The sequence below is a fragment of the Garra rufa genome, chromosome 17, assembly GCF_049309525.1.
Source record: "Garra rufa chromosome 17, GarRuf1.0, whole genome shotgun sequence".
Classification (NCBI taxonomy): Eukaryota; Metazoa; Chordata; class Actinopteri; order Cypriniformes; family Cyprinidae; genus Garra; species Garra rufa.
Window position 1 is genome coordinate 749,701 of NC_133377.1, and position 72,089 is coordinate 821,789.

At 36.9% G+C, this 72,089-nt stretch overlaps 2 protein-coding genes across 2 annotated transcripts; one reads left to right on the forward strand and one right to left on the reverse strand.

Moving 5' to 3' along the window:
• Positions 1 to 16,444: 16,444 nt before the first annotated feature.
• Positions 16,445 to 49,515, forward strand: dlgap3 (discs, large (Drosophila) homolog-associated protein 3). Its single transcript, XM_073822087.1, has 10 exons — positions 16,445 to 17,553; positions 32,403 to 32,614; positions 34,001 to 34,103; positions 35,781 to 35,970; positions 37,299 to 37,807; positions 37,902 to 37,996; positions 40,068 to 40,546; positions 40,717 to 40,808; positions 43,822 to 43,968; positions 44,454 to 49,515. The coding sequence occupies exons 1-10, from the start codon at positions 16,510 to 16,512 to the stop codon at positions 44,736 to 44,738; spliced, it is 3,156 nt and encodes a 1,051-aa protein (XP_073678188.1). The 5' UTR covers positions 16,445 to 16,509; the 3' UTR covers positions 44,739 to 49,515.
• Positions 49,516 to 50,840: 1,325 nt separating this feature from the next.
• Positions 50,841 to 55,085, reverse strand: ilf2 (interleukin enhancer binding factor 2). The gene is made up of 14 exons (XM_073821986.1): positions 54,975 to 55,085; positions 54,400 to 54,459; positions 54,269 to 54,311; positions 54,076 to 54,180; positions 53,461 to 53,538; positions 53,272 to 53,374; positions 53,113 to 53,178; positions 52,889 to 53,005; positions 52,487 to 52,565; positions 51,939 to 52,026; positions 51,793 to 51,854; positions 51,591 to 51,705; positions 51,421 to 51,511; positions 50,841 to 51,329 (listed from the first exon to the last, which is right to left on the reverse strand). Exons 1-14 carry the CDS (start codon positions 54,977 to 54,979, stop codon positions 51,178 to 51,180), a joined length of 1,164 nt encoding a protein of 387 aa, XP_073678087.1. The 5' UTR covers positions 54,980 to 55,085; the 3' UTR covers positions 50,841 to 51,177.
• Between the last annotated feature and the right edge of the window lie 17,004 nt (positions 55,086 to 72,089).

The following is a 72,089-nucleotide window of genomic DNA, read 5'->3' on the forward strand; positions in this document are numbered from 1 at the left end:
AAAATGTTCATTCCACCTTCCATCCGTTCAATTCCTGGGATACATCATCGACCGTGAGGGTATTCGTATGGACGAGAGGAAGGTGTCATCTGTCATGTCCTGGCCTAAACCCTCTTCTGTCAAAGAACTCCAGAGATTCCTCGGTTTTGCTAATTTCTACCGCCGTTTCATTCAAGGTTATAGTATCATCACAACTCCATTAACCAACCTACTCAAAGGAAAACCAACTAAACTTACCTGGAACCCCGAAGCCGCCGCAGCCTTCCAATCCCTCAAGGACGCCTTCACCCAGACTCCTATTCTGCGCCATCCAGATCCAGACCTTCCTTTCGTGGTGGAGGTGGATGCATCTACCTCGGGAGTCGGAGCGGTTCTCTCCCAACATCACGGAACTCCACGTTTACTCCATCCATGTGCCTACTTCTCCCGGAAGTTCAGCCCGGCGGAGAAGAACTATGACATCGGCAACCGGGAACTTCTCGCCATCAAGCTCGCCCTGGAGGAGTGGCGACACTGGTTGGAGGGAGCCAATCATCCTTTCCTGGTACTCACAGATCATAAAAACCTCCAATACCTCCGTGATGCAAAAAGGCTGTGCCCACGTCAGGCCAGGTGGGCACTGTTCTTTTCAAGGTTCCACTTCTCCATCTCCTATCGTCCCGGTCCAAAAAATATAAGAGCAGATGCCCTGTCTAGAATCCACGACTCCACTGATTCCACTGAACCTCCCAGCAATATCCTCCCACAAGACATCTTCATCAACCCCATCGAATGGTCTGCTCCCCCTAGTGTCGCTACTCCTGCTCCTCGCCCTCCGCCGGGCTGCCCTCCTGATCGACGTTACATTCCTAGGACACAACGGGTAGATCTCATTCGCTCCATCCACACTTCCCTGGGCACTGGACATCCCGGGACCAACAACACCCTCTCGCTGCTATCCGAGCGCTTCTGGTGGCCTGGGATGGCAAGGGATGTGCAGCGGTTCATCCAGGGGTGCAAGGAGTGTGCCATGTCCAAAAGTCCCAGGCATTTGCCCGCAGGTAAACTCCATCCCTTGCCAATCCCGAACCGCCCCTGGTCACACCTGGGAGTGGATTTTATGACGGACTTACCAGCATCGGATGAAAACACCTGCATCTTTGTCATAGTGGATCGATTCTCCAAGTTCTGCAAGTTACTGCCCCTGAAAGGACTACCCACTGCCTTTGAAGCAGCCCAACTCCTGTTCAATCACGTCTTCCGTCAGTATGGAATACCTGAGGATATTGTATCGGACCGCGGTCCTCAGTTTATCTCCCGTCTATGGAAATCCTTCTTCCGTCTCCTAGGTGTGACCGTCAGCCTCTCCTCTGGCTATCATCCGCAGTCCAATGGCCAGACGGAGAGGAAAATCCAGGAAGTGGGGCGGTTCCTCCGGACCTTCTGCCACAACCACCAGAACTCCTGGAACCAGTTCCTGGGCTGGGCAGAGTATGCCCAAAATTCACTGCGGCAACCGTCCACCGGCCTCACACCATTCCAGTGCGTTCTCGGATTCCAACCACCGCTATTTCCCTGGAATGGTGAACCATCTGAGGTCCCCGCAGTGGATCTCTGGTTCCGGGAGAGCGAGAGGGTCTGGGACGAAGCACATCACCACCTACAGAGGGCAGTACGCAGACAGAAAGCCTTCGCGGATCGGAGGAGGGCCCCAGCCCCAGAATTCAGGCCAGGCGATCAAGTATGGCTTTCCACTCGAGATATCCGTCTGCGACTGCCCTCCAAGAAATTAAGTCCCAGGTTTGTTGGTCCCTTCAACATCCTGGAACAGGTCAACCCCGTCACCTACAGGCTTCAACTCCCACCTGAATATCGCATTCACCCCACCTTCCATGTCTCACTACTGAAACCATTTCATCCACCTCTCACTCTCTCCACAGAACCTGACCACGAAGAAGAACCTCCTCCCCCCCTCATGCTGGAAGATGGAGCCGTCTACTCCGTCCGGGAGATTCTCCGGTCTCGTCGTCGTGGTGGTCTACTCGAGTACCTGGTTGACTGGGAGGGTTATGGACCAGAGGAGAGGTCATGGGTCCCAAGAGATGATATTCTAGATCCCACGCTCACTGAGGAGTTCCACGCTAGTCATCCTGAGTTTCCTGCACCCCGAGGACGAGGTAGACCACCACGGCGCAAGAGACTTCGGCCCTCAGGAGCGGGCCCTGGGGAGGGGGGTAGTGTCACGGATTGGTCAGGTTCTGCACCCACAATCACTCCCAGATCACCGTCACCTGAGTATTGATTAATGAACACCTGCACGTAATCATCACCAACACATAAAAGACACTCTCCACACACCACTCATTGTCCGGGCTCGTTCCAGAGAAAGCGGACTTCCAGTAACTCTTGGCGAGTATCACTATCGAGATTACTTACCCAATTGTACTTACCTTATCTCTGTCTCGTTCCAGTCTTCCAAGCGCCAGTCCTCTGTGTCTTCTCAGTATCCTGTCATTAGCGGTGTGTGGCCGTAAGCTGACTTCCGCGTCAGCGGAGGGTGGTGGATCCACGAACTCTCTGAACCCCTCTGGCTTTCGTTCTTGGAATCCTCCAGTCTCGCCACCTAAAACGGAAAGGACCTGTTACTCTCTTCACGTTACCATCCAGCTCAGTATTCATCACTTCAAGTCTTGCTCACCTTCACGAACTCACCATTCACCTCCGGCACTGCTGCTTGTATAAATAAAACACCATTTGTATAACGCTTACCTTCTTGTCCCGTCTGCTTCATAACAGTGAGCAGTAGTGAACAACAGAAGCAAATGGGGCAATCAGTGATTACTTTAGTAAAATAAAATAAAATAATTAAATTTAATTAAATTAAATAAAACAAAAACAAAATATGAAATAAAAAATAAATTAAATAAATTATTAAATTATTAAAAATAAAATAAAATATCAGTGATTTCTTTAGTAAAATAAAACAAAAGAAAATAAAATACCCCAAATTTGTGAACAGTAGCGAACAACAGAAGCAAATGGGGCCAATTAGCAAAAAAATAAATAAATAAAATATAAAATATAAAATAAAATATGAAAAACAAATAAAAAATTTAATTAAATTAAAAATTCAAAAATAAATAAAATACGAGATAAAATAAAAAATAAGAATAAAAAATAAAATAAAATAAAATACATAAAATAAAAATAAAATAAAATATGAAATAAAATTTTTAATTAAATTAAATATTCAATAAAATAAAATTAAATTAAATACTGACCCCAAACTTGTGAACAGTAGTGAACAACAGAAGCAAATGGGGCCAATTTAGCGATTTCTTTAATAAAAAAAAAAAAAAATATATATATATATATATTACGGTGACGCATTGCTGCCACACACTTATTTTTTTTCCCACTCAGCTATGTCGTTATAACGAGATCTTTTCTCGTAAAAACGACATCTTTTCTCGTAAAAACGACATCTTTTCTCGTTAAAACGACATCTTTTCTCGTAAAAACGACATAATTATCTCGTTAAAACGACATCTTTTCTCGTAATAACGAGATCTTTTCTCGTAAAAACGACATAATTTTCTCGTTAAAACGACATATCATGTCATACGATCTGATGTTCCTGTTATAGACATTATGTGAGGGAGCTAAACGTTTGTCCGCGCTGCCTTCGCCACAGTTCTGACCTAAAGGAGGATGCACGCTGCTGGAGTTAGAATACACTAGCTATATAGCCTATAGAAATACACTGTTTTAATCATTTTAATGTAATTGTTTCAATTGTAGCAGCATGTTTATTAGGATTAATCTCCATACTAATCTGCCCTCAGACCCAGAGGATTTAAGATGATCAGATCAAAACTGTTATTTCTGACTCTGAGCTTGGAATATTATTTGGATGAAAGTTTGATTTTACAGAAAATGTAAATAGTATCAGAAATAAATAAAAGAAACATGACACACGGTTTGATCGTGTTATGATTATGATGATTTCGTTCTGTTTAAAAAATGAAAATAAATAAAGCCAGATTTTTTTTTTCATGAAAAGAGAGCTTATGCTTTAATATTTGTGCGTGAGCGGCCCGGAAAAGCCACTTTTCGACTCAGCTTGTCTTTACGGTCTGTCCCATCATGCAGAATAAATGTTCGTCTGATGTACCGCTCTGGGCTGCGTTCTCCGATAACGTTGTCTCTTAGCGTGCTACGAAGACTCAAAAGGTACACCTTAACTACAGCTATACCTTTCCTACGTGTGTTCTCCAAACTATACCTTAGGATATTGCTTAAGGTAAACCTTCTTAAGTGCGACCTTAGCAGGTGCTGTCCATGGTGGAGGTGCTGAATAGGTTGATATCGATGCCTCGGTGATCGATTGTGCGCTCTTTCTTTCACAGCGGTATAGGTAAAGTATTGAGAAAACAATGGTTTTTTTTTAATAAAGAAGCGTTTTAGAAATAGTACAAACTGCATTTATCGGGGCTCAATGAAATATGTACATGCAGAAATACATGTGTATGTGTTTCAACTTATTCTCATCATTTTGCGTACGAATAACACGACTTTGCAATAGCGTGTAATGCATAAGCCAAAGTCCAATTTTGCGTGCATATGATACGCCAATCCTTCCAATTAACTTCAATGGAGAGAGGATGCGTATAAATACCACGCATCATCTTTTATATAGATGATATAAAAGATGATGCGTGGTATTTGTATGCATCCTCTCTCGAGATAGTAATTAAAAAAAGCTAACAACCATGGAAACTTTATTAATGAAAACACTTCCATACACTGGCCAGAACTGGTCCCCCGACTGAGCCTGGTTTCTCCCAAGGTTTTTTCTCCATTTCTGTCACCTGTGGAGTTTTGGTTCCTTGCCGCTGTCGCCTCTGGCTTGCTTAGTTGGGGACACTTTCCAGCGATACCGTATACTATTTGAACTGAACTGGATGATGATATCACTGAATTCATTGATGAACTGCCTTTTACTGAAAATTGATTGTTTACAATAATGCGTTACTTACACACTATTGTGCTGTTTAAATACTGTGCAGTTGCTTTGACACAATCTGTATTGTTAAAAGCGCTATATAAATAAAGGTGACTTGACTTGACACTGGGTGTAGGCTATAACAACTTAAGTATTTTATGTGTAAAATTTTAAAGTAAAAAATGCAATTTTAATACTAAATCAGATTTTATATTAAATGTTCATATAAAATTTTCTATTTGTAATTAAACTGCGATGTAAAAAAGCTTTTTGCGTGGTGCCCACTAGCGGTATGAACCGTCAGCAGCGGTAAGGTATAGCTAAGAGCGCTCCAGACCAACCTTACGAACGTATGACTTACAGAAGGTATACTTAACTAAGAAGGTTTCGGAAAACACATATTAACGATAAGGTACTTCTTAAGGTACAACTTAAGAACGACGTAGCGTTAAGGTGGTTTCGGAGAACCCAGCCCTGCAAATTAGTCACAATAACGTTTCTTTGCAAGTCTCATATAAAGCTCACTGCACTTTTCGGGTCGGCGGTACCAGCGCGATCCCTTACTTTGTGATTACAGAGGAATGAAATATAAATGTCTGCTTTATGTACTTCCACAATAACAAAAAAACGTTACAAATTGCCTTTGTAAAAATACAGGGTGCGCTCTCGCAATTTATGTCTCTCTATGCAGCTTGAAAGGTCTACTTCAATAAAAGAATCGAAAACAAAATTGTGTTTACTTAATTCGTATAAATCCAACAAGAGGTAGTGTACAGTCTTTCCCGTGTGAGTTCATTATCTGTTACCTACCATTGTGCTTACAGCCAGCGCAGCATATTTCCACAGTAGGCTATAATCCAGATGAAAAACCGGATTCGTGGCTTGATTCAGCTAAAAATAAAATTTAATAATATATAATAAATAATGTATAATTTGTATATAATCATAAGTATCAAGGCCGCCCAGGCATGTTAAATTAATATTCAAGCAATAAGCTCATGTGTTTTACCCACGAACAAAAATATGAAGAATCAAGCTTTTCGTTTTTCCGTTTCTCAAACAAAATGAAATAATAATAATAATAGGCTACTCAAATTGTTATTATGCTTATTATTATTATTATTATTATTATTATTATTATTATTATTATTATTATGATTATTATTATTATTATTATTATTATTATTATTATTATTATTATGATTATTATTATTATTAGGCGTATTATTATTTTTATTATAAAATCTTTTTGATTGATTTAACAGCAAATCGAAATATGAGCAGAAATAAATAAATAGAATTCATAATAAGGAAAATATAACAATAGGCCTAATAATAATAATAATAATAATAATAGCTTATTATTATTATTATTATTATTATTTCGTTTTGTTTGAGAAACAGAAAAACGAAATTAAGCTAGATTTGTTTGTATTTTTGTATTTGTATTTATTCTGCATGATGCGATAGACATGAAGACAGGTTGAGTTAAAAAAGTGACTTTTCATTGCCGCCCACATATAATTATTAAAGCATAAGCTCTCTTTTTACCCACAGACAAAAATACTAAACTGATTTTTTTTTTTTTCATTGATTTTGTCCATTTTTGAAAAGGAACGAAATTATTATTATCATAATGCAGCCAAACCGTTTGTCATTTCTATTTTATTTCTTTATGATCGTATTTAAATTTTCTGTAAAATCAAACTTTCATCCAAATAATATTCCAAGCTCAGAGTCGATTATTCAGAAATAACAGTTTTGATCTGATCATCTTAAATCCTCTGGGTCTGAGGGCAGATTGGAGATTAATCCTAATAAACATGCAGCTACAATTGAAACCAATACATTAAAATTATTAAAACTGTTTATTTCTATATATAGCTAGTGTATTCTAACTCCAGCAGCGTGCATCCTCCTTTATGTCAGGACTGTGGAAAAGGCAGCGTGGACAAACGCTTTGCATAATACACAATAACATAATCATATCATCTATAACAGGAACGTCAGATCGTATGACATATTATGTCGTTATTACGAGAAAAAGATGTCGTTTTAACGAGAAAATTATGTCGTTTTAACGAGAAAAGATCTCGTTATTACGAGAAAAGATGTCGTTTTAACGAGAAAATGATGTCGTTTTTACGAGAAAATATGTCGTTTTAACGAGAAAAGATGTCGTTTTTACGAGAAAAGATCTCGTTATAACGACATAGCTGAGTGGGAAAAAAAATAAGTGTGTGGCAGCAATGCGTCACCGTAATATATATATATATATATATATATATATATATATAATAAAAAATTTAAAAATTAAATAAAATTAAAAATTAATTAAAATTAATTATTCAATAAAAATTTAAATAAATAAATAAATAAAATACTGACCCCAAACTTGTGAACAACAGAAGCAAATGGGACCAATTAGCAATTTCTGTAATAAAATAAAAATGTATGTAAAAATGTAATTAAATTAAAAATTCAAAAAAATAAAATAAAAATACCCTAAATTTTTGAACAGTAGTGAACAACAGAAGCAAATGGGGCCAATCAGTGATTTCTTTAGTAAAATAAAACAAAAGAAAATAAAAAAAACAAATATGTTAACAGTAGTGAACAACAGAATCAAATGGGGCCAATTAGCAAAAAAATAAAATATAATTTTTTTTTACATTAAATTAAAAATTCAAAAATAAAATAAAATATTCAATAAAATAAAATACATAAAATAAAAAAATAAATAAAATAAAATCTGAAATATTTTTTTAAATTAAATATTCAATAAAATAAAATTAAATTAAATACTGACCCCAAACTTGTGAACAGTAGTGAACAACAGAAGCAAATGGGGCCAATTTAGCTATTTCTTTAATAAAAAAATAAAAATAAAATAATAATAATAAAAATTTAATAAAATAAAAAATTTAATTAAATTAATTATTCAATAAAAAATTAAATAAATAAATAAAATCCTGACCCCAAACTTGTGAACAACAGAAGCAAATGGGACCAATTAGCAATTTTTTTAATTAAAAAAATGAAATAAAATAAAATATTTAATTTAATTAAAAATTAAAAATACCCCAATTTTTTTAACAGTAGTGAACAACAGAAGCAAATGGGACCAATTAGCAATTTCTTTAATAAAATTAAAAAAAAAAAAAAATGAAAAATGAAATAAATAATAATAATTAAATTAATTATTCAATAAAAAATTAAATAAATAAATATAAAATAAAATAAATACTGACCCCTTGTGAACAACAGAACAAATGGGGCCAATCAATGAACATTAAAATACTCACTGTTAATGGTATAGCCATAGGATGTGAGCAATAGGTGCATTAACATTTTAGTCTAAAAAAATCACTTATTAAGCTTTTTTTGTGTGAAGTTACATCCAGTTTTATCCAGTCCTAAACCTAAAACCCAATTTTTTTTGTTTAAAACAGCTTAACAGCTCAAATAATACACATTTAGTAGTATATTATATTATATTATATTATATTATATTATATTATATTATATTATATTATATTATATTATATAGTATAGTATATTAATAATTCACATAAATACATTTAACAGAAAAATGAATGTACATTTTTTGTATAAAATTATACAAATGCAACATTATTCCACAAATGTGACCCTGGACCACAAAACCAGTCATATGGTAAAATTTTACAAAACTGAGATGTATAGATCATATGAAATATGAATCATATGAAAGCTCAATAAATAAGCTTTCTATTGGTGTATGGTTTGTTAGGATAGGGCAATATTTGGTCGAGATACATCTATTTGAAAATCTGGAATCTGTGGGTGCAAAAAAATCTAAATACTGAGAAAATCACCTTTAAAGTTCTCCAAATTAAGTTCTTAACAATGCATATTACTAATCAAAAATTACATTTTGATATATTTATAGTAGGAATTTTACAAAAAATCTTCATGGAACATGATCTTTACTTAATTTCCTAATGATTTTTGGCATAAAATAAAAATCAATCATTTTGACCCATACAATGTATTTTTGGCTATTGCTACAAATATACCCCAGCGACTGAAGACTGGTTTTGTGGTCCAGGGTCACAAATGTGACAGATGGAGCTTAACTTATATTGATCTTTCCTTCCCTGCATTCTGGTTGATAGAAGAAAGGTCATGTGATTCAAGTGCTTCATCTTTTTGAGCTTTAATTTCGATCGTTCACAATCGTACCCTCTTCAGGATGGTTCTCTTCATGGGAAGAACAGGATCTCAAAGCCTCTCCTTCTCAGGAGCAGCCAGCCTCACCTGTAGAGAGGGGGAAGAAAGAGTGGGAGACGCAGGAGACAGAGATACTGCCCTCAGGGTGTGAATTCTCATTTATCTGTTAGTGTCCATCTCTCCATGCTGGTGGTGAAGGATAGAGCGGGCTGGGGAAAGGATGAGGCAAGTGCTTATCTCTTTGAGAGACGGGGATTTAGAGAGAAATCATATCAAAACCCTTCACCTGTGAGGAGTATATGCGTGTAATGGTCTGACTGAGTCCACACACAGTACACAAGTACTGGACTTTTGTGTGCACAGAATTCGTGAATTCTGTCATCATTTACTACCTAAAAGTTTCCTTCTGTATTCACTGTGAAAAGTGTGAAAATTGCTAGCTTACAGAAGATATTTGTACCTGATCTAACCTGCAGATTAGATTGTGTTGATGTACATAATGTATTTAGGCTTATTCATTTATGTTAAAGGGATAGAGCTGAGGTTGAAAGTTTACACCTTGCAGAAACTGCAAAATGTTAATTATTTTACCAAAACAAGAGGGATCATACAAAATTCATGTCATTTTTTTATTTAGTACTGACTGAAATAAGATATTTCACACAAAAGACACACAAAAGACAAAAGAAAATAATAGTTTAAATTATAAAAATGACCCTGTTCAAAAGTTTACATACGCTTGATTTAATACTGTGTTTTTACCTGAATAATCCACAGTTGTGTTTTTTGTTTAGTGATAGTTGTTCATGAGTCCCTTGTTTGTCCTAAACAGTTAAACTGCCCACTTTTCTTCAGAAAAATTCTTCAGGTCCCATAAATTTGTTGGTTTTTCAGCATTTTTGTGTATTTAAACCCTATCCAACAATGACTGTATGATTTTGAGATCCATCTTGTCACACTGAGGACAACTGAGGGCCTTTTTTTAGTCATATAACTAAATAAATTCATGAAATTTATGTTATCTTTTCTGCTGAGAAACATGTAAGTATCTCCTGTAGTTTCTGAAGGGCAGTACTAAATAAAAAAAAAAAAGAAATTATAATTAGGCAAAACAAGAAAAATGTACACATCTTCATTCTGTTTAAAAGTTTTCACCCCTGGCTTGTAATGCATCGTGTTTCCTTCTGGAGCATCAGTGAGCGTTTGAAACTTCTGTAATAGTTGCATATGAGTCCCTTAGTTGTCCTCAGTGTGAAAAGATCTATCTCAAAATCATACAGTCATTGTTGGAAAGGGTTCAAATACACAAAAATGCTGAAAAAACAAATTTGTGGGACCTAAAGGATTTTTCTGAAGAACAGCAGGCAGTTTTTTTTTTTTTTAACAAACACAGCTGTGGATCATTCAGGTTACAACAAAGTATTAAGAATCAAGTGTATGTAAACTTTTGAACGGGGTCATTTTTATAAATTCAATATAAACATTATTTTCTCTTGTGGACTATATGTAAATGACTTTTATGTGAAATATCCTATTCAGGTCAGTACTAAATAAAAAATAACATGCATTTTGTATGATCCCTCTTATCTTGGTAAAATAATTAACATTTTGCAGATTCTGCAAGGTGTATGTAAACTTTCTACCTCAACTGAAGTTAACCCAAAAATGACCCATGTTGTTTTAAACCCGTAAGACCTTCGTTAATTTTCAGAACACAAATTAAGATGTTTTTGATGAAATCAGAGAGCTTTCTGACCCTGCATAGATGCAACTACTAGGTTCAAGCCCCAAAAAGGTAAGAGCAAAAATAGTCCATGTGACATCTGTGGTTCAACCGTAATTTTATGAAGCTATGAGAATAGTTTTATGTGCAAATAAACCAAGAACAATTTCTTCTTTTTAATGTCAGTCTTTGACATGCCTTCATAATAGTACCGTGATGATTTTGAGGTGAACTGTCCCTTTTAGCAAAATTTGTTCTTAAAACACTGCAATGTTTCCAGCCAAAATATTACTTGCTTGTCCATTATGCAGCAGAACTGCAGAAAGAACTTGAAAACCAACACACACACTAACACCATTGTACCCTTGCAAAAACTACTGGAATGTCAGCCAGAATATACCCATCATCCGCCTTCCCTTGTCACTGTCTTCCTATCTCTGTGGTGCTTCTTTGCATCTTTCAGTAGCTTGCTGTGTAAAGACCAACTATATGTGGCTAGAACTGGGTTATGAAAGCATGTTTCTCAATAAAATCTCATTCAAAATGTATGTCCTTGTAAAGCTATAAAAGGAAGAAAATATGCATGCATTTCTAAAGGACTGAGCCATGAAATGCAGCCATGCATCTATTTATTTTCACCCAAGGGCTGGAATAACTTTCACTGCAACTAATCACTGATTGAATTGATGTCATATGAGAATTTCTCATATCCTCAACATATATCATAATTTCCATCAGACTGAAAGGATGTGTACCTCTGCATCCACAAATTTATTAATTTATCAAACCGTGTTTGTGAAAAGCATGTTTCCATTCAAAAATCATTGCTCGAGGGTTTAAGGATGTTACCGCTTTTGCCGTTTAAAAAAATCTCCAGGGCAAATAATGACCATTGCAATGTTTCCCTCTCCTGTTCTCTCTCTCTCTCTCTCTCTCTCTCTCTCTCTCTCTCTCTCTCTCTGCTGTTTTATAGGCCTAAAGTGAATCCAATTTTCTCCTATCAGCTCTGCAATGTTCTCACATCCGTAATGACAACCTCCCAGTCCAATTACAGAAAATTAACGAAGCCTCGTTGAACAATTCTAAATATTTAACGAGAGAGATCTCTACATGCTCGTAAGGCTGAATGAGCCCATCGCTGAGAGCAAATGTGCATAAGGTTATGTGAGAATAAGATAACATTCTGGAAAAGCCTGGGATGTATCTGCTCTTTTGTATTACCATGCTTGATTTAGCAAAAGTCGGTGTTGGAAAAAAAGACACAATGGCTGGAGCTATTAAGAGGACAGTGTATGCATTCTTAGCTAGCTGTGCGGAAGTCGTACATCACTAGCATTGTCTCTGCACCGAATTCAGTTCGATTTAAATGACATTCACCAACACTGACGGCAAAATTTGGAATCTCCACTCATATTTGTAATAAAGAGCCATAGCAATGTGCTGCTGACTGATATTATTGTTATTATTTTCATCACTGTTGACCCGTGAACAGTATTTTGGCTTTGTAGAATCCCTCTCTGGTTGCTTAATACTGAAGCCAGTAAACAAAATGTGTCCATTTTTTCTGGCCTGGCAGCCCTCAGTCTGTTAACCCACATACTGATGATATTATAACTGACCACATGAGAAGGAATAGACTAATATTTGCCTACATGAGGATACAAAACTAAATTAAAAAATATAGCTGCAAGCAGCGATTATCGGGGTTCAAGCGCTTAAGGCATTTAAGCACGTGAGTTAAAAGACATTGTGTAAACATGGCTGTAACCACCTAAATCAATGATTTTACTAAATCCAGGTAATTTATCATAGAAATATGATTGTTTTTAACATTTATGACTGTTATAGCGCCACCTATGGTTGAATTTTCGTAAAATGTTGCATGCTTGTTTAGACTCATCTGTCACCTATGCTCACCTAGTTTCATGAAGTTTTGAGTTTTCGTTTAGGATTTATAGGCTTATTGGCCATGCCCCATTAAAAATGACACTGTTGTAGCTAACTTTTGTTTTGTCCATATTGACTAAAAAATCTAAGAGTTGTTTGCAAAACTAGTCTTTTTAAATAATCTTAAATATTTAATGAACAATTTGTTTGACAGCAGTGGTCTTAGAGGCAAAGTTGTTCAGAAAGAGGAGCTCTATCATATGATATGAAGATCTAGTGTTTGTGTGAATATATGAACAATCTTGAGGTCATGCACTATTGAAATATTGTTTTTGAAGCCTTTTTAACTGTTATAGCGCCACCTATGATCTGATCTTTAACAAACTTTGCACGCTTGTTAAGAATCATCTGAAACAAAGTTTCACCAAATTTTTCAAAGTTTTAGGTTGTGTTCAGGTTATATTTGGCCTCACCACTTAACTAATTGACCCAGTTATTGCTACCCAAAGGACATAGGAAAATGCAACTTTTTTTTTTTTTTTTGGATAATTATCCTGCTGAAAAAAACAGCTAATACCAGCCTTAAGCATGTAGGTTACATACATGCATCGCAGAGTGGTTCTGTTCACAGTAAATGCTGCTCCACACAAACTGTTATCATTTACATGTGTGGAGCGTCTCAAACTCCATCTCTGCATATTGTTGTGAGTTTGGGTTTATTATAACGTTAATCCGGGAATGCCATTACATAAATATCTTTCTAAACATGCTTAACTAGTCATCGCGATTTCAAAATAAAACTTTAAATCCTCGCTCTGAGTTTGCATGTTTTGATGTTCATATATTCAAGAAATTAAAGTGGCTGTAGCATTTCTGTTGTAAAGAAATAACCAAATATTCAAGATTAAGTGGACATTTGACTTAAATATTGTTTAGTCAATATTAAACAACAATTCGATTGTGCAGTAAAGTGTAAAAACAGTCATCAGGCCGTTGGTGCCCTCTGCAGTCATTTGTTATAATGCGTAATGTACATTATCTCTATTGTTTATAATACATGATGTATTTTAATGTATTTGTTCAAAAAACATATAATTACTCACTTTTGCTACTTTATTTGAACTAATTATTATTACCTTACTGTTATTGCATATGTATTTTCAATTAACTAATTTTAAAAGCTATAGTTTGCTTGGATCTATTTTAATTACAACAGCATTATAATTATCAGATTACTCGATTAATCGTCAGAATAATCGACTGATTACTCGATTAACAAAAATAATAATTAGTGACAGCCCTAATGTCTGCATATTCAAGTAATTCCAAAGGCTATTATTCGCTTAGGTCTATTTTTATTACCACAAATATATATATATATATATATATATATATATATATATATATATATATATATATATATATATATATATATAATTATCTGATTACTCGATTAATCATCATAATTTCCAATTTCTCAATTACCAAAATAATTGTTAGTGACAGTTTAACTTTAATTTGAATGCATGTCAGCATAAAGACTATATAGCTATTAGATTAGTTCTAGTACTCTGGCTTAATGGCTGGAGAAGTGTTGGCAGGAGTGTGTTAGTTTGTGTTTATATGTGAATTTAGGGTTTTTTGATTGCTCCGTATGGCTGGCCTTTGCTTGTTGTGTATATTGGAAAGACGGTAACATAAGGTTGTGAGTCTAAATAGTGAGACAGGGATAGAGAGACGCATACAGATAAAAAGAGAAACAAATAAAGAGACTTATACGGGCTTGCAAGCAGCTGCCGATGAAACAGACAGACAGGCAGCAGCCACATAAACCAGAGTGAAAGAAGTAGGTCAGAACGATGGAGAAACGGAGAGAGAGAGATTGTCTGGAGAGACTTTGAGCTGGTGAGAAGAGGGAGAATGACAATGATGGGATGGATTTCATGCCCTCTTTTGTTTTCATCTCGGGTTCAGGAAGGAGACGGTGTGATGATGCCACGGGAGGCAAACGGGGGCCAGCTGGCACCTGAAGTGGTGTTGAGTGACATTGATTGACAGAAGCCTCTACTAAATTACGGGAAACACTAGACTCTGTGTTACTCATGCTGAGAGATGTGACAGAACCATGCAACTTGATGTACATTGTGAACGTTTGTTCTTTCAGTTTTTCACACGCACACACTTGCACACAAACACATGCTTCAGAGACCCTCTGAAATCGAGACTTATGTATGTGATATATTTATAACATTATGTTTGGAGCATAATGTTATGGAATTAGTTTCCATAATGAAGGTGCTTCAGGCACCACAACAAGCAGTTTAGGTATAGTATTCAATGAAAACAAGCTTTAGTGTTCAATGAAGCCCAAAATAAATGAGTGTAAACTATGTGAAAATACAATACAGCAATCACAGACATTTCTCCATGCTTTGGCCAAAAATCAGTAGGTAATTTACTCTGTAACTTTTACAAAAGTTGTGTGAGAAAAACAAAGACATGTTTATTTTAGATGGGATAGAAATCACAAAGTTAATTATTTTCTGTGAAGCACAAATTTTAAGTAAATAATGACCTCTCACGCCGATTCGATATTTAACGAGAAGTGTAAGCACCCCTCTGCTATTTTGAGCTCAGAGATCATGACACAAAGGATCAAGCTAGCTGTGCAAATTTAGCTCATTAAAAGTAACAGTCTAATCTCCTTCTAATGATCACCTCAACATCTGTCAGCAATAGCTCGCGTTTGGAAACGCCACCTGCTACAAAGACCAGGCCCATATGAACGGCTACCACCTGACAAGCGCAAGCCCTTTTCCATTTTCCTCTGTTTCCTTTCAGGCTTTTTGCCCGTTTTATCATTGAGATCATAAAATGGGCACAGATTGTGATGTGAAACAATAAGCAGATTTATCAGTTATGAACATGAACTAGATTAAAGGTTGAATTAGCAGAGAAGCGGCCCTGTTCTGCCAATTGAACAGATTTTGAGAGATAGTGACACAATGATTCACTCCAACAAAGAACCCAGAGTGAATCAAATGAAAATAGCAAGTCATTTTTGCACAGCATTTGTCCACCCTCACTCATGTGTTTTCAGGGTCAATGGTAGCGCTGCTACACCAGACGGATTGGAGTGTGCTTGTTCTGCATTGTCAGCTGCCTGGCTGTAGTTGTTACTAGAATACAAAACAGCACATCCCTGAGAAGTAAAATGATATAATTTGCTAAAAAAATAACCATTTATTGATGTTTTTTTCTTAAAAACCTTGAAGATTTTAATTTAGTTCAGTTGTCTTCCAAAAGCTCATATCAAATAAATAACAGTGCCTTTCTTCACTTCATCTAAAAAGTCAAGGGACATGCTGGTTCATTTGTAGGAGTTTCCCTTTCAGATGCAAAATGTATGTGAGTAGAGTATTAAAATGAATCACACAACGCAATTTACTAATGTTTGCGCACATCAAATTACTGGTATTTGTGCCATTAATTAACACCCCAAAAAAGCATGTTTAAGGAATTCCTTTTAAGGAATTAGGCTTTGTTTAGTTAATCTGGCTCTAAATGTACTGTACACAATGATGTGCTTAACTGTCTCATCACAGTCTTTCTTTTCCCTCCACTTTCCACAGTTGACTCTGGCGCAACCCTGTCGCGCCCACAGCGCCCCCTCTCGGCCCGGACGGCCCACCATGCCCCGGCCATGAAGGGGTACCAGGTGAGTCGCAGTTTGTCGCAACACTCCTCTGGGCCATGCTATTGCATGCCCGAGGACTGCGACACTGCGCGGGACTACATGCACCACCCCGACCACTACCAGGGGCACAATGACCACCCCTACTACCCGCCTGGTGGGCCCCCTGAACCATCGGCCATGGTCCCATCTGGTGGAGGCACCTTCCCTCGTTCACACCCCAGTCAGCCGCAGCCCTACGATTCCACATGTGAAGAGTGTTTATCCTCGGCAGGGCACGGCCATGGTCATGGGGGAAAGATGCACCGTATCCCACCAAACCTTTTGGATCAGTTCGAGAAACAGTTGCCCTTCCACCCAGACGGCTTCCACACCCTGCAGTACCAACGCACAGCCAGCGGGGAACAACGAAGCGAGAGTCCGAGTCGCATACGGCATCTGGTGAACTCGGTCCAGCGTCTCTTTGCTAAGTCACATTCACTGGAAACACCCTCTAAAAGAGAATTTAACGGCACCCGTGGGGGAGAGTACCGGGATAGGGATAGGGGGCACCGCAGCGGTGGGGAGGAAAGTGGCGGACATCATTATTCGGGAACACACCAGTCTCGCTCAGCCCGTCGGAACAAGAGCCGAGAACGAAGCAAGAGTGGAGACTCTCGCCACGAGTCTCGAAGCACCCGACACCGCAGCAAAACAGCTGGATGGTGGAGCTCCGATGACAACCTTGACAGCGACAGCAGCTTTTTGGTGGGTGCGGGTAGAGGGGGACGTGGGTATCCCACTGGACACGAGACCCTGGATGCTGCCATCCAGGAACTTACCTTGAGAAAATCTAAGGGACCACCTCCAGGAGAATGCCTGGCTTGCACCAACATAGCCATAGCAGGGGACAGCGGACACTCTCTGAAGAGGAGCACATGGTCGGCTATGACAGTCAGTCAGGCTAGAGAGGTCTATCCATCTTCCCGTGGAGGAGGAGGTGGAGGTGGATATGAGAAGGCATTGGTTCCCCTAGATCCCAAAATGAAGGAACGATCACTCCATTATCTGCAGGCAAGTTCTGCTTATGTGTATGTTCTATCTATCTATCTATCTATCTATCTATCTATCTATCTATCTATCTATCTATCTATCTATCTATCTATCTATCTATCTATCTATCTATCTATCTATCTATCTATCTATCTACCTACCTACCTACCTACCTACCTACCTACCTACCTAGCTAGCTATCCATCCATCCATCCATCAAATCATCTGGCCAAAAATGCATTGTCAATTCAATTCTGACACACAACCCCAGTATGTAAGTGAGACAAACTTTTAACAGCATGTGAGCCCATTTCCAAGTCAGTGCAGTGACCCCAAATTGGCTCCCACTGAGATTTCAATATTTATGTGGAGTCTTTCTTCACAAATACAATCAGTCTGCTGTCCTTATTGACTTGCAGATTCATTTCATTGTCAAAAGAATTAATCTGTCTGCAGAGATGGGGATCTGTGCTAAATGACAATTTCTGAGTGAAAGAAAGAAAAATAACTTGATGATTATGTTTGTTATCAGTTGCTAGCTGTGAAGAATGGAGGCTGATGCTATTTCAAGCCTCTGTCAGCTCGATGTGAAAGGGTGAAAAACAGCATCGGAGGATACAGGAAAACAACACATTAACCCTTGGCCTTCACAAACACACTGTGAACACTCACAAACGCTGCTATTGATATCAGCAGCAAGCTGTGTGCTTCATTTCTCCTACTCATCTGCTCAATTACACACACAACACTGACATGCTGCTTTGTAATATCAAGTATGCTAGAATACAGGATACGTCTTAGCATCATAATTCAGCTTTATTGGTGTCATGTGCAGCTGCCTAAATAATAGTATTCTAACACCATAACTGACCTTGGTACTACCACAGTACTTTTTCAAAGAGGAGGTTTAGTTGTGCTGGAGAAATTATTTCCAACAATGACACACACTGACAACTGAAAGCCCTGTCCTGAACTGTACTGTATGTCCTGCTGCTTCCTTGATGAATGAGCAGCACATAGTGTAATTGGACTCAATTACTGTTTTCCTTTCTGTCTTTCTCTTTCTTCTCCCACATACACTGTTAGGGTGGCAGACTCACCCACTGTGAACACATCTATATACGCTACCACAAATGCTTATTTGTGGACACACACAAACGGGGAAGGAAACTGTGTCTGACAAGACAACAGGTTAGATGAGGATAATTGTTCTCCTATGTTCTCCTATGGTTATGTTTCTAAGGTAACAGGATGGAGCTCTAGGAGGTTATGCTCCTTTCCAGGTACAACAGTAAGCCAAACTTGAGCACTACTTATAAAATAAAGCCTATGTATTCACAGAATCCCTGTGTGAATCCTGTTGTTACCGGGCAGACACCAGCGGGAGTTCTGGCTCACTTTGTACCCTGGGGGAGATGGTAAAAAAAATGGTAAAAGTAGCGGGCTTTTGTGTTCCACAGATATTTTTTAGTCTAAAGCAAACATGTTATGTAAGGTATGAGTTGACTGCATGACACTTCTTACCTTTCAGTGGTAGCCAAAGAAAATATCAGGCTGTGTAGGGAAAGCGGTATGTCCGATAGCTTGTGGCCTTCCGGTTATCATTTTTGTTTCATTCATGCTGTCACATCATGCCTAGACTTCAAACACCTGCTGCTCAAAGAAAAGAAGACCACTTTCAGTAAAGTATAGACTGAATAGCAGCTGTGAGAAAGCACAATAAGCATCAGGTGCACCCCATCTCATGGCTGCTCTGTCCTCGAGCTCTTCAGTGGCAGAGAGAGTAAAGACAATGCTTTGTGACGGACATAACCAACTGTGCTGTCTCTTGCATTCCCTGCTAATATTGCCCAGGGCGACAGGAACATGCATAGAGGTCTTGCCCTGACACTAATTTAACTTCCTGTAATATTAGCACTTGCAAACTCCAATTACACAGAACATCAGCTTCACTGTGATAGAAACACATCTGGTCAGTCGCCATTATTGTTTAGCTAATTTGTCACAGTGAGGCAACCAGTCAACTTTCATACACACCCACTCAGTATGATATACACATTTATACTATCGTTAATGTTTACTGTATAGCAGTGTTAATTTCGTTGACAAATAATTTTCGTCATAATTTTCGTCAACGACATATTTTCTCAGACGAAAATGAGACGATAACGAAACAAAAACTCGTTTTGAATGACAAAAACTATGACAAAAATCTACTTACATTTTCTTCAATGAATAAAAACGAGACGAAAAGATATATGAACTGTATCATAGCCTATTGATCTATCCTGTGGGATAGATTGTAAACATAAGCTGGCATACCTCTGCTGCACGTCTCATAAAACATTAAAAATGTCAATATCTGGGATTAAAGGGATGGTTCGGAGTAGATTTGACTTCATTGCTATGCACTCAAAAAAACTACAAATGGCGACACGTCGACGTCACTTCCCTGGTTTGGGAAAAGCACGTAAAAGTCCACCTAATACGTTGACATGCACACAGACGTAGTAGGTGGACTTTTACATGCTTTTCCCAAACCAGGGAAGTGACGTCGACGTGTCGTCATTTGTAGTTTTTGAGACTAGTAGGGATTGGGTAAAAGTTGTTTTTAAAACACTTATGGTGGACTTACAAATTTTCTGATGCAGCATTTTGTGAGTACATACCCTATTTACGCTACTGTAGAAGTTTGGTAAGATTATGTGCACGTTTGGTGGTGAAATTTAAGAGATACATCACATGTACCATGTACGGCAGTAGCAAGCCATTCGAAAAACTCTGATATCTCCCACAATGTTTGACTAAGGTAAAAAAAACTTCGGATGGGGTATTTACATGGGCTTCGGATTGCATAGCAATGAAGTCAAATCTGATCTTTGATCGAATGTCCGGGAGACGCAAGTGTCGCGTTTATTTTCGGTCCGCCGGGAAAAAAGCGCAGACTGATTTACTCTTATGCAGACGACATTGTTGTTATACACATTTGCGACGTTCATGAACAAATTACTGACTTACTGCTTGTTCTCCCTCTTCTTCGTTATCTTTCAATGCTGGTTATTTCAATGACTGACTTGTTGCACGCCAGTCTGTTGTTGTGGGGGCATTTCCACGCACCGAAACGTGACGCTGAACGAAATGAACTTTGATTGGTTGTTTGACATGTCGGTCAAACGGCCTTATGGGCGGGCCTTGGCCAATGAAAGCTGCCATGAACTCCAGACCTTCAGCCTTCAGTCTGAAGGTCTGGCTACGCGAGACTACTCTTTCATGAACAGAGAAATACATTTAAAAATGGTGTTGAATTATCTGTGTTGATGAGTATTCACATAAACACAATCGGTTACATCTTAGGTTAACGTAAACAATTGGGAGATTACAATTGAGTCTGTGGCATTGATGTTAAACAAGCAACAAAAGAAAGACAGAAATCACTTACTACTCTTGACTGAGTCACTTTAGTAGCCCTAATAAAGATTCATCTAAATGTATTTATTCAAATAAATGTCTGCTAGAAAGAATGAAGAATGTGGTAAATAAGTTATAAAGAATGCATAATTAGCCTGCTCTTGTTTCTTTATGAGAAATAGTTTCATTTAATTTGAATAGAAAAGCATGTCACATATCACAGCAGTTAAATCTGTGTATATCATGATAAAACCTTAATATGAAACCTACATAATGTGTTAGGTAATTTTAGAGAAATGTTTAATAAATGAATTACACTGTAACTAAACCCATTAGATTTTAGCTGACTAAATCTACTGTAGATTTAGTCGACTAAAATCGTATGATATTTAGTCGACTAAAACTAGACTAAAACTAAAATCAATTCAAATGACTAAAATATGACTAAAACTAAATGGAATTTTAGTCAAAAGACTATAACTAAAACTGAATCAAAATTTGCTGTCAAATTGAACACTGCTGTGTAGCTACATAGATTACATTGTCATAGCCAGTGTTGGAGAGTAGCTAACTACAAGTAGCGACATGGCTAACTAAACATAATAAACCATGAAAGATTTAAAAAAAACACATCGTTTTATACATATTTTGGACTATATGGGGTGCCATTGTTTCTGTTATGTGAAATGGTTGCACTCACTGAGCTACTGGCGCTACCTGTTGCTGTTTTTATCGCAGAATGTAAATATGCCCACGTTTGTCATGATGCCGCAGTCACTAAAACAGTTTCTTAGTGTGGATTTCACTCGATATCCAGGGGCATTTTGACTCCTTGTGGGGAAAAAAATCAATGGTATGGCATTTGGTTTAATCCTGCGCTTACCCATGAAAACCCATGAAAGGTTTATTTATGCTTGTGGACAAATAAAACTTCTTAAAGACCCACATCTTCTCGCCACTTTATCCCTGATGCTTTTGAGGCTTTTAGTAGACCACAGCTACTAAAAGAGCTTGCAAACGGCAGAGAAAAGAAATGCTAGATGCCATTTTGGCAGGATGTAAACATGCAGATACTTGTCATGATGCCACAGCCGCTAAAAGAGTTTCTTAGTGTGGATTTCACTCGATATCCGGGGGCGTTGAGACTCATTGTGGGAAAAAATTGATGGTATGATGTTTGTTTTAAGCCTATGCTTACCCATAAAAACCAATGAAAGATTTACATTATATAAAAAATCCACACCGTTTTATACATATTTTGGACTATGGAGGGCGCCATTATTTCGATGACTTGAAATGGTTGCACTCTGTGAGCTACTGGCGTTTCCAGTTGCTATTTTTTTCCACAACTCGTAAAATAAAATACTGATACAATGCCACATTGTCTGTCTTTTAGTTGTAAGTTGCAAGGACAACAAGAGAAGTGATGTAAGTCTTCACCGCTTTCCTAGCGATAAGAAGAGGAGAGAAGATTGGGACAATGCTAGTGGACAAATAAAACTTCTTAAAGACCCACGTCTTTGTTCTCGCCACTTTATCCCTGATGCTTTTGAGGCTTTTAGTAGACCACAGCTACTGAAAGAGCTTACAAACGGCAGAGACAAGAAATGCTAGATGCCATCCTGACAGGATGTAAATATGCCCATGCTTGTCATGATGCTGCAGTCACTAAAACAGTTTCTTAGTGTGAATTTCACTCGATATCCGGGGGCATTGTGACTCCTTGTGGGGAAAAAATCAATGGTATGGCATTTGGTTTAATCCTGCGCTTATATGCATCACCACCTGTGAGTTGTGAATTCCAAGTTGCGTTAAAAATTGCAACAGTTAGTGCCAGTAGCCAACCGATGGCAACCATTTCACGTCATCGAAATAATGGTGCCCCACGTAGTCTAAAATATGTATAAAACTATGTGGATTTTTAAATTTTGTTTTTAATTTTCAGTTTTCTACTACATATCTTAGTAAGAGACTTTAGTGTTTTCAGTGCATATTTAGTGAGTGTATCTCCACTTACCACTTTTGATCAGATCACTGGAAATGCATCTTAATACCAGGTGTAAACAGAACCTTTTTGTTAATAGTTTGTAGTGTAGTTTACAACTTTTCACAAATGAGTAGCTTGACTGTAGTTTACTTTTAATCATGAGTAGTCTGTTGGTAGCTACAGTTTCAAAATAGATTCTGACATCCACATAAGCCCCAACCCTGCATATGTTGTCAAATTTATTTTATTAGGATAAACCCCTTGAGATGCAACATCTCGTTTTCAAGGGGGTCCTAAAATACATCACGACCATCACAAAAGAACAATAATAAAATAAACAAGAGTACAATTATACATATTGGACAAACAAATACATACAGAACCACAAACACACAAAAAAATAATAATAATATTAACAGAAATATACCGAACTTTACAACCATTAGATCAAATTGGCAGAAATACATTTGAGATTAAATATATTCACATTGTGTCAGCATCATACATTACAAGAGCAGTCAATCACAAAGTAAGAAGACAAGGTATGCTTAAACATCCCAAATGAAGTGATGGATCTAATATTGGAAGGTAACTTATTCCAATCTAAAGTGGCTTTGAACATAAAAGCTCTTTTGCCAACTGTCTTCTTGGCTCGGGGGACAGAAAAATAAAGCTGAACAGAGTGCCTCAAATGATAATTTGAAGTAATAGGAACAAAATACTGTTTTAAATAAAGCGGGTAATTGTAATGGATACATTTAAATATTAGTTGAAACCAGTGCATTTGTCTTCTTATATTTAAAGATGGCCAATTCAGGGCATAATACATTGTGCAATGATGGGTGAGAAAAGGGCATCCAAGGACAAATCTGCATAGTCTGTTATAAGCGGTTTTAAGACAGGAAAGTTATGATTTTAAAGAATTTTGGTAAACAACGTCACAATAGTCAAAAATCGGAAGTATAAGTTGTGAAGCGAGTTTCCTGCGCACACTATAAGTGCAGCAGTTACGAGATCGATATAAAACATTAATTCCATAATTGACTTTACGTAAGATATGACCAATATGAATTTTGAAAGAAAGCTCAGAATCTAGCCATACACCAAGATATTTAAATTTTTCAACTTGAGGCAGAGGAGTACGGTCAGAACAAGTTATTATACAGGAATTGGTTTCAGATTTGAGTTTTTGTCTAGTACCAAAAATCGTGAGATATGTTTTAGTTTTGTTGAGCAATAATTTGTTATAAGAAAGCCAATCCTGTAAAATTTTAAAATCACACTGAAGACACGCTTGAATTTGGGGAATATAGTCCTCATTAGTGCTCATTCTGTGTTCCATCATGAAGAGCAACTGCACTGTAAACCCGGATAAGTTCTACTAACTCAAAAAAAATTGAGGCAACTGATTGCCGCTATTTTTTTAAGTTTGCAAACTTAAATATCATCGGTAAGCATATAGCTACTTACTTTGAGTACCTGTAAATTATAAATAAACATTAATTTAAATCAAAATATATATTTAGTGTTTTGTTTATCTTTACTTTAGTGCAACTCAAAGTTTTGAGTACTGACAACTTTAATTATTTCACTTAGTTTAAGGAACTTTAAGTGCTATCAAATTAAATTATATAATTTACTTAACTTAAATTGTAGTAGTAATGTTACTTAAATATTTTGTGGCAACTGATTGCCTTGTTTTTTTTAAGTTTCCTGTACTCAAATATCTACGTTTTACAACTTAACATTACAAATTACAAATCTGAAATCATTAAACAAAGTACAAAAATTTATTATAAAACATGAGACATTAAAACAGTTCTTTGCAATAAAAAGGCACACCAGGTCAAATAAAATACATCGAAATATTACCTTAATAAATGCAAAACAGGATTAAGCATTCTTGTTTCTTGTGTTGGCCATCTCTTTTGGATATGTGAAAACCAATGCATAGATTAAGCCAAACATCAAAAGGAAAGCATCAGAGAGTCTCTGAAGGTTTGTTATGAAAACTTCATTCTCAACGATGATCGAAATCTTCTCTAGATTGTACTGAACAGCAATGTCTGGGAGTTCACAGATGACTGTCAAAAGGGCAACTAATCAATCAACATCTGGCTCTTCAGAATCATCTTCAATCTGGATGTAAAAAGTATTGAAACACAATTACCAAATGCTATATTACCAGTTAAAAAAAATGCTGAAATATAATCCTAAGAAATATGCAGAATAAGTGACTTACCGTGCATGTTTTAAAGAATTTTGAGGTGTCTTCTCTCAGATACACAGGAAGTGCACAGAGCACTGTTGTTCGCCTTTTGTGTACATCATGTTGATCCTTAAAGTTCACATTGAAAACAATGTTAAAAGTGGAACACACATTTTAGCCAGCACAAAACCAAACAATGCTAACTTGACATGGAATGAATGCCAAAAAGTTGATCAAGGCATAGATAAAACAAGTGATCACGGTAAGAGCCCTGACTCTTAAAGGGATACACCCAAAAACAAAAATTGTGTCATCATTTACTCACCTTTAAGTTGTTCCAAATCTGTATAAATGTCTTTGTTCTGATTAACACAGAGAAAGATATTTGGAAGAATGTTTATAACCAAACAATTATTGGACCCCATTGACTACAAACATTCTTCCAAATATCTTCCTCTGTGTTCATCCAAACAAAGTAAGTTATACAGATTTGGAACAACGAGCGAGTAATTTATGACATAATTTTCATTTCTCGGTGAACTATCCCTTTAAAAAGGACACAAAGACACATCAGAAGTTTTTTTTTTTATGTATTCTAAACTAACTGTTCTCAAACCTGTCCTGGAGGAACCCCTGCCCTGCAAATTTTGTATGTCTCCCTCATCTACACACATGATTGTTGTAGAGACTGCAAGAACTAAATTGGGTGCGTCTGATTAGGGAGATATACAAAATGTGTAGGGCAGGGGGTCCTCCAGGACAGGTTTGAGAACCACTGTTCTAAATGAAATACCAAAAAAATTCTGACAAAGGTTTACTCATCACTTAGTACATGATAAATCCAAGTCAAAGTTAGACTTATATATTTAGATATTTTCTACCTTTAAGTCATGAACCCGAAGAAATTCAGCAAGTGCATCAGCAGTTTTTCCAGTCTTCGCTGCTCTCTGTCGATATAAACTCATCAGGCGAAAACTGTGGGGGTCTAGTTCTGCGTAAAATGTGTTTGTCAGATTCTGGTTGGTAATGCGATGAAATTCAGCGCATACCTGAAACAGAACACAAGAAAAGCACGTCACAATCCGACTGAAAATATTAAATACCTTTTTTAAACACACAATTAAATTATACCTGTGATTCCAAATGTAGAGCTGGCCAGCGTCCTAGGATCTCTTTCACTGGTGATGGACTGGTAATGATCTCAATAATTCATTCCTCCGTAATGCAAATGTCATCTGCATCTTTCTTGACCAGAAAAAATAATTTAAATGAAACCTAAACTTTAGATGCAATAAATAAACATTCAGTAGCACTTTTTTTTTGTTACAAATTTTTATATTCTGTAATAGAATTATATTTGCAAGAATGTGTGTCTCGCCTTAGGAACTGCAATAGGAACAACGTGGACTCAATAGGCCTGTGAAGTTTAAACTACTTTTATGCATCAAAAGGTTGAAGAAATGATAACACAAAGAAAACGAATTTTCATTAAATGATCTGTAGCTGTCTCCACCTATACAAAAATACACACATTTTCAGAAAGGCCAGACTGTAAGACTGCATATGCACTGCATCATTTAATATCCTTTTTTTTTAACAATCTTTTAAAACAAAAGACAACCTTATTTGCCACTTTCTAAATTGTAAAAATTTTAACAGGCAGTGACAATCCTAAAACATATAGAGCTAATTCAAATGAAATAACATTTAACTTTAAATTTTGTGAAAAATCAGTGAGGCAATTTTCATTACCACTTTTTTAATGTTAGTCTAATAAGATTATATTTACAAGAACGTTCTTGTCTCACCTTAGGACCCGGATTTGCTGGAACAACATGGACTCGACAGGCCTATTAGGTTTAGATGACTTTTTTTCGCCGAATCGTCGAAGAAAACTACCCGTAACACAAAGAAAACAGATTGAACACGTATTTTCATCAAATAACCTACAGCTTACTTTACGTATAGAAAAATACACGACTTAGGTGGAAAAGCTAACGTGGCTGGTGTGGTGTGAGTGTAGCCGATACCAACTATAAATAGGCGGCAACATTATTTGAAACAGCTGAATACTTGCATATGTTTGTTGCCATCTAAATTAAAACATTACTCTATTTGAAATGCTGTCGAATCCAACTGCCCTGAGAGCGCGAACTTCTGTGCATCTTTTTGAAACACGTCTGAGTGCACGTTTAGCGATGACGTCCCTTTTTGGTAAAAACCGCCACTAGAGGGCGTATGTTTGACATTAAAATATTTGATTATGGTTGAGTCTATTTTTCAAGTTCCCTAAACTCTTAACTTTAGTGTAGTTGTAAAAACTCAAATAAAACATTACTGTTAATTTAAATCTCTGATAGATGTTGAATAAACTGAAAAATAATAGTTAGCTAAACTTTTTGGCACATTTTGAGTACCAGGTACTTTCCATTATAAGTTAGTTATACTGTTTGGGTTTACAGTGTGGTCCAGAGAAAATTGTGTGAGGTCTTACAGTGATAGCTAAAGGCAGAGCAGCTGACTCAGTTACCCTGAGCCTCTGGGGAGAAAAAACCCCAGCTGTGGGCTGCAGCCCGGTTGGGGGCTCATCGCGGGAGAGCAATTTTTTGATGTGATCTGATCTGAAAACATGGGGATGAACTAGATGAATCCTCTGTTACAAGTCAGTCGATCTGTGTCGCAATTAGCAGGGGACCAGGAGGAAGTGAAATGTGTCAATATAATGAGAACGAATACCAGGGGCTGTTGGGGGAAAATAAGAGGATGAGAACAATAACACAGGTTGCAAGAAAGGAAAGTCTGTTTTTGTGGCGGGGGATGGGGAACATTGCATACACAATGACATTTTTTTTTTAGAAGTAATTTTCTGTTCCACAGAAGAAAGAAAGTGCGTCTCTTTAAATTAAATTCTGTCATAATTTACTCACCTGCACTTTACTCATTCCAAGCACATGCTGTACAGTATGCTGTTATTTTTTTCAGTGAACCATTTTTAGTGACCTGTTCATTTAAAATGGTCAGAAGGAGGCCAATTATGTGAAAGTTATGTAAGAAAAACGGTATGACATTCATGCAGTGACATTACGTGTACGTCTTTGCAGGAACTTTCGGCATTTTCTGCTGCATTAAAAGAACAAAATGGAAGTCTGAGTAAAAAACGAACAGAACGGTGGAGACGCTCAAACCGAGGATTAGAAAAACCGATGATCTGCTTCTCCAGAAGAGGCCAGTTGAGCTCCTGATTCGAAATTCTGTTTGTGTATGGGTGCGTTTTTGTGAACCTAAGTGCACGTGTGTATTAGAAGAAAGATAGGAGTAGGTGGAGCCAAGAGAAACAGAGATGAATAGAGAGATCAAGTCACATCATCTTTTGAAAGAGATGACCTTTAAATACCCCACTGAGTGGTCAATTGATAGATAAGGCATTCCTTATCTTGTGTGTGTGTGTGAGCACAAGTGCATCTCCCCATGGTCATTTGATGGTGAGATTATCATCTGATGTCAGTGAAAGGAAAGGGTGAGAAAAGAAGTATGAAGCCCTCTGTTGAGGCACTATCTTCCATTGTTTCATATATATATGTATATATATATATATATATATATATATATATATATATATATATATATATTTGTCTGTATTTTTGTGTATGTGATCTTTGCCTCTTTGGACAAAATGTCCCTTGATAACTCTATACCTACAGTCTTAAAAGGATAGTTCACCCAAAAATGAAAATTCTGTGATCATTTACTCACCCTTAAAGGAGTAGTTCACTTCCAGAACAAAAATTTACAGATAATGTACTCACCCCATTGTCATCCAATATGTTCATGCCTTTCTTTCTTCAGTTGTAAAGAAATTATGTTTTTTTTTTTGAGGAAAACATTTCAGGAATTATTTCCATATAGTGGACTTCAATGGTCCCCACGAGTTTGGACATCCAAAATCCAGTTTAAATGCAGCTTCAAATGGCTCTAAACAATCCCAGTCAAGGAAAAAGGGTCTTATCTAGTGAAACGATCAGTTATTTTCTAAAAAAAAAAAAATTACAATTGATATACTTTTTAACCTCAAATGCTCGTCTTGACTAGCTCTGCGTTGAAGTTGGAGAAGGAAATGAGATAGGACTTTTTTGATCTCCCCTAACTTTCATGAACTGGAATACACAGAGTTTACGCAGAGCTAGACAAGACGAGTATTTGAGGTTAAAAAGTATACAAATTTTTTTTTTTTTTTTTTTTTAGAAAATAACCAACTGTTTTGCTAGATAAGACCTCCTTCCTCGGCTGGGATCATTTAGAGCCTTTTGACGCTGAATTTAAACTGCATTTTTGGAGGTTCTCCAACTGGCAACATAGAAGTCTACTATATGGAAGGAAATCCTGAAATGTTTTTCTCAAAAAAGCATAATTTCTTTACGAATGAAGGAAGAAAGAAAGAAAGAAAGAAAGAAAGAAAGAAAGAAAGAAAGAAAGAAAGAAAGAAAGAAAGAAAGACAATTTTAGTTTTGGAAGTGAACTTCTCCTTTAAGTTCTTCCAAACCTGTATGAAATACATCAATACACAGGTAATTGGCAACAAGTGACTTTCTTATATTGAGTGAGTCATTGTAGCATTTACTTGTCTCATTAATTCAAAGCATTGATTTTTTCTGATACAAAATAAGTGATTGCCTTAATGAGTGAGTCATTGAATAATTCACTCATCCGTTTTGTTCAAAAACACTGACTCATTCAGGTATGAAACAAATGATCTTAATGAGTAACTCACTGAATCATTCATGTTCCAAACCTGTTTGATTTTCTTGCACAAAAGATAATATTTTGAATAATGTTGGTAACCAAACAGCTGACAATAGCCATTGGGGGGAAAAAAGAAAGAAAGAAAATCAGGTTTGAAAATATTTGAGAAAGTTGTTTCTCAGAAAGTCAGTTCTTTCATTTCTAAATGTATCAGTGTTTTTGAACAAATCGAAGTGAATGGTTCAGTGACCTACTCATTAAAGGATTAGTACTCTTCCGAAATAAAAATTAACAGATAATGTACTTACCCACTTGTCATGCAAGATATTAATGTCTGTCTTTCTTCAGTCATCAAATTATGCTTTTTTGAGGAAAACACTTCAGGAATTTTCATAATATAGCTGACTTCTAGTGAACTTTAGTTGAAATGCAGCTTCAAAGGGCTCTAAACGATCCCAGTCGAGGAAGAAGGATCTTATTGAGTGAAAAGTTATACTCTTCTGGTCATTTGGTCTAAAAATAAAATACAATTTCTATACTTTTAACCTCAAATGCTCGTCTTGTCTAGCTCTGTGATGCGCATGCGTACTCTGTGCATTTTTTTTTTTTTTAATTACCGATTGTTTCGCTAGATAAGACCCTTCTTCCTCAGCTGGAATCATTTAGAGCCATTTGAAGCTGCATTTAAACTGCATTTTGGAAGTTCAAACTTGCGGGTACTATATGGAGAAAATTCCTTAAATGTTTTCCTTAAAAAACATAATTTCTTTACGACTGAAGAAAGAAAGACAGTAAATCACCTGTAAATTTTTGTTTTGGAATTGAACTAATCCTTTAAGATAGTCACTGTCTCATACCTGAATGAGTTAGTGTTTTTAAACAAAACGGATGAGTGAATTATTCAATGACTTGCTCATTAAAGGGATGGTTCACTCAAAAATTAAAGTTCTGTCATTAATTACTCATGTCCTTCCAAATCTGTAAGACCTTTGTTCATCTTCAGAACACAAATTAAGATATTTTTGATTAAACGTATTCCCGTAGCTTTATCAAATTAAGGTTTGAACCACTGAAGTCACGTGGACTATTTTAATGATGTCCTTACTACCTTTCTGAGCCTTAAATGTGGTAGTTGCATTGCTGTTTGTGCAGGGTCAAAAAAACTTTCAGATTTCATCAAAAATATCTTAATTTGTGTTTAGAAGATGAACAAAGATCTCATGGGTTTGGAGCAATGTGAGGGTAAGGAATCAATGACAGAATTTTCATTTTTTGGTGAACTATCCCTTTTTTAGATGTTTTATTTAATTCAATATTCCTGTGCTCTCACAGTGAAAGCTGAATGATTACCAAAACATTTAACATAAAATATGTATTCAATTAAACAGTGAGGACATCAGCTAGTTTAAGAGAGAAAATCCTCTTGTTAAACATAGATAATACTGGACCTGCGCCCATTTCGCCTTGCCATAAATTGAAAGAGTTATTGCTTCTGTTATTAAATGTCTAGCCATGTTATAGTGGCTGTACAGCTTGTAAGACACCATTTTTTATTTTATGTGTTCAAAATATGTGACAGACAGCAAAAGCAAAGGCAAAAAAACAGCAATAATACGCAGCGATGCTATCAGAAAAGGACATGACTCTGGTGGGCAGAGTTCATGAAAATAAATAATCTTGCCTTTCCCCCTATAACCTGCTATCTCCCCACATCTGTGCTCTGTTCATGCCCCAGCCGAGGGGCAGCTCTTGAGTGTGATGACAGCTCTAAATGTACAGCTGGTGCCTTTCATCCCTGTCAGCCAATCAGATTTCATTTTACTCAGCTGCCCTCAGTTCAACCCTGCATTCCCTCTGGTCATGCTATGGCCAGAAAGCCACAACTCTAACAAGATTATTTTTGTGATTTTCTGATATACATAAACCTTTAGTTGCAGTATCATTGCATTTTCTCTCATATCAATGATATATAGCTATATGACAGTACATTTAAATCCTCAAATTTAGCACTAGGACTTACTGTCAGTCTTTCGAAATAGTGGAGTTTTTCAGTGACTTTTCCTACAAGTTACATCAATATGTGGCGACAAGTGACTTGCTCATATAGAGTGAGTCACAGAAACATTCACTTTTCTTATTCATTTAAAGCAGTGATTCATTCTGGTAATTACTCACCCTCATGTCATGCCAATCCTGTAAGACGTTTGTTCATCTTCGGAACACAAATTAAATATTTATTTTGTTGGTGAGCATTCCTTTAATGAGTGAGTCATTGAATAATTCACTCATCTGTTTTGTTCAAAAACATTAACTCATTCAATTCTGAAACTTGTGATCTTAATGGGTGAGTCACTGAATCATACACTCAACATATTTGTTTAACTTATTTAAAGAAAAAGACTGCTGATATTGTCTAAAATGTACGTTTTTCGATATTAACTTTTTGTGTAAATATAGAACAGCCTCATTCCTCATCAGTTTCATAAGTAAAGTCTAGGCTGATAGCAAGCTTTGTGTCTCTTGTAGGTTCCCTCGGATGACTGGTGCGGTGGTGACAGTGCTGGGGAGATCCCCTGCAGACGTATGCGCAGTGGCAGCTACATCAAGGCCATGGGGGACGACGACAGTGCTGACTCAGACACCAGCCCCAAAGCCTCACCCAAATCAGCTCTCATTGCCCAGAGAGAAGCCTTCCGCCGCTCCGTCAGCATGGACCAGCGCTCCTCCACTACATCCAAGTCAGATGTCACTTGGTTTTTTTAGTTTTAATTTTCAGACTCTTTGACCATTTTGTGTGGCTATTTTAAGATTTGTATTTGCTCTATTAAAAAATAGCTCACTGGACTACCATGTAAAACCTATAGTACATACAATTGAGGTCAAACGTTTATATACACCTTGCAGAATCTGCTAAATGTTCATTATATTACCAAAATAAGAGGAATCATACAAAATGCATGTTTTTATTTAGTACTGACCTGAATAAGATATTTCACATAAAAGACATTTACAAATAGTCCACAAGAGAAAATAATAACTGAATTTAAAAAAAAAGACCGTTCATGATTCATGAGTCCCTTGTTTGTCCTGAACAATTAAACTGTCTGCTGTTCTTCAGAAAAATCCTTCAGGTTCCACAAATTCTTTGGTTCTTCAGCATTTTGTATATTTGAACCCTTTCCAACAATAACTGTATGATTTTGATATCCATCTTTCCACACTGAGGACAACTGAGGGACTCATATGCAACTACTACAGAAGGTTCAAATGCTCACTGATGCTCCAGAAAAAAAAAATCATTAAGAGCCAGGGGTGTAAACTTTTGAACAGAATAAAAAACATTTTTCTTATTTTGCCTTAATATCATATTTTTTTTCATTTAGTACTTCCCTTCAGAAGCTACAGAAGATACTTACATGTTTCCCAGAATACAAAATAAGTTAAATTTACCCTGATCTTCAATTTCAAAAACTTTTCACCCCCCGGTTCTTAATGGATTGTGTTTCCTTCTGAAGCATTAGTGAGTCCCTCAGTTGTCCTCAGTGTGAAAAGATGGATCTCAAAATCATACATTAATTATTGGAAAGAGTTCAAATACACAAAAATGCTGAAAGACGTAAGAATTTGTGGGATCTGAAGGTCTTTTCAGAAGACCAACTGTTTTGGACAAACAAGGGACTCATGAACAACTATCACTAAACAAAAAGAAAAACAAAACAAAAAACACAGCAGTGGATCATTCAGGTAACAACACAGTATTAAGAAGCGTATATAAACTTTTGAACAGGGTCCTTTATAAATTCAACTATTATTTTCAGTTGTAGACTATTTGTAAACATCTTTTATGTGAAATATCTTATTCAAGTCAGTACTAAATAAAAAATAACATGCATTTTGTATGATCCCTCTTATTTTGGAAAAATAATTAACATTTTGCAGATTCTGCAAGGTTCAGCAACTGTAAATATGCTAAAAAATGATGGATGTATCGAGGTATTTCCATTTGGTACATAATTGTACAGTGGTACTGCGACAGTACACAAGGATAGAGTGGTGTTATGTGTTTTGCTTTAAGGAGCTTAGAAATGCAAACTGGGACTTTAATGGTATACTCTTCTTCTCAGGTACTCATGTAAACAGTGTACAGATGTCTACCCGAACAGTCGAACCACACCTAAAGGCCATCCTCGCTCCCGTAGCGCCACACGCTCTCTGACCAGCGCTCAGGTAAAACCATCCAGTGTTCACATTACATGTAGTTAGTTTTCCTAGTTATTTTAATTATTTGGGGTTTTTTCAATAATCATGAAAAACTGAAGTTTTCCAGGGCAAAAATAGGTGATTGCTAGGGTCTCCTGCTGGTTTGTTTAGTGATCTTGGTTGGAGTTCTGGTGAACACTAAGATGTCTTGCTAGTTGTTAGGACACAACTAGATAGTTAAAAGAAAGTTCTGGGTAGTTGCTAGAGCATAACTAAGTGGTTCCTTGGGTGTCATGCTAGTTGCTAAGGAGTTCGGGGTGGTTTCTAATGCATAATTGAGGTAATTTGGATGTTCTGGTGATTGCTAGGGTTTGGCATAACTAGGTGGTGGCTTGGGAGTTCTAATGATCACTAACGATGCTTGCTAGTTGCTAGGACATAACCAGATTTTTATTAGAGTTCTGGGTAGTCGCTAGAGTATAACTGAGTGGTAGCATGGGTGTCCTGCTAGTTGCTAGGGAGTTTGTGTTAGTTTCTAGTATATAACTTGGTGTTTTGGCTGTTCTGGTGATTGCTAGGGTGTCCTATTAGTTCCTATGGCATAACTACCTGTTTTTGATTTCAAAGACAAGGTAAATGTAACTTATTATGTCTTCTGCGAAACATGTAACTAACATCTGTAGCCACTGAAGGGCAGTACTAAGTGAAAAATATGATATTTAGGCAAAATAAAATAAAATCTCCATTCTGTTCAAAAGTTTTCACCTACCACCTCACCTCTAACTGCATGGTTTTTCCTTCTGGAGCATTTGAACCTTCTGTAATAGTTGCATATGAGTTCCTCAGTTGTCCTCAGTGTGAAAAGATGCATCTCAAAATCATACAGTCATTGTTGGAAAGGGTTCAAATACATAAAAATGCTGGCAAACCAAGGATTTGTGGGACCTGAAGTATTTTTCTGAAGAACAGCAAGCAGTTTAACTGTTCAGGACAAACAAGGGACTCATGAACAACTATCACCAAACAAAAAATAGCTGTGGATCATTCAGGTAAGACCACAGTAATAAGAATCAAGGGGATGTAAACTTTTGAACAGGGTCATTTTTATAAGTGCAACTTGTGGACTATATGTAAACATCTGTATGTGAAATATCTTATTCAGGTGATTACTAAATAATAACATGCTTTTTGTATGATTGCTCTTATTTTGGTCAAAATTAACGTTTGGCACCTTACAACTGTAACTAGCTGTTGGCTTGGGTGTTCTGGTGGTTGCTAACTAGGAAATTTCTATGTAGTTTTGGCTTGTTGCTAGGACATAACTAGGCAGGGGCTTAGGTGTGATAATTGCTAGGGCGTCCAGCTAGTTATAAAAACTAGAGGGTTTGGGCTAATGGGCATAACTAGACAGTGGCTTAGGTGTTATAGTAATTGCTTTGGAGTTCTTGGTAGTTGGTAACACATGACTAGGTGGTTTTTAGAGTATTCTAGGTAAATGCTTATTGGCCCAAAGTCAATTGGACTGTGCACACCCCCTCATATTCTGGTCATTAGATATCTCACTAGGTATAACTCTGATTAGAAATAATGTGTGGTCCTAAACAATATCATTAAATAACTGAACAGCTGCATGAACAGTCTTGGTTATTTGCTGAAACATCTGGATCTTAGCCTTCTTTAAAACCTGATCTTCGTGTGTTTCAGCTGAGTGACACTCTGAACCTGTTTGGAGAAATAGAATCACAGGCAGTCGAGGCACTGGACCTACCCGGATGCTTCCGCACCCGCAGTCACAGCTACGTACGGGCTATCCAAGCCGGCTGTTCCCAGGATGATGACTGTCTGTCTGTCTTCTCCATGTCGGGCCCACAGGGAAGCGTGAAGGGCGAAGCAGGTGAGTCATCGGCATGTGTTTATGTATGTGTGGGTATACCTAGTCTCCATGCTGTCACAGGGATTAGATTAGTGACTTAATGAGTTTTTGGATCAGTCTCATAGGAATTGCTGGAGAAACACGCTTCAGCCAAGGGATTTAGATCAAAACTGTTTTCCCTCTATCTCTCCGCTCTCAGTATATCAAGACTGTAAACAAATGTTACATCGTAAACACTTTAAAATGCTCAAATTCGCATGAGACCGTCTGTCTCCTTGACTATCCCTTGGGTTGTAGTCAAGATTATAGTCGTAGTGTCAGTGTCTAATCTTGTCAGTGAATTACTGAAATGAATGAATGAATATGACAAAATCCAAAAGACAGGGCAAAAGCCAAACAACAGAAAGTCTCTGTAAAAATGAACACTGCATGGTCATTATGGCAATCACAATTTATTCCCTCTCTCACTGACATTGACGACTTTGTCTTTTTTTCCCCCATTGTCCTTTATTCTCTCGTTTAAAGTAGAGAATCTCACAGGAGATTTATTAAAGCCCTTGTGAAGTGTCAAAAGCATCCATCTGCAGTTTCCCAAGGCAACACTCATGACACACACCGGAGTGTGAGTGTTTTTAAGAGAGAGGGATGAGGAGAGGACAAGAGAGATGGAAGGAGGGCTTAGGCATGCTTTTTTAAAACTCCTTTAATCTCTGAGTGTGTCCCTCTGAATTTCATGTCTCCACTCTCAAGAGCGAGTGAATATGTGTGCGTATGTGAGCGGATGTTACTTAAGCCATGAGGATGTGTCTAAAGCTTCTGAATGATAGTACTCGAGAGGGGATTTTGAGCTATAATGTATATATGTACATTTCTCTCTGTTTCTTTAATACTGTTACTAATGTGTTCAGAATTTTTAGATGGTTGTCACTAACACTATCATTTTGTCTTTTGCATTACGGCCAACCGATAAACAAAAAGTGGGAAGGATGATATTACAAGCAAGGCGTCCCTATAAAGGTGCTATATGCTTGTCTTGCTTGTATTTTTTTAATTGTACTGAAAACATAGTGTTTGTGTTGGTCTGTGTGGCCATCTTGTTTCTTACCTACAAAAATGTACCTAGTACTTCAAGCCTCCAGCAGGTTTTGTGCTGCAAGTCCTTGCATCCTCACCTTCCTCCGTTCTCCTTACTAATGATTTTCCTTCTTCAGCAGAGAGTTAACTCAAAGAAAGAGTATGTTTTATTCCTTCTGTGGCGACTCTTTTGAATGAACCGCCCTTCATCTTTCCAATGAATGATATATTTGAATAGCAGTCTTAATAAAACATTTCTGTCTTTGTCGGTCTAGTGTTCCCATACAGGAAAGGACCCCCTCCTCTTCCCCCTCGCATGTCCAAGCCAATGATCTCTGTGACCGCTCAGAGCAGCACTGAGTCCACTCAAGACGCTTACTTCCAGAGTACAGGACAGCCCGCTCTGGTCCGGCCCAGACAGCACAGCAACTCAGTGGACCTGACAGAGAGCAGCGGGGGCCGTAGCTCCAGAGGTGGACACTATCTTGGCGGGGGTACTGCGCGTGTCAGACAGAGCAGCAACTCCGCAGAGAGTCTGAATGGCAGGGCCCTTCAGAGTATTGCTTATCCTGGTGGACCTGGTCCAATGAAACCGAAACATAGCAGCTCAGCCGATAACCTGCTGGAGGGGCCCAGGGGATCTAGGGACCGAGCTGGAGGCAGTCTGGGAAAATCAGCCTCTCTGCCCCAGAACAGTATGTCCCTGGCTAAAGCTCTGACTGTAGGAGAGGAGTTCAAACAGGAAGGACGAGGGAGGAAGTGGAGACCCTCTATTGCAGTGCAGGTATGAGAGGGGATAATCCCGTGAGAGATTCAGACCGAATGATGTCTCTCTCTTGTGCAGCATTTTGTTAAATGTCTTTCTTTGTGTTTTCCAGGTGGACAGCTCAGAGACGTTGTCTGACTCAGACCCAGAAGGCAAAGCACTGAGAGAGGTGCACTCCATAGGGGTTCAGGTGGAGGATGACAAGAGGTAAATCTAGCTTGATTCATTTTTCATCTATATGTCTTGTTACATTTTTGAAATGGTGTAAAATGGCACAGTTTTCTATCCTGTGTTGATATATTTTCTATTAAAACAGGAAGTTGGGAAATATTGAAGGCTTCTCATTTAATTAGACTTTCACTTACATAATAGCCATGAATGATGAGTTGCTGCTTGCTATTGCTAGTTGGTAGCTGGGTTAGGTATTAGTGGGAGGGACATTCTCATACTAGAGAGAATTTATTTATTATTAATAATTATTCTAATTATTTTTTAACATTCCTGAGTACTTTTTTTTTTAAGTATGTTACATAGGGTTGGGAGCCAAGGACTGTTTCAGGAATTGTTCCACTTTTCCACAGAAAATCAAACAGACACAACTTAGTTGTAGTTAAAGATATGCATTATGGGTTTAAATACAATTTATTAACCATTATAGTGTTGGTTAAAATATAGTTTAGGCCAATTATTTGATTGCATTTACATCTCTTTTAAATAAGAAAAGTCATTAAAGGATTAATTTACTTCCAGAATAAAAATGAACAGATAATTTACTCACTCCCATGTCATCCAAGATGTTCATGTCTTTCTTTCTTCAGTCAAAAAGAAATTAAGGATTTTAAAATCATTCCAAGATTTTTCTCCATATAGTGGACTTCAATGGAAATCAATGGGTTGAAGGTCCAAATTGCAGATTCAGTGCAGCTTTAAATGGCTCTACACAATCCCATCTGAAGAATAAAGGTCTTAACTAGTGATACAATCTGTCATTTAACAAAAAATAAAAATGTACAGTTGAGGTCAAACGTTTACATCCCCCTTTCAGAATCTACAAAATGTTATTTTACCAGAATAAGAGGGATCATACAAAATGCATGTTATTGTTTATTTAGTACTGGCCTGACTACGATATTTCACATAAAAGATATTTACATATTGTCCACAAGAGAAAACAATAGTTACATTTATAAAAATTCCCCGTTCAAAAGTTTACATACACTTGATTCTCAATACTGTGTTTTTACCTGAATGATCCACAGCTGTGCTTTTTGTTTAGTGATAGATGTTCATGAGTCCCTTGTTTGTCCTGAACAGTTAAACTGTCTGCTGTGAAATGTCTTACTCATGTCAGTACCAAATAAACAATAACATGCATTTTGTATGATCCCTCTTATTTTGGTAAAGTATTAACATTGTAAAAATGACAGATCGTTTTGCTAGATAAGACTCTTATTCCTCGGCTGGGATCACGTAGAGTCTTTTGCTGCATTGAAACTGCAATTTGGACCTTCAACCCGTTGGTACCCACTGAAGAGCCAATGGAGAAAAAACCTTGAATGTTTTCCTCAAAAACCTTAATTAAGAGCTAAAGAAATTAACATCTTGGATGACATGGGGGTGAGTATATTATTAGGATTTTTTTATTCTGATAGTGATTTAATCCATATATTAAATGTGTTACATTTTCTCAAGCTATTTGAACTCTCAAAACGTGGACACTACTTTATGTCCAATGTCCAGTCTATGCGGTTGAGCACCTTAAAGATTAATTCAATCTAACATATATGGACTAGAAGCTACAGACATGTACTAAAAGCTTTCATGGGCTCTTTAATTAGGTCTCCAATATTTGCCTTCATTCTCCTGATTGGTGAAAAGGCAGCCAGGGGTGGTTAGTTTATTTCTGAGTTGGGTGGAGTGTTAATGTGCCACAGTGTTAGATGAGCAAGAGGTGCAGGTGGAAGGTTCGCACACACGCAAGCGAGCGCACACGCAGTGGGTGTACGTGCTAGGAACACGAAGTGAGGTGAGAGGGTATAATTAGGCAGCCATTACGCAACACGCCAAAACCTGTGAAATGATGTCACTCATCTACGAATGAGCTTGATGTGCTTTGTGTCTTGTGATCATTAATTGTCAGCCTCTTTCTTGATTTAGCAGAACCACTGTTGGTTTGGGTCATATATTTGGACATTTATTAAAGCCTTTAGTATAACTGAAATAAATATCACCCTACCACAACATTTGAGTCTCATTGTCCTGTTGTTGTTTGTTCCAGGCGAGCACGTTTTAAACGCTCAAACAGCGTGACAGCAAGTGTCCAGGCTGATCTGGAGACGGAGGGTTTTGCTGGGCTGACGGTTCCCACTCAAGACAAGGGCCTGCAGTTTGGTTGCTCATTCCAGCGCCACTCGTCTGAACCGGAATCAGCCAGTCAGTTTGCAGAGTATCGCACAGTGCACACACAAGGCCAGTGGGCCTATCGTGAGGATTACCACAGCGGTTACACCCACGAGCCTGGCCCTCCAGAACTGAGGGCTTTGCCCCGATCCCACTCTCCTCTGCCCCTAGCCCCTGAGCGTGCAGTGGGAGGCTGGAGCGAGGGCCCGAGGAGCCTCCCTGATTCGGGCCGAGCCTCTCCTTGCTTACGAGATGGAGAGTTCTTCCTCCGGCTTCTGCAGACAGAAGTGGAGAGGATGGAGGGATGGTGCCAGAACATGGAGAGAGAGGCAGAGACGAATGAACTGCCGGAAGAGGGTGAGTGAGGAATAGCAGAAGAGACGGTTGGGGTAAACGTGACATGGGCTAAAAGGCCCAAAACATGAGTTTTCATTGATTTCATGGGGTTTTGAATCTGCCGAAAGAACAGTTTCTTCTGTCTAAATGCTGTTTTTTTTCCCCTCTGATTGGTTTGTTTTGTGGTTCAGTGTTGGAGCTCATCAGAGGAGCTGTCGGCAGTGCTCAGATGCTCATGTCACAAAGAGTCCAGCAGTTCTTTAGGATGTGCCAACAAAGTGTGGTAAGTGTTTTGTAACTCTTTCTGTTGTGGATAAAATGGAGGATGTCCTTATGTGCTTTTTTAGAACCTACACTGTAAAAAATTAATCATGGATCTTGTGGAAATTACTGTGATAATTAAAAATAGTGTATTTTTTTATTAAAGAACTTGTGGTTCAGTGTTGTATAGAAAACACTGAGAACATTTCACTAATAAAACCAAGAGATATATTTTCCTTATTTTTTTAAAGAAACATAAGCAGTTTTGAGGCTTTAATTGAGGAAGCTGAACAAATTAAGGAAGAAAGCCTACCTATTTATTTAGAGAATTAGTTCAATTATGCAGTTTTATTTTGGCAGTAATTGTTAGCTCTCGGCATGCTTTGCATATGGCTAGATATGGAGAGTATATTTTGAAATTATGTGCTATTGTATGTTTTTGAGTGAAGAGAAAGATCTGTTGTTGTGTCATGTTCAGTTATGTTTGTCATTTGAAAGAGTTTCTGTTATGTTGAAGTTTCTATCGCTACCATTGTGCAGAAGAGTGGAGCTTATGGTTAGGTTGTGGAGAACTGCATGTGTTGACACTATGAGGCATGATGTTTTATTCAGTGAGCAGTAACTTGTTAATGCCAGTGCAGTTATAAGCTTTTCCTACTTGATCTGTCTACTTGTATAGTCTTTTAATTGTAACTCAAACTAAGAGTCAAAAACAAACAGGCTTTACTCAAAATCACACGCTTTTGAGAATCAATTTAAAATAATATTACATAATAAAATAATGTCACTAATAATATTTAATTCATTGTGTCATGGATTTTACATGATATATTCAGGTAGATTCAATTAAAGAAATAAAGACTTAAAGGGATAGTTCACCCAAAAATGAAAATTTGATGTTTATCTGCTTACCCCCAGGGCATCCCAGATGTAGGTGACTTTGTTTCTTCAGTAGATGAAAACAGATTTTAACTCAAACCGTTGCAGTCTGTCAGTCATATAATGGCAGTCAATGGTTACCAAATCTTCAAGAGTAAAAAAAACATACACAGACAAAACCAAATTAAACCCTTTGGCTTGTGACGATACATTGAGGTCTTGAGACACATAACGAGCTTTAAAAACAACTAAAAAATATTATGTATAATATTGTGTTACCATATTTTTTAAAGTACATAACACATACCATATATATAATAAATACATTAGAAAAATGTAAATACAATTATATATAAAAATATAGAGAAAATTGCAGTTAAAGTCAAAAGTTTACATACACCCAAATCTGCAAAATGTTTATTATACTAAAATAAGAGGGATCATACACAATGCATGTTATTTTTATTTAGTTATTTTACATAAAAGAAGTTTACATACAGTCCACAAGAGAAAAAAAAGAGTTGAATTTATAAAAATGACCCCATTCAAAAGTTTACATACACTTGATTCTTAATACTGTGTGTAAATAATGCACAGCTGTTTTCGTTTTGTTTTAGTGATCATTGTTTATAAGTTCCTTGTTTGTCCCGGACAGTTTAACACCTGCTGTTCTTCAGAAAAATCCTTCAGGTTCCACAAATACTTTGGTTTTTCAGCATTTTTGTGTATTTGAACCCTTTCAAACAATGGCTGTATAATTTTGAAATCCATCTTTTCACACTGAGGACAACTGAGGGACTCTATGTAATTATTACAGAAGGTTTTAACGCTCACTGTTGCTCAAAAAGAAAAAAAAACATGCATTGAAAACTTTTTGAATTTGAAGATCAGGGTAAATTTAACTTAGTTTTGTGTTCTGGGAAACATGCAAGTATCTTCTATAGCTTCTGAAGGGCAGTACTAAATGACACAAATGATATTTAGGCAAAAAACAGACAAATGTACACATCCTCATTCCATTCAAAAGTTAAAACATCAGGCTTAATGCATGTTTTTTCCTTCTGGAGCATCAGTGAGTGTTTGAACCTTCTGTAATAGTTGCACCCTCAGTTGTCCCTCAGTTGTCCTCAGTGTGAAAAGATGGGGAGGAAAAAAAAAAAAAAAAAAAATCACAGTCACTGTTGCAGTTCAAATACACAAAAATGCTGAAAAAACAAAAAATCCGTGGGACCTGAAGGACTTTTCAGAAGAACAGCAGGCAGTTTAACTGTCCAGGACAAACAAGGGACTATCACAATATATATAATGCAGATTCTGCGAGGTATATGTAAACTTTTGACTTCAAACGTATATATACACACACAGTATATTTTAATAATAATAATAATAATAAAAATATATATATATATCACTTAAAATGTACTGATGTATTAGAGTTCAGCAAAAATTTGACTGTATTTTATAGTAAAATTTCTTATAATGTGATGTTCAACCATTTATAGTTTTAACTGAATATAGTAAAGTATCTTGCCGTTAACAAGTAACAATTAATTTGTTTATTTTTCTATAGAAATATCTTTCTCTATAATATTTCTCTGCAAGATTTCCTGAAGTTGGCATTATCCTGGTTCTCTTGACAAAAACAAAACAAAATAAAATAAAAGATTTTCCCCTTGGCTTTTAGATTATTCCAAAAAACTACCTCTGTGACCAACAAACGTTTATGATTCTTACGTTACATTCATTAATCTTTACAAATTATGAAATTGGAAGCCTAATTATAATCGTAAAAAGTAAAAAGCTAAATGCAGACTATAAACTACAACAAGGTCACATGACTTAGGCATCACCACTAGTAAGCGTCGACCCTTGCACATTTTTTTCCCTAAAAGTTTGAGTTGTAGGGTCTTCCGTTTAGCCACAGTACGAATGTAAAAACAACAGTAATGCATTTTATGTGGTTAAGTAAAATGTGAAAGGCCTTGTGGCTTGTGGTTGATACAGACCTTATTTCATGCATTAAACCAAAAGCCAATTAAAAATTTTTTTTGGAAAAATTGTACCAAAAGTGGTTAAATGCTAACTTATTTCCAGGTTTTGTCCTACAAACCAGGTTTTGTCCTGCACTCTATAACATCCCCCTCCTCTTCTCATAGGATCCATCATCATACCCTCAGCCCACCACTCAGGATCTGGCCAGTTATTGGGACCTCCTCCAGCTAGCCATCGAGGACGTCAGGGTGAAGTTTCAGGACCTCCAGCGGCTGAAGGACTCGGGCTGGAGGTTACCTCCTGAGAAGAAGGTGAGAGTGGAGATCCGCTCTGTTCCAGTCAATCCACATCTCCACTCCAGTGCCAAAACAGCAGCGAGCAGGAGAACCGCCCATGTTCTAGGCCCCAGCAGCTCTCTGCCATCACACAAACACCTCAGCAAGAAAAGGAACTAGAGAGAAAAAAAAAAAAAAAAGACATGCATGTTCTGGAATAACAGCTGATTTACTGCCTAAAGAGCTGTTCATTTGCTTTGAGATATTAAAGCCTAACAAATCTGTAACTAATTTCTCTGTTTTCTTTCTTTTTACTGTCTGCCGCTTTCACAATGTCATGTCTCATCCTAAATACACTAATCCAAATCATTCTTCTGTTGCAACTTCATGGTGCTGTCCCTTCTCCGTACATGTTCTGGTCTTCATCCTCTCTGCTTGTACGTGTGCGTTTTCGATGTCTTTCCCTGCGTTCCCGTCCATCCCCGCATTGGTCATCCATGCTCCCCTGCTCTTCCTCTCAGGAGGACAAGAAGGTTCCACCTCCATTACCAAAGAAGCCGATCGGTGGCGTGACGGGCAGCCTGCGTGCCGACAGCACTACCGAGGCCGGAGGCATGCTAGTGCTCTCGCGAGGTCGTAGCGTTCCCGAACGAGAGAAATCGCTGGAAGTGGGCGACCGGCAAAAGCTGGAGACACGGCGCAGGCTGCTCCAGACCAAACGCTCAACCTCTTTCCGACAGAATTCTGCCACGGAGAGCGCTGACAGCATCGAGATCTACATCACAGAGGCTCAGACGAGACTCTGAGTCGATTCCCTTAAACAACCACTACGGCTCTTCTCTGGCCCTCTGCACAGACGAGTGCGAGTGCGATGGAAAAACTTGAGATGGCTTACTAGTATGCTGCTGGTGTTTGGATGTGAGCTTACACATTTTATTAGAATTTTTTTTTTTTGTTGAGCAAGTGTTATTATTCTCAGAAAAAAGGGCTCAACCAGCACAACCAAGTGTTACAAGATTGAGACTTTTGTAAGTCCACAAAATATATAAAAATGTTAGGACTGTTTTAATGAACCACGCCAACACATACGGGTGCAATATCATATATTAAGAGGATCTTATCTTGTTATTTTAAATAATAGACCTTGTTTTGATATATTCTTGGCTGTGTATGTGTTTCTTAATTGATCCCACAGTGTGGAGGACTTAGCCCCTTTCACTGTGACACAAGCGCACTCTTGTGGCCAGAGTAGAGCAATGCACCCTGATGTAAATTTGGGCCTGAAACTGAATGTCTTAGCAGTGCAGTGTAAAACTCCTCAAAGCAACGTTTGCAGTAGAGATAAATGCCTTTTTACAGCCAGTTATCAAATTACCACAGGGATTCATCTCCCGTATAGTGCAATATCACTTTGTAATTGCATTCAGGCTTCTCATCAGCCAAGTGCGAAGACACGCTTCTTAGAAAAGATGAGAGAAAAAACAACAGAAAACAGAACAGAAACAGTCAAGCTCTGAGGCAACAGCCACGCTTCCTGAAACAGGACGGTCTACATCATAACAGGGGTGCAGAAGACAATCTTCAATTTCACACTTGACCTGCACACTGAAAAAAAATGAGCATTCAGAGAGGAAGGGAAGCATCTTGTTCATTTCACTCCTCTGCCTTTTTTTGTAACAAATGAAAACCCTCTAACATAATGTAGCTTCTACATTTTGCCTGAGTGCTTTAATTTATTGCTTTTTTTTTTTTTTTGGAGAAATTAAGAAATTAATAATCACTTTTTCTTGGTTCCAGTTCCATTTTCCAGTGATCTGGCCTACAACCTCTCACTTTCTCTCTGTCGCTTAAATAATTTTCCATTATGTTATTTCCATCTATAAACTTATCTGAGGTGCAAACAAAATAATTCAGATGCTTTTATAGGAAATTTGTGTCTGCTTCACCCCAAACGTTAATTTGTTGATTATATCTTTAAAAAAATGCTGTGTTAGTTTAGATGTTGAAGTTGTGTGTTTATGAAAGAAAAGAAACATTGATGAACATTAGGGCTGTCACAACGATTACTTTGGTAATCGAGTAATCGTTGATTATTCTGCAGATTAATCGAGTAATCTAACAATTCTAATTATTTTGTGTGTTAAAATAGACCTAAGCAAACAAAAGACTTTAAAATGATCTAAAATAGCAATGAGCCAATAATAATTAGTTCAAATAAAGTATAAAAAGTCAGTAATCATGATTTTATTGAACAAAACTGACCGCACCCCTGTTTTTACACTTTACTGTGCGATCTAATCCTCATTTAATATTGTTTAAACAACATTTAAGTTAATATCGTTACCACCAAATCATTAATATTTGACTAATTCTTTACAACGTAAATGCTACATCCACTGTAGTTTCCTGAATATGTTGAAACACAGGTTGAAACTTTTATTTTAAATCACGATGAACAGTTAGCATATTGAGAAAGATACTGATACATTCTCCTGTGTTTGCGTAGGTTTATACGTGATTTACCTTACAAATCTAATGAAATTGCACACATTGTGCTCCCAGATAAACATTTTAATAAACCCAAACTCACAACAAAATGCAGAGATGGAGTTGGAGGCGCTCCACACATGTAAATGATAACAGTTTGTGCGGAGCAGCATTTACTGTGAACAGAGCTGCTCTGAGATGCATGCATGCAAATATTTGAAGCACATATGCATTAAATAATTTAATTGAATCATAGCATTGTGAATTCACAACGTGCTTTGTTATGATTTTAATGGGTTTAAAATATCATGCAAACATAGAAAACGGTGTAAAAAATGCTCTCGCTATTTGCTCGACACATGCAAAATGAAATCAAGGAATTTTTTTAAATCAAGTACTGAAATCGTGACAGCCCTAATGGCCATATAATGTGATAGGAAGAATTGATTATGTGTTTGTGTGCATTCAACTGGAAACAAAAATCACATGATAATTTTTTCAAACCCCATCTATTATTTTTATTTTTTTATGAAAATTGTTTGATTGCATGAATGATCAGAACTTTCGTTTTTTTTATTTAACCATGGAATAAGTACTGAAATAATGGGAATATTTTATTGGGAGATGTATATTTTATAAAGTACATTTTTAGATTAGCAGCTAAACATGTCGTCGAAAGTAGTGTTCAAATATGTTATAAAAGTGTCTAAGAATTTACAAGGTAGGGATGTGACCGCTCTGTGGACTTTTAGGAAGACTTCGGGCAACTCACAGCTACAAACTTGAACAGAATCGTCTTGCTTTCCTCTCATTTCTTTTGTCAAACTCGAAACGGACTGGCTACAGACTTTTGACAAAAGAATAGTTGGTTGATAGCCACTTGCCATGTTGTCCATGGGCAAAAAATATGATCTGTTTTCTATGTCTTGACTATCTACACGTGCCTAACAGCACTGCGTGTGGCTTTTTTTTATCTAACTATTCAGTATTATATTCAATACGAAATATATAACTCACACAATATGTATTGTTCTAATAATTTGATTTGTTACACCTGATCCAGCTAATAACCACCTCACACTGGATGTTTCTATGTAACCTGCATGCTTTTATTAATCCATGAAAAAAAAAATGAGCAAACTCTTCTATCAAAACTGTAGATCTTTATCCTCTGCCTGTAAAAAAGGGCAGGAATATTTATCTGATTATTTATAACAACTACACCTACATTTCTGTATTTAAACTCATTTGATTTTTTTTTTAAATCAATTAATTAATCCAATTTTTTTCAGACATGTGCACTCTTTTATCATCTCTTTTATTTATTTATATATTATTTATTTATTTAATGAATACTTTATGGATAAAATATCCATCGTTTTATGAATACATATTTTTTTAAACTTCAAACCGGTTGTAATCAGTCAACATCCACATTTTTTGAACGCAGCAAGTCTAAGATGACAGAAAAGCACAACAGACTATTTCCTCTTCCACTGTGAAGGACTTCCTGCCTTCTCAAAAACACTGAAAGACTACGTACAACACGCCGTTGGGGTTTCCAGTGCGAGAAATAGGATGATCTCTTATCAGGGCCATATGTTTTTGATATACCAACGAAACTTAATTTCAAGCAAGACTGACCACACTTTCCCCTTTCCAAGTTGTTTGCCTTCTCAGGCACCGACAGGAATCGATCTGACGCTCAAACGGACTGCTCAGAAAGACTATTTTGATGGCCTTTCTATTCTAACCAACGTTTTCCAATGTACAAGGATTGATGGAACCTAATCAATACAATATTTAACAGCCGTCTCTTGCTACGTCATGTCAAGCTTCCCATGTCAACACATGACCCGATGGTACGCTGATTGTCAGTTCTTGAGACAACTGTTGTTAGAATGGATGGCGAAACTCTGCCATTGCTCCTTTAAGCTGAAAACCGAGTCTAAAACGTGTTGGCGAAGCCTCTGTATATGCCGTAAACAGATTTAGCTAGAGTAAGTGATGAATATTTCTTCGTAGCACAGAGGAGCTTGTAGCAGTGTGACGTAGACGTTACGTCGGATTCTATAACGCATTACAGATCACTGGAAATTACATGGGTCATAGACTTACAAACAATTACTGTGTAATTACAAATACCTTCTCACGTTCTGTTGTTTTATGTACAGTAAATATATCTGTTGCAATTGAAGTTGTTATTATTAATATTCAATGGATTGTTGATGATTACTGGTATTATTAATAATTTCATATATAATGAAAAAATGTTATTGCAATTATGACTATGAGAAAATCTATTCTGTATTCGCCAGGGTGTTCATGTGTAAAGAGCCACCCGATTTAGATTTTATTCTACTGTTTGTAATTGCTGCTAATGTAGAAAATAGCCAGGTGGAAGATGAGACAAATTGAAAAATATCAGCTAATGTTAGGCCCATCTCTTCTAGCAGCTGTGTGGAAGATATTACATCACAGAAAACGTCAAATGAACTTGTAGATCTGAAGAAAGATTATTCCCCTTTCTTCGTGAAAAAAAAAATATTTATATATATATATATATAAATAGAAATACAAATGTTTGGCCAGTTTGTGATGTAGCAAAACAATTCTGTTCTTTTTTAAATGTTCATTAAGTTGCTCATAACACTGCATTACAATAACATTGTGGCAATTTTGATTTATTAATGTTATCACTATTTATGGCTGTTGTATTTTTTTTCTTTTTTAATTATTTATTTATGTTTGATACAGTGCCAAGGTAAAATACGTTTGAAGTCATTTTGTATCTATGCTTTTTTACATTGTTTTACCAAACTGCAATAGCTCACAACTTCACCTTTTCCCAATATATTATTTCCAGATTTGAAATAAATCTGAAACTTTTACAGATTTGTTGCGACTAAAGGGTGAAGGTCTTCTGATGAATAATGGCACAGCTGAAGTCTGATCATGTTTAGTCACTGAGATGTACAGCTCAATGTCTATTAGCGGTAAATCAGAGATGGCACACTGTGATGTGGTAAACCTAAACACAGAATGTAATATTGTCAACGGTTGTAAACATTTTCTAAAAATTACTATAAAGCTATTTTAGCAAGGTAAAATAACGGCTGTTTACTTATTTTCCTCATAACATTTCACAAGAACTTAGCCTATCCATTTTAAAGGTGCACTCGGTATTTTCATTAAAGATGTTTTCATAAACTTTAGTAAATTGTGTTTACAACGTACTCACGTTTAAAGAAGCTTCCGTTAGACCAGGAACGATGTCACCGACTGACGTTAACGATTTGTTTATTTCTTTTGCGCGCCGCCTCATCTGCTGCTTTCCTCAGAAGCGGAAGTCGTCACAGCAATTAAATAATAATTGGCTCTTGGACGTCTTTTTGCATTCCCATTTGCTCAAGTAGCAAGTGTTTCATGACTTGAAGAATGAAGAAAAGTAGAGACTGATAACAGCAGTCAGAGAAAAGAACAGGGTCAAATCAGCCTCTTCCCAGCCAATTTGATGCAAAGGTAATAAAATACAAAGTATATTATTGTAAATGTACATAATGAAAATATTCACCTCATTTTTTCGATGCAGAAGTAAGCTGTTTTTTTTGTGAATGGCCAAGACTTAATAATTAGAACAACGTGCAGGTAACAGCAAAACTGTACTATTTACTGGTATGTTCATAACTTAGATTATACATTAAAATAATATGGTAAGACACACCAGTTTGCAATATCAAGCAACAAAACAAGCTAAAATGTGACCCTGGAACACAAAACCATAATGGTCTTTTTTTAAAATTGAGATTTATACATAAACTTGTTGTATGGTTTGTTAGTATAGAACAATATTTGGCTGAGATCTGAAATCTGAGGGTGCAAAAAAAAAAAAAAATTTTAAATATTGAGAAAATCACCTTTGAAGTTGTCCAGATGAAGTTCTTACCAATGCATATTACTAATCAAAAATTAAGTTTTGAAATGTTATGGCAGGAAATTTGCTAAATATCTTCGTTGAACATGAATATCCTAATGATATTTGGCATAAAATAAATTTTGACCTATACAATGTATTTTTGGCTATTGCTAATAATAGACACATGCTACTTAAGGTTTTATGGTCTTGGGTCACAAACAGCTGAAAGCGAATGGCACTGGAAGCCAAACACATTAAAACAACCGTGCCCCCTCTTACGAGAAAATTAAGCTCGATATATATATATATATATATATATATATATATATATATATATATATATATATATATATATATAACGCCCGACCACTAATAAATAAAAATATAATAAATAAGTCTAAGATCAGTACATCAACCAACACAAAAAGACTGCGTGCAACTTCAAAAGAACCAGCTAAAATATATTTTTAAAAATCATTAGAACAAAAGAACCCAGAGACAAAAGTACAAAGGAGGAAATAAAAACTTTACTTGATCAATCAGTGATAAAAATACAAACCAAAAAAATACTTGAAGTCAAATTAAGTGACTTTCAGTCCTTTTCCTAGATGTAACCGTATCAGAATGAGCTGGGGGTGAGAAGACAGAATAAATGGAGCAGTTGCATTTTGGTCCTTGTTATAGTTTTTAAACTACCATGGATTTACTCTAGGAGGTTCAGACTGATGTACAGAAACCAAATGTAGATGTGCAGGGGACTTAAGGGTAAAACTTTTAGATCTCTAATAAAAACCAACATAAATACAAAAGACCAGGCCAAAACTTTGCCAGTGAGCACTGTATTACTCCTGGGTCTCCATGCTTTCATCTTCTCCCTCTCCGCCTTCCTCCAGTGCTTCATCTTCCTCTTCCTTGCGCTCTGGGGGTTTCTCATAAGCCTTTTCAGATGGGGTGACAATCACTCCATCCCATGTAGACATCTCAGTGGTGAGATCTGCAGATGAGCATCACAAACATCAGCCTCAGTAATACTGACACACAACTGCATAAATTAATTAAATCTGGAATAAATCTCAAACACTTACAACTAGCATCTCCTTCAAGGCCCAAGATCTTTCTGTATCCTCCATGAGAGAGAACCCTCACCAGTGTTTGGGCTGTGAAGCACACCATGTCCTGCAGAAACAAATTAATCAGACTGCCTGTTTTTTCAACACTAAATTTGACATTACCCGCTTACTGAAGTCTGCATTACCTGCTGTTCCAGGGTCATGACAGTGTGCACACGGAAGTTTCCACTTTCACATGGATCAGTGATTCCAACAGAGCCTGGTAGGAAAAGACCTGCGGCGAGCATCTGAAGACAACGCCTGCAACACACACACTTTCTTTATACTCCAATATTCACAAGTTTGATCATTACCAAAAGCAAAAACAAACAAGCAGTACTGCCTTACCTGTAAGCAACATTGAGTGGCAAGGGCTGCCTAGAGGGGTTGTTCATCACAGCAGAGTGTCCCTGTGAGGAAAGCAACATTACAAATCAACTGGTGTATTGCAGAACAAGATTAAATACAAGTTAAATTTCAAAAATAGTACCCACCAGCAGATCTAGAATCCAGGGAGTGAGAGGCTCAAATCCAGGGAATCGGACACGCAGGTCTTTCAACAAACGGATCAAAACTTTCACACTGAGGCAAGATAGAAACCAAAGTAAGCCACAAAACAGTCATTAAAGCCATTAAACAGATAGTTCACCCAAAACAAATTAATTACTCATTCTCATACTGTTTCAAACCCGTAAGGACTATGTTCATCTTTAGAACACAAATTAAGCTATTTTTGATTAAATCCGAGAGATTTCTGACCCTGCATAGACAGCAATAATACTATCACATTCAAGGCCCAGAAAGGCAGTAAGGACATAGTGATAAAATAGTCCATGTGACAGTTGTTCAACCTTAAATTTTATGAAGTTACAAGAATAATTTGTGCACAAAAAAAAAACACAACTATTCAACAATTTTCTCTTCCACGTAGGTCTTTGTGAACAAAGGAATTATGGGTTTGGAACAGCATGAGGGCGAGTAATTAATGACAATAATTATAACATTTTTGGTGAACTACCACTTTAAGAAAAAGGGTCCTTACGTTGACTGAGAAGCATTCTCCTCAAACCAGCGAGCATGGCGAATGGCTGCCAGAGCACTTTGCAGAACCTTGATGTCCACTGTAAAAGGAATAGACAATTGAACTTCACATTTCTGGTTGACCACAACTACAGATAATTAATAATTACTAGATAAAGTTACTAAAATCAACCATTTTAAATAACAAATTAATTCAACTGCATCATAACATTATCAAATATCCTCTTTTTGTACTGTTTGTTAGTGTTCTTTAATGAGCATTAGATGTGAAATAAGTGCACAATTTGACGAGAAAGAATCAAATAAAGAGCAGAATTGTACAGATGCATGGTACATCCTTAACAAAAGCTAATTTAAGAACAGCACATAATAAACAGCTGAAGTGTTTGAGAGCGTGACATACGGTGGAGCTCTGGGTCCAGTTTGCGCAGGTTGGGTGGAACCGTGGTGATGAGGATTTTCACAGTGGCATCAGCAGAGCTAATCTCAAATCCTGTCTCGTTGGTCAGCATGGACAGTACTGAAGAGAACAAGGAAACATTTCATTTTTCTGTCCCCATATTTTGACCACAAATGATTTTTTCCTCTATACTCTGATTGGCCTGCCAGATTAAAACTCATACTCACCCTCAGAAGGGTCCTGTGTACGCAGGGTCTCAACCACCTTGTTTCCCAAGGCAGCAACAGCTTCCACTGATCAAACAAATAACACATTAGGATTATGGACAAACCAAGCATACTTGAACTAGAAGTGATTAACATTAAATAATGAATAGTAAGACTCACAAGTGGGTAGGATCTTCAGGATAACCACAAGGTCAGCCACGTTGTGTCCTGCAGTCATGGTGCCCTTTTTATATGAGCCCACTTGCCTAACTTCCTCAATTTGCTGGAAATTGTTAAACAAGCATTTAGCATTACAAAAATACTGAGGAAAATAAAAACAATAAAGATCAAATTAAAATGTCTTCTCACCACTTCAAAGTTTCCAGGGGCCACGATTAGGTTATCAATCACATTGTTAATCTTAGTGACCAAGGACAAAATGGAGGCCTGCAACAAAAATAAACAAACATAAGTAAAGATTAATAAACTAGTAACTGAGAGATACTCCTAAAATAGAACTTTTAAGATTTAAGAGTAAATGTGAGCCTGCGAGTCAAAAGAGTAAATTTTTCTCAATAGATTCATTCATCAACTGAAAGCTGATAAGCTTTCCATTGATGTATGGTTTTGTCAGGATAGGACAATAGTTGGCCAAGACACAACTATTTGAAAATCTGGAATCTGAGGGTGCAAAAAAAATTTAAATACTCAACGTTAAGGTTGTCCAAATTAAGTTTAGCAATGCACATTACTACTCCAAAATTAAGTTGATATATTTACGGTAAGAAATTTACAAAATATCTTCATGGAATCTCCATACATTGTACTGTTAGCTATTGCTACAAATATACCCATGTGACTTATGACGGGTTTTATGGTCCAGGGTCACAAATATGGAGAGTAATGAGATGCTACCATCTGCTGGTATATGGATTAAGATGCAAGGGCAGGAATAATTTCAGTTTACAAGAATCATCAATGTACCTGTTCACTAGGGGTAGGACTGAGGTCTTGGTTTCTCTTCAGCAGACATTCGTTGAAAGCGGTCTCATCAGGGGCTTGCTTCACGCGTGGAAAGGCCATCTCACACTGCAAGAAGCCATTTTGTGAGTTGGAGGCTTAATGTTTTTGTTTCACCAAAAAATAATAATAATATTCTATGTAGAACTGCACTTACAACATAGAAGTCAAATGGTATGTGAGGGACAAAGGGTCGATACCTGAGAGGAGAGAAGACGGGCAATTTAAGGATAAAATAAACAAATAAATTAAAATTAAATAAAAACTACAAACAAATACATAACGCACCCCTGGACCAAACCTCCGCGGGAGCCAAATCGGCCACCTCGGCCCCTGCCACGATCTCCTCTGAAAAAACAACAATAAAAACGGTTATTTCGGCAAATTAAATAAGAAAAAAAAACATTATGGGAAAAAAGCTCAAATGTGTATGGAAGAGATTAATCTACGAGTCAAACAAACAAAAAAATAACTGTTGAAAAAACATAATGAATACCGGTGAAACCAGCATCATTGTTCATGCTAATGCTCGGTTCTTCGTTCGTTCATCCATTCATTCATTCGTGAATGAACGAACAGTCCAATTATTCGGACACATAGCGTTAAAAAATACTAAATGAGAATTAAATGCAAACGCATTATTCAATCAGTTTTAACACGTGTGCTTATAATAAACACATATTACTTGTTTTATTCCAAAAAAGCACAGAGGCTAGCAGAACAACATGCTAACAAGCACCGAGCTAGCTTACCATCACCAACATAAATTAAAACGAAAATACTACGATTTGGTGAATCGCGATTTGCAAATTAATCAAGCACTTGTTATTTTATTAAAAGAGGAAGAATAAAAACATTTGTACCTCATTGCGTAAGACGTTTTGTCAGCTTAACAAGAACACGCTGGTGAGAAAAAGCGCTGCCTCCGTTTGCAGCTCGCCGCTGATCTGTGTGCTTCCCTTGACGGAAGTTGCTTTTCATAAAGCAAGTCCGGGGATAACCGTCTATAATAAAAGTCCGACAGAACAGTCTAGGTAAAAGTTATAATAAAAGTCCCAGTCAAACGAATCGTTGGCTAACTAAAATTTTTATTTTAGCAAAACATACAATGTAAATTAAGACAGAACTAGTTAGGATTTGGCTTTGAATGATCATATGTGACCCTGGACCAAAAAACCAGTCATAGGCCTAAGTGTAAATTTGTCGAAATTGAGATTCTTACGTCATCTGAAAGCTGAGTAAATAAGCTTTCCATTAATATATTGTTTGTTAAAATAGGACAATGTTTGTCTGAGATACAACTATTTGAAAACCTGGAATCTGAGGGTGCAAAAAAATCGAAATATCGAGAAAATCGCCTTAAAGGTTGTCCAAATGAAGTTCTTAGCAATGCATATTACTAATCAAAAATCAAGTTTTTATATATTTATGGTAGCAAATTTGCAAAATATCTTCATGGAACATGATCTTTACTTAATATGCTAATGATTTTTAGCATAAAAGAAAAATCGATAATTTGGACCCATACATACAATTTTGCTACTTAAGACTGGTTTTGTGGTCCAGGGTCACATATGAACTTTTTTTGTATAGCCTGTCAGATAGATAAAACCAAGATTAGATCAAAATGGTTTTTATTATTATTATTACTCTTACTATTAATAATAATAATAATAATAATAATAATAATAATAATAGTTAACTCAAACATCTTTGCTGATAATAAAATTTGTAATGGGAAAAATGCATTAAATTACCAACATTTTCTCTTGGGGTTCCATATTTTTGGACTTTGTAGTGTACTTTATGTCTTATTTAATATGCATTAGTTCCCTAAGCAGTACAAGTGGGTGTTGCAGTGGATACTTAACATTACACCATGTTAGAGGGTGGACCTGTACAGTCGTCCACTGCATTTATCAGAGAAGACCAGACAGAAGAAATTTTACCACCCATAGCCAATCAAATGCATGATAATCCAAAGCTGTGCCATTTTACGTAAATTACGTAGACATCAAGCATGTGCTAAAGTAAGATAAGATTTGTTTTTAAATGTTCAGAGTCCCCTTCAGTATTACTACAGCAATATGCTTCATCATCAGACCACAACTATTTACAGAACAGAATTGAATCCAGTAAAAACACAAAAGGTAAGACTTTTTTAAACTATTTTATAAAATAATATCAGTTCTTTAATCCTTAAAGACCTAAATATATAATTATTTCACTATTAAAATGTTGTTGTAGGAGGCCTCTAATGCAGAAATAAATGAGGTTTTACATTTTTTTTTTTTAGTAATTTTTTAGGAAAATGTTTTAATGTTGCAGTGTTGGGCTCTTTGGTAGCAGAATTTCAGTGTTTTTACTGACTGTCTGAACAAATGTAGAAAATAACTAAAGGTTCACTGACAGGCTGTAATGCTTCTGTAACCTTTTATCAGTGGCCTATATGAAGAAATACAGTAATAATCACAAAATAATGATACAATGGTCTTATTAGAATTAAAATTATTTATTATAGAAATATACACTCTTAATAATAATGGTGCTTCACAATGCCATAGAAAAACCTTTTGATTAAATGCTTTAACATCTGAAGAACCTCTGTTTCACAAAAGGTTCTCTGTGGCAAAAGAAGGTTCTTCAGATTATAAAAAGGTAAGAAAAAGATGGTTCTTTAAAGAACATTTGACTGAATCGTCTTTAAAGAACCAAAAATGGTTCTTCTATGGCATCGCTGAGAAGAACCTTTTAAAGCACATTTATTTTTAAGTGTATGAACCCGATGAACTAAACATACTTTAGAACTTTCATTACTTGCATGTAAAACTTTTATCACTTCTATCATAGTCCATCTCAAAGTCACTGTTTCATGTTTCCAACAGATTATTTTCTATGCTATATAATCTCAATGCAAATCAATCCCAAACAAATTCACACATTTTAAAGAATTTGTCCATTCCAGAGAATTCTCACATTTCCTACAGTAGAATTCACACAATACTGTCTGATAGCTTATTGTGGTCTTTACTTATCATGCTAATAGCACTGATACCCCCACATTCAAGAACATTATCACCAGTCCCTCATGCAGCAGGCAGATATTTGGGCAAACAAGCAAAGCCCAGCAAAAAAAAAAAAAAAAAAAAAAGTTTTATAAATAATATAATACAGATATTTTCAAATATTGCTACATAAATATTTTAACATTCTTGAGGAAATAATTTATACCTCAATAACCATTCAATAATCATATTGATTGAAACATTTAAAACTAATGAATGTTCAAACACCCATTAATTGTGTAAATGTGGTCTTAGAGAAAAAGAAAAGAAAAAAAAAACAAAGAAGAAAAAAAAAACATAAGTTTTTTTTTTTTTTAAGTCAAGCTAAAAATGATATTGTAATATTACAACAGTGGGCCTTACAGGGTTAAGTCACAATTTAACTACATTGGGGGAAAAAAAGGTGTAACAATTTTCAATCAGAAATGGCTAGTGAATTTCACAAACAAATATAAGGAAATGACAATGCATTAAATTAAATATGCAGTTTTGCAGTAGAAAAAACAACTGTAGTTTCTTTTAAATATACATTACTAATCATTTTTATAACTAAATGTGTGATTTTACTTTGGTCAAATAATTTGTCAAAAAGTCTATAGAAATCTATAAAAGTCTATAAAAATGCAGCAATACTATTTCTGCCTCAAAATACTGTAATACATAAATACTAGGGGTGGGAATCTTTTACCATCTCACGATTCAATTCGATTCCGATTCTTGAGGCCACGATTCGATTCAAAATCGATTTTCGATTCAAAAAGATTTTCGATTCAAAACGATTCGATTTTATTCATAATGATTTCTAATCGGGTTTCTGATCATGATCTACTCTCATCTGCTTTGCTATACAGAATGACAAACGGAGACATTAAAGTGGCTTTTTCACATTTATTAAGTTAAATTCTCAGGGAAGTGCCTTTTATCAAAAACATTGTCTGGTTCTCAATTGCTACTCATTAGTAGCTAGCTATAAAATAAGTTGGAACAAAAATAAAGTGCTTCTTCATAATACAAAATGGTTGAAAATAGATGCATTTCCCAGGAAAGTTGCAGTTTACCACAAATATCATGTAGAACACAACCGGAGAAGACAAAAAAAAAACAATATATTTTAATTTTTAATAATAATATAATTTTAATATTTTAATAATATTTCTCAGTCAGATTCAGTAACTTAAAGAATAACAAGTTATGAAAATAAAATGCTTCTTTCAAAATGAAAAGCAAGCGATAGACCGAGTTATTATTTTTTTTTGCTCTCTCGGAGTTGGCGGGGAGTTTCGTGAAGCACTGCACTGTGCGATGGTCTGCAGCTGGCTGCTGACTCCGCTCCGTCTCGCTGAGCTCTGGGTGATGCCTAGTAATATGAGCACGCGCACATGTTGTGCTGCCGAAGTACTTGGTTGCGCTGTGTGTGTCATGTCCAGCGCAGTGCTTCCAGGCATTCGGTAAAAACCGAAATGCCGCCAAACTTTAGCTTTAAGTGAAGACGGGGCTGATTGGATCTTCCTCTCATCCATATTTGCTTCCTCTTTGTTTTAGTGATTTGCCGCGCACGCTTACGTTCAAAAACCGGCTGCGTGGTGACGTCAGTATAGGCTAGTTACAAAAATGGAGGCGAACAGCCAGCTGATTTTATTTATTTATTGAATCGATTCTTGGACATTTCAGATCGATTCTGAATCGTTGCAAATGAGAATCTAGATTTTTCTGTGAATCGATTTTTTGGCACACCCCTAATAAATACTGTATATAGCAAATACAGTATGATCTGGATTAAATAAATCCTGCTTGATTATTTTTTCTCTGGTTCACAATACATTACAAAGTAAAGTATTTTGAAAAATGTATAAGACTCAAAATGTAAACCCCACCTTTACATTACTGTACACTTACTTTTATTCTTTACTATTAATGTTATTTTACTATTTTATTACTGTTGTACACAATGGAATTCATTTCTATTCATTTTCAGATCACAATTCAGCCTTTTTAAAATCATGTAGCAAGCAGCCATGGCAGAATCCAGAGATTACGGTAATGTTCACTGCACCACTTAATTTAATCGAATATTAATTTATGATTGTTAAGATTGTTTATGAATACAGGGAAAATGTTTTACTTCCAACAGTTGGAGACTTCCTGACAGAATTCAAGGAGCAGATAATTACAAGGGCGACTCGGGTCAGTGACATTGCTGAGGCTGTTATCTCCCAAAGTCTGATCCATGAAGCTGCGGCTCAACAAGTGCAGACTGCTCCATCGCAGCAGGAGGCAATGCGGCTCCTGTTTGAGGCTTTGGAAAGAGAGCCACCCCTAAACAGAGTGTCCTTCCATCTCATCCTAAGAATGACAGAGCCTGAACTGATTCAAGAACTAGGTTAGAAAATCTAATAAACTTTAGTGGATAGCAATAGTGTCATTTAATAAGAACTGGATCTGTTTAAATTCTTATCTTAAGTTATTTTTTAAATATATGTATTTTTTTCCCCAGAGTGGAGACAACGTAACAGCAAGCATACGCAAACAGAGAGAAGCAGTCCACCTAGTCCTCCCAGAGAAAAAAGAAGACAGGATGACAAGAATGGGCATGCAAGTGACATCCAGAAGAGAAAAGACTCTCTAAAAAGGCGTAGACTGGAAACAATGCGTGCCATTGAGCAGATCGAGAAACTCTGGGAAGGAACTAAGCAAGAAAGGACTGAGATAGACAACATGAGGCAGAGGATTCAGCAACAGCAAGATGAGATAGCTAGGATGAACACAGAGAAAAGACAATTTGAGAGAACTATTACTCACATGAAGGCCGAAATGGACCACATCCGTGAAAGAATGGATCGGAATAAAGAGGAGGTAAACAGAGAGAGGGAGAGGATTGAACAAATGAGATCTGACCTCCAAACTGAGCAAACCACCCTGGAGCAAAAGCGTGATGAAATCATGAAAGAGAGACAGAACTTGGAGATGATCCGATATGAGACTCTGAGACAAAAGGAGGAGCTGGAAAGCAACCGTGAAAGCACAAAGTACGAGATGGAACGAATGGAACAAATGAAAAGTGCCATACAAGTTCAGATCAATGAAATAGAGACGAAGATTGAGGAAACACAGCAAGCAAAGTGTCAGATGGAGCAGATGAAAGCTGAAGTAGAGGAGGAAAAAAGTGAGTTGGAGAGAAAGAAGTACGACATCAAGAGGCAAAGAGATCAATTTGAGCAGATTAAAGCTGACATACAGCAAGTGAAGATGGAAATGGAGCAAAGGTGGCATGAAACCGAAAAAGAAGGGCTGGAACAGAGAGCTATAATTCAAAGAGAGAAAGATGAGCTGAAATACCTGCAAGACGAGATTCAAAAAGCGAGGGAAGAGGTTGAGAGAAACAGAGAGTTTTCAAAACAAGAGAATGAGAGAATAAACCAGCTAAGAGCTCAAGCACTTACAGAAAACAACCTCATTGAAAAGAAATGGCAAGATGTCTTAAGAAAAGAAAAAGAGCTGGATGAGATGAAACATGAAATTCATAGAGGTCGAGAGGAGTTGGTGATGAATGGAGAGCTGGTCAAAAAGGAATGGGACAAAATTGAACAGGCCAAAGTGAACATACAAAATCACATGATATCTATGGAGGCCAGAGTTGAGGAAATAAAAAGAGAAAATGATAGGCTACAACATATGAAAATAGAGATGCAGAGGGACAAAGATATTCTAGAAAAACAGAAGAATGGTACACGGAAAGCTAAAGAAGAAATAGAGAAAAAGAGGTATGAGATAGTGACAGAGGAACTAGAGCACAGAGCTCGACTGCAGAGGGAGAGAGACGAGCTGGAGGGTGTAAGAGTTGAGATACAAAGGGCTAATGATATGGAGAAAGCAAAGATACTGAAAGAGAAGGAAGAAAGCATTAAGATAAGAGAAGAAGCCAGACAAGAAAGAGAAATGACAGAACTAACTAAAGCAGAGATCAAGGCCGAAAAAGATAGCTTGAACCGAAGACAAGAGGAAATGTTGAGGGAGAGACAAGAGCTAGAAAGAATTAAACATGAGACAAATAGAGCCAAAGAGGAGATCGAGAACAGCCAAGAAGTCGCAATGCTGGAAAATGAGAAAATGGAAAAAATGAAGGTTGAAATTCAAGGACAAATTGAAGACATTGAGAAGAAGGTTGAGGAGATCCAAAAAACAAAAGAAAACATGGAGGAGACAAAGGCTGAGTTGGAGGAAGAACAGGAGGAGCTAGAAAGAAAGAGAGAATTAGTAAGAAGGGAGATCGAGCAGTGTAAGTTCCTCAGAGGTGAAATCCTCAGGGTGAAGGAGGAAATGGAGAGCAGGTGGCAGGAAACAGAGAAAGAGGAAGTCGAACTCAGAACAAAAACTCAGCATGAGCTGGAAAGGCTGGAAAAGTTAAGGGACGAGGTCCAAAGATCCCAGTACAACATTGAGGTAAGTAAGGTGGAGCTCATGCAGTGGAACAACAGTCTTGAAATAATGAAGGTTCAGGCAGAAGAAGACAAACTTGCTGCTATCAAACAGATGGACGAGGCTAAAGCACAGAGAGAAGAGTTGACAAAAATAATAGAACAGATTGAGAAAGAGCGAGGAGAGATTAATAACAGCAGAGAAAAGGCTAAACAAGAAGCAGATGAAATCAACAGCATGAGAAATGAGCTACAAAGACAACAGGCAGAAATAGAGCACAGCTTTAGAGTCGCAAAACAAGAAAAGGAGGAAGCAAACCATGCCAGATTTGCAGTCCAAGAGGCTGAGATGCTTTTAAAAAAACAAATGGAAGAGTCAGAAAAGAGACGGTATGAAACCATAACAGAGGCATTGGAGCAAAGGGATGAAATACACAAAAAAACAGAGGAGTTAGAACAAATAAATGAAGAGATACAAAGAGCCAGACTTGAGCTAGAAAAGCAGAGGCATTCTGAAAGAGACAGCCTGCAGAAAATGTTGGAGGACACACAGCAAGAGAGAGAGTTTATTGAGCAAGTCAAAATAGCTGTGCTGAAGGACAAGGAAGATCAGGAAAAGTGTTTAGCTGAGATAGACAAGGAGAGAGAGGAGCTCAAACAGATTAGAGTTCAGGTCCAGAACGAGAAGAAAGATCTGGAAAACCGAAGGTATGAGATGATGAGATATGATGTAGAACAGAGTGCTCAGGTGCAGAGACATAGAGAAGAACTTGAGAAGATCAAGACTCAGCTAGTTGTTGACACAGAGACCATGAACAGAAGCAGAGAGTTAGCGCAACAAGATAGAGACAAAGCGGAATGTCTTATGCTTGAGATCCAGGAACAACGAGAGGAAGTGAATAAAAGGTTAGAAGAAACAAAGCGACGAGAGGACGCTTTGAGGAAGACGAGGGAGGACATGGAGCACGAAAGAGAAGATCTGGAGAAGATTCGTGTGGAAACGCTGAGAGGGAAAGACACGTATGAAGAGGTCAAAGATGAGATTAACAGAGTGAGAGCGGAGATAGAGAGGTTGTGGGATGAGGCTGAAAAGGGAGAGCAAGAGGAACGTGAGAGGATGAACAGGGAGAAGGATGAGATGATGAGGAAGATGGAAGCTATGATGAAGGAGATGAGTGAGATTGAAGACACAAAGGTAGAGTTAACAAAACAAAAGAAGGACATTGACATAAAGATGGAAAGGGCAAGGTTGGAAATGACCAAGCTTGAAATGATGAAAGCAGACCTCCAAAAACAAAAAGAAGATATTGAAATCCAGATGATGGAAGCAAAGAGTGAGAGACACCAGATGGAACTGATGAGGACTGAGATCTTAAAACAAAAAGAGGATGTTGAAAGGAAAATGGAGATAGCAAAAGCAGAGATGGACAAAATGCAGCTTGTTAAAGAGGAAATACAAAGACAAAGAGAAGAGCTGGGGGAAAGGATGCAGAAAACCAAACGAGAGATTGGAGAAATGGAACTGATGAAGATCGAAATGGAAGGGAAAAAGAAAGAACTTGACCAAAGGATGAAACTGACCATGAGGAAGAAGGATGAGATGGAACGACTGAAGATGGAGATACAAAGAGCAAAAGATGAGATGGAACAGAAAAGAGTAGAGACGGAGAGGCAGAAGTATGAGATGGAGCAAGTTAAATCTGAAATCCAAAGAGCCAGAGAAGAGTTTGAGCTTAGGCTGGAGGAGAGAGATTTAGAAGAAGAGAAAGGACAGATGAACATGACAATAATCAACCTTATTCAGCAAATTGAGGCGACAAGAGAAATGGTGCGGAGAACAAAATTCCAGATTGAAAGCCGAATGGCAGGAAGTCAGATGGAGACAACAGACCAAGAGGAGATGAATGCCGAGATGCAAAGGCTCATTCTGGAGATTGAACACATCCGTGAAATGCTGCGAGGTCTTAAGGCTGAGGTGGAACACAACAAGGAAATGATGAAGAGAGACAAGGATGAGATGAGGCTGTTGAAGAATGAAGTTCAACGAAGAAGAAGAGAGATTGAATACAGAGAAGAAAAGATTATGAGAGAACGAGACGAACTAGAACTTATGAGAAATATGATGCAGCGGCAAAGAGAGGAACTGGAGGAGAGGCTGGAGGAGACTATTAAAGAGAATGATAAGGTGGAACAGATCAGAGAAGATGTGAGAAATGCTTTGGAGGACATAGAACAAGCCAAAGAAGAGATAAAGAGACAGAAAGAACTCCTTGCTCAAGAAAAGGCAGACAAAGAAAAGGTAAGTCATCATTTCCAAGCATTTAACATATGTTTTATTATATTATCTGCATTATCAATATTGTCCGCAGCAAATGGACTCTTAAAGTCAACATGAAGTGTCCGTAATAGGGGTTGACCAATTATTGCCCTAGCTGATTATCGGCACCGATATTACACAATTTTATGGTTATCGACAATTTTCCAACAAAGGCTCATTGGAAATAAGTGCCTCTATATACATTTCTACAAAACAACAACAACAAAAAAATTATATGTACGAATCACTGCAGTTTCCAGTTGAAATGAACACTAGAGGCAGTGAGTTATCCCTTTTCAAACAAAGTATGATTAACACACAGAGTTTTGATTAATACAGCCTAATTTTGTGTAACTACGGTTTGACAAAACAGCTCAAATCCACTTAAGGAAGTTAAAATAGCATGGCTGCCTCAACAAATGCGTATTTATATAACTTTTGCATTTGTTAACACTATCGGTTAGGTTTACGGTTGGGATTGGTGTAGGGGATATTTCCAACATAATACAGCATTAACCTTTAGCAACACTCCCCAGATATTTGTATTCTGAACAGCCGCAATACGTACCCCAAGCAGCGTAATTAAAACACAGCAATACGCGCCTGTACCAACTTAATAAAACCATGCCACGGTCACGGTTTCCAATGAGCCTGGGTTGCAATTATTGGTGCAGATTTTAAGCATTTTTATGGTTATCGGTATGCCGATTATTGGTGTCGATATTAAGCATTTTATGGTTATCGGTATGCCGAATATCAGTGCTGATATTAAGCATTTTTATGGTTATTGTTTTCTGTCATGTTCAAAACCGATTCAAATAAAAATAATTAAAAAGTAAGTCTTTGTCAGAACCCTTGTAATTCTTATATTTTTACACCAGACTTATGTATCGGTTCAAATCATCAGTTATCTGTCTACTTAATCTGTAATTATCGGTATCGGGCCTGAAAAACACATATCAGTTGACCCTTAGTCCGTAACTCATTTTACAGTGATGTAACTTATATCACTCACAGAACAATCTTGAGTTAAACAAGAAAAAAAACTAGATGAAGACCTGACAATGAATCATATAAGGGCTGTAAGCTCAATTTTTACTAAGGACACTGAAAATTAAATTCATCATGAACTGTGTTCAGAATAACTATATACATAGTATATCTAAAATATATTGGGGCAGAGATGCAAATGCAAACAAGAACCATTTATTTCAGATTCAACCAGCCATCATTCCAACCGTGAGCCAAGAGTATGCAAAAACAGAAGAACCAGCTGCCAGTGAAGTGGAAGACCTTGTGAGTGATACACAGAAAGAAAGACAAGAACTGGACCAATATAAAGAAATAATTTTAAAAGAGAAACATGAACTAGAGAAGACAAAGGAGGATGCACAAGCAGTGAAGAAAGAAGCTGAAGAAAGGATGACAAAATTACAAGAGAAGGAAAAAGAGATGGAAAAGAAACTACAAAACTGGGAAAGACTGCTGCAATCAGAGAGAGAAGAGAACCAGAGAGGTTTAGATATAATATGGAAAGAGAAGAACCAGCTAGAACAAAGAAAACAAGAACTAGAGAGAATGGAAATAAATCTACAAAGAGAGAAATATGAATTGGAAAAAACAAGAATGATGGAAATAAAACAAGTTGATGTACAAGTCCAAACTGATATGATGGATGAATATAAGATGATTTTGAATATGGAGGTGCTGGATAAAGAGCGACAAGCTTTGGAGTATTTCAGAGAAGACTTACTTGCACAAAAAAGTACAATGGAGAGACAACTGGCAGAAATACAACTGAGCAAGGATGAGTTGTCACTCAAAGAGGCCACACTGCAAACTGCAACAACAAATACAGCAGACATGGAGTTACAATTACAGCTGCAAAAACAAGAACTGGAACAGACAAAGCTGGCCATACAGAAAGGATGGGATGACCTGCAGGCTGAGATTGCAGAAAGCAGAGAAAAAGAAGACATGGTAAGAACAGAATTGGAAAAAGCGAGAGATGTCCTAAATCAAATTAGACAGGATATAGAAGAACAAAAGCAAACTATGGAGGCTGACCTAAAAGACACTTTTGCTAGAGAACTAGAAGACATAGAAGCTCAGCAAAAAAGGATAGAGGATGAAAAGAGAATATTAGAGAAAATGAAATATGAGCTGCAAAAAGAGTCCAGTGATATTGAGAGGGTAAAACAGGATGTGCAGGTAGAAAGACAAAACATGGAGAAATGGGCAGAGCAGCTTAAACAAGAGAGGGAGGAACTTGAAAAGAAAGTGTGTGATATGCAACAAACACAAGCAGAGATAGTGAGAGAAAAGAAAGATCTAGAGCTGACATTAAAAGAGATCAAAATGGAAAGAGACACTCTTGAGAAGATGAATGAACTCATTTCACAACAAAAATATGATTTTGAGAATGAGAAAGAGGACATAAAGAAAAGAGAAAATGAACTGCAGCAAATGCAGGCTGATCTTAACAGAAAACAAAAAGACACGCAGGATATTCAAAACATAGTTTTCATGCAAAAAAATGAACTTCAGAAAAGCCAAGATGAAATAGCTGAAAAGCTAAAACAGGTGGATGACATCAGGCAGTTCACACAAAATGAAAAAGACAATCTTGACAGAGAGAGGGCAGCAATAATGGAACAGAGGCAGCAGATGGAGAGAAACATGACAGATGCCTTAAACAGAGAACTTGAAACTGTGGAGCTTGTGAAAAAAGAGGTACTAAATGAGAAGCGACTTATTGAGGACTGCAGAATAGCTTTAATGAGAGATATAGAAGATCTGGAACAAAAGAAAATCAATTTGGAGAGACAGGCAGAGAAGATAGAATTGCACAGACAAAGTATAAAAGAAGAGAAATACAAGTTGGAACAGACTGAATCTGTGCTGCAAAGAGTAGCTGAAGATACTGAGAAGCTAAGACAAGAGACATTAGCTGAAAGACAGAAACTTAAAAACACTGCCATGCAACTTCAGAAAGAGAGAGATGCCATTATGAGTCTTGCAGAGGACACAAAAAGGCAAAAAGCTGATATAGAAAAGCAGGACAATGCATTTGAGATATTGAAGGGCATGAAGGCTGAACTGCAAAAAGAAGCTGGTGTCATTGAAAATTTAAGACAAGCTGTTCAAAATGACATGCAAAATGTAAAAGATATGGAAGCCAAACTTCACAGAGAACGACAATACACTGATAGTCTAGTTGAAGAGATTGAAAGAAGGTCAAAAGCGCTAGATGAGATGCGCATGGAGGTTAAAAAAGAAAAGCAATATGTTGTGTCTGAGAGAGATGTTCTAGAACAGGAAAAGTCTGAGCTCAGAGATCTTAAAGATGAATTTGCTCAGCAAAAAGAACAGAACATTATTATACTGGCAGAGATACAAAAACAAAGAGACAATCTTGAGCAGATGAGTGAAACAATCTCAAACCAAAGCCGCATTGTTGGAAATGATAAAGAAAATTTAAGACTGAGAGAAAATGAACTGAAACAAAAAGAAGTAGAGATTGAAAACAAACAAAAACAAACAGATGAGTTGAAGAGCAGTTTAAGAATGGAACAGATGCAAGTTGAGCAGATGCAAGCTGACCAAGCTCAACAATGGACAGTTGCACATGAAAAAATAGGATATGTTAAAGCTGCAAGAGATAGAGAAGAAGAGGAAGAGGAAATGGAGAATTTGAGAGAAGAACTGAGGGTGGTATATGAAAATGTGGAGCTCCAAAAGAAAAATTTATCTGAACAAAAAGAAGTATTTGAAAGCCGCATGAAATCACTGGAAATGGATAAGGAAGAAATAGAGAAAAATAAAGCCAAACTGCACAACGATTTTGAAAACTTTCTGTTTCAGAGGCAATCTTTTGAGAAAGAGATACAGCAGGTGAGAGCTGAACTTAAGAAAGAAGCTGACACTATTGAGAGAATAAAGAAAGAGGTGGTGGCTGAAAAGCAGAGTATGAAAGACAGGGCAGTTCAAATTCAACACAAGGAAAATGACAGTAAAGAAGCTCTAGAGAGGATGCGCCTTGAGCTAGAAAAACAAAAGCAAGCCATTGAGACTGAAAAAGATATAGTAGAAAACCAGAAGTCTGAAGTGGAGCAAAGCAAAACAGAGATAGCTAGAGCAAAACAAGATCTTGAAGAAGATATTGATCGGTCAGAAATTGAGAAGCAGAGAAATTATCTCGAGCAAATGAAAATAACCATCTCGCAAGAAGAACGTGATATTGAAAAAGCAAAAGACACTTTAAAAGAGCAAGAAAATGAACTGAATATACGTACATCACAACTTTACGCACAACAGAAGGATATAGAAGAGATTCAGGACGTTGTCATGAAAGAGAAGAGTCAGTTTAATGAAAGACAGGCTGAAATGGAAAGGCAAAAGAGAGAACTGGAGAATATGATGGACAGACTCGAGAAAGAGAGGACTGATCTAATGAATGAGAGACAAAGAGGGAATGACATGCAAACAGAACTGAAGAGGGAAAGTGAAACAGTGGAGTTGATGAAACAAGAAGCTCTCAGAGAAAAAGAATCCATTGAAAACAGTAGGAAAATGCTGAATAGAGATCTAGAGGACATACAAGAAAACAGAACCATCTTAGCGGAGGAGTTTGAGACCTTAAACTACCAGAAACAACTGCTTGGCAAAGAAAAGCAGGAATTTGATGAGATAAAAACTGAGCTTCAACAAGAAAAGGAAAATATTGCTAAACTAAGGCAAGACATAGAAAAAGCTGAGGAAATGACAATCAAACTTCAAAATGAAAAGGAAGATACTGAGACTTATTTTGCCAGGATAAGATCAGAGGAAGCAGATCTAAGAAAACAAAAACATACAATTGAATCTGATAGAGACACTCTTGAAACAGAAAAGTTTGAATTGGAGAAAACTAAGACAGAGATAGCCAGAGCCAAAGAAGATCTTGAGAAACAACTTGAATCACATAAAAGACTAAATGAGGTGACCCTGGCTGAAATAGAGAAAGAGAAACACATTCTTGAGCAGTTGAGAATGAACATAGCAAAAGAGAGGGATGATCTAGAAAAGGACATTGAACAAACAAGACACAAACAAGCACAGCTGCAAAGTCTAAAAATGGAAATCCAGAAACAGCAAACAAAGATAGATGAGCAGAAGATGATGATTGCCATGGAGCAGAGTGGGCTGAACGACATAAAAGCTCAAATAGATCAACAGAAAGAACAGATCAGAAAGGAGAGGGATGATATTGAGAGGGAAAGAGCAGAAATAATGAATCAAAAACAACATATGGAGGTAAATTTGAGACAAGAACTAAAAATGGAGAGTGAAAAGTTAGAGCTGCTCAGAAAGGAGTTGTGTGATGTAAAGGAAGAAATTGACAACTGCAGGAAAAGCATAAAAACAGATATGGATGCTTTGGAACAAACAAAGCTTGATGTAGTTAAAGAGTTGGAGAATATCAAACTTCAGAAACAAACGATTGAGGATGAGAAAGACAAGATTGAGCAGATAAAAGCTGAGCTAAAAAAAGAAGCTGAAGACATTGAGAAGATAAAAATAGACACACAAAATGAAAGACAGAAGCTTACAGAAGCAACAACCCAACTTAAGAAAGATAGAGACTATCTTGAGAGTCTTGAAGAGGAACTCAACAAGGAAAAAGTGGCGCTAGGAAATATGCATCAGGAAATTGAATTGCAAAAGAAAGCAAATGAGTCTAATAAACCGATGCAAGAAAGGGCTCTACTTGAGATGAAGAAAACTGTGACAGATATAGCAAGAGCGAAGGAGGATCTTGAAAACCAGCTTGTTGAAGAAAGAGAAAATAACAAGATCACACTAGCAGAAATACAGAAAGAAAAGGACATGCTTCTTGGACTGAGAGACAGTATTTCAGAGCAACAGGATAACCTTGCAAATGAGCGAGAACAAATGAGATTGAGAGAGACTGAACATGAACAACTCCAAGCTCTGATTTATAGACAGCAAGATGAAATGGAAGCCACACGAAAAGCTATCACAAAAGAAAGAGACAGACTTGAAGAGAAGAAAACTGAAATAGATCAAATACAGAGAAAAGTAAATGAAATCATGGAATTTACAACAGAAGAAAAGGCTTATCTTGAGAAAGAGAAGTCTGAAATGATAGTAAAGAAACACCAAATGGAGACAGAGCTGGAGCTCTTTAAAGTAGAACTGAATAATGAAAGAGAATCAATTGAGGAAAGAACTCAAATGTTGAAAACATACACAGCTGACACAGAAGGAAAAAGAGCAGCCCTTGAGAGAGAGGTAAAGGAGCTTGAATATCATAAACAAGCTATTGAAGATGAGAAGGATGATGTGGAACAGATGAAGATTGAGCTGCAAAGACAAACTGAAGATATGAGAAAGCTAAAAGAAGAAGCTCAAAATGAGAGACAGAGTTTGGAAAAGATGGCTGAAGAACTTCAGAAAGAGAGAGAAGATATTGTTCATCTTGCTGAAGATACAAAGAGAAAACATGAGATTCTGGATGAAATGAAAGCTGCAAATGAGTCTTCAATGGCAGATCTACAAAGAGAGAAAAACAATCTTGAGCAAATGAGAGTGAACATCTCCAAACAAACAGATGATATTGAAAATGAAAAAGAGAAATTGAGACTCAGAGAAGATGAACTACAGCAACTACAAGCAGAGATTCATAAACAACAAAGTGAAATGAATAAGGAAAAGAACAACATTGAAAGTGAAAGAGCTGCAATGATCAAGGAGGTGACAGATATGCAACAAAAAATAATGAATGTAGACAGAGATTCAGAGAGTCTGAAACATGAAAGAGAAACATTTGAGAATGAGAAGGAAGTGATAAAACAGATGAAAGTTGACCTGCAAAGAGAAGCACAAGAAAATGAGAAGATCAAACTAGACATGGAACATGAAAGACAAAAGCTGGAGGAAATGACAGCTCAACTCCAGAAAGAGAGAGAAGAAATCGACAGTCTCATTGAGGAGACAAAAAGAAAAGGCATGGTCTTGGATGAAGTGAACAGAGAAATTGAAGTGAAAACTAAAGCCATTCAGTCAGACAGAGAAATGCTTGAGAAAGAAAAACATGATCTGGAGAAAACCAAACAAGAACTTGCTAAACTCAAAGAAGATCTTGAAAAGCAAATTGCTGAACAAGCAGAAAAGAAAGAAATCATACTAGCAGAGACACAGAAAGAGAGAGACACCCTAAATGAGATGGATGAGACCATCACAAGACAAATACATGATATTACAAACCAAGAGGAACAAATGAGACAAACACAGCTTGAGCTTGAGCAAATGCACACTAAAATTCAGAATCTGCAAAGAGAAACTGACAATGATAGAAACATTATAATAAAAGACAGAAGTCAGCTTGATCTAAGACAATCTCAACTGGACAAACAACAGACAGAAGTGAATGACATTATGGAAAAAATGAGCAATGAGAGAAGACGACTAGATGAAGAAAAACAAGAGATCGAAGAACAGAAATGGCAAATGAAGAAAGAAAGAGATGATGTAGACCAAAGCAGAAAAAATCTGACTGAAGACCTAAAGATGATGACACTTCAGAAACAAGCGTTTGAAGATGAGAAGAACAAGTTAGAACAGAAGAAGATTGAGCTGCAAAAAGAAGCTGATGATATGAGAAAGCTAAAAGAAGAAACACAAAAGCAGAGACAGAGTTTGGAAAAGATGGCTGAAGAACTTCAGAAAGAGAGAGAAGATATTGCTCATCTTGCTGAAGATACAAAGAGAAAACATGAGATTCTGGATGAAATGAAAGCTGCAAATGAGTCTTCAATGAAAGATCTACAAAGAGAGAAAAACAATCTAGAGCAAATGAGAGTGAACATCTCCAAACAAACTGAAGACATTGAAAATGGCAAGGAGAAAATGAAACTTAGAGAAGATGAACTACAAAAACTACAAGCAGAGATTCATAAACAACAAATTGAAATAATTAAGGAAAGAGCTGCAATGATCATGGAAAAACAAGACATGATGACTGAGCTGAGGAAGAAGTCCGAAGATGTTGAGCTTCAGATGAAGGAGGTATTGACTGAAAAGGAAATACTGGAAAATGACAGACAACAGCTGGAGAGAGACATGGAAAATCTGCAACAAAAACTAGTTATTGTAGACAGAGATTCAGAGAGCCTGAAA

What these genes read in the sequence shown, in the direction of transcription:
- ilf2 (XM_073821986.1), bottom strand. An exon ending in GTCCTACCCCTAGTGAACAG is followed by an intron (nt 53,539 to 54,075) that starts GTACATTGATGA and finishes TTTTTGTTGCAG; the next exon opens with GCCTCCATTTTGTCCTTGGT. An exon ending in CCTGAAGATCCTACCCACTT is followed by an intron (nt 53,179 to 53,271) that starts GTGAGTCTTACT and finishes TTGTTTGATCAG; the next exon opens with TGGAAGCTGTTGCTGCCTTG.
- dlgap3 (XM_073822087.1), top strand. Translation starts at nt 16,510, where the DNA reads ATGAAGGGGTACCAGGTGAGTCGCAGTTTGTCGCAACACTCCTCTGGG. An exon ending in CGCTCCTCCACTACATCCAA is followed by an intron (nt 32,615 to 34,000) that starts GTCAGATGTCAC and finishes TCTTCTTCTCAG; the next exon opens with GTACTCATGTAAACAGTGTA. An exon ending in GCTCTCTGACCAGCGCTCAG is followed by an intron (nt 34,104 to 35,780) that starts GTAAAACCATCC and finishes CGTGTGTTTCAG; the next exon opens with CTGAGTGACACTCTGAACCT.